General features: G+C 44.9%; 2 protein-coding genes across 2 annotated transcripts; both read right to left on the bottom strand.

Annotated features, from left to right (window-relative positions):
• Positions 1–555: 555 nt before the first annotated feature.
• On the bottom strand, positions 556–29,756 carry TXLNB (taxilin beta). Its single transcript, XM_075707878.1, has 9 exons — positions 29,354–29,756; positions 27,331–27,422; positions 23,320–23,490; positions 16,407–16,601; positions 14,585–14,704; positions 9,076–9,150; positions 3,734–3,826; positions 2,532–2,627; positions 556–1,389 (listed from the first exon to the last, which is right to left on the bottom strand). Exons 1-9 carry the CDS (start codon positions 29,754–29,756, stop codon positions 556–558), a joined length of 2,079 nt encoding a protein of 692 aa, XP_075563993.1.
• Positions 29,757–52,600: 22,844 nt separating this feature from the next.
• Positions 52,601–53,341, bottom strand: CITED2 (Cbp/p300 interacting transactivator with Glu/Asp rich carboxy-terminal domain 2). The gene has a single exon (XM_075708289.1). It carries the CDS (start codon positions 53,330–53,332, stop codon positions 52,601–52,603), a length of 732 nt encoding a protein of 243 aa, XP_075564404.1. The 5' UTR covers positions 53,333–53,341.
• Positions 53,342–60,948: the final 7,607 nt, after the last annotated feature.

Here is a 60,948-nt window from a genome sequence, read left to right as displayed (position 1 = left end):
CTGAGTGGTAGTTTACTTGTACAAAAATTCACTTTTTGTTATTGCATCTCTCCTTGGATATGGCTGACCACATTGATGGTTTCACTATTTTGCTTTATAATTACAAATTCCTTTCACCTAATTTATTAAAATCACTATGTGTCCAAGTGGGCCATCTTATATACAATGTCCTAACAAATAGATACAATTAATTATGAGTCTTTAAATATATGTATGTGAATTGCAATGATTTTTGAAACATGAAACTTCAACACTTTAAAATTATTTTGCTGAATGAGATGACTCATTATGGCTGGGAAAAAAGATCCTGTAATTTCATTGCACTTTCCTGTCATTAAGAAAATACTATGCTTCAAGCAGGTGAAGGACAGCAAAATTTACAGACCTGTTATTACTGGATAGTGGTAGCAAAGAGAAGTGTATTACATTTGCCTACAGATATGTGAGTGTGTTTTAGCACCCACTTTTTGTTTCTTAAAAAAAAAAAAGGTATCAATTTAGAGGACAAAGTAGAGCTGTGGTTTGTAGAAGACAAGCCTGGGCACACCAGTGTCTTCAATCCACTGCTTCCATGTCTGTGTCCCCTGTTTGCTCTGCAGACTGACCTTGGACAGACTGCTCTACTGGATCATCCACATGTTCTGCAGCTTCTGGTGCACTTTTCATAGGTACTGGCATACTCCCAAGGGGAGTGGGCATGTTTTGTGTGGGTGTTGGCACGTTTTCAGGGGTTGCTGCCATGATTTCAATAGGTTTTGGTGTATTCCCCATGGGTACCGGCACACTCTCAGGAGGTATTGGCACACTTTCTGTGGGTGTTGGCACCCTTTCTGGGAGCGCGGGCATACTTTCGGTGGGCTTTGGCACATTCTCGGTGGGCGTTGTCATATTTTCAGTGGGCACTGGTGGGCTCCCAGTGGGTGCTGGCGGGCTCCCAGTGGGTGCTGGCATGTGTTCAGTGGGTGTTGGTGTGCTCGTGCTGGGCTGCTCACAGCGATTCCCAGATTCTGACCGTGGGGTGAGAGGAGAGGGGAGCTCTGGCGTCAGGACAGCACTACATGTTTGAGCGCTGCAGGTCTCTGCATTGCTGCTGCTGCTTGGGAGGGACTCCTCTGCCTTGTGGGACACCCTGAAAGCTTCAGCCAGCTCCTTCAGCATGCTCTCGTCAGTAGTGCGCAGCTCAATGCTCGCCTGCTCAGAGGAGGAAGGGCTCGTATCAGCATCGTCATCTTCTTCTAAGATGCCATTTCCATTCACCTCTTCAGGAAACTGTGCTTGCTTTATTTTTTTGTACAGTTCATTCCTCTCTTCCTGCAGAGCCCGGCAAAGGTTCTCTAGTCTCTGGATTTTCAGCACGAAGCACTCATATTCCTTGGACCTCATGGCTTTCTGTGGTCAAAGACATCAGACAAAGGTGTGGACTGAGTTCGGGTGCGTGCAATTCATTGGTGGAACTGGCAATTAGGAAACAATCTGAGACCTAGGCAGCCCTCACAGGACTCTGCCAGGTAGCTGGCTTTCACCAACTGCTCTACAATAACTATGGTGTTTTGCACTGAAGCTTCAAGAGGAAATTCACCCCTGTTACTGTAGTGTATTAACATTCTCCATACAGATTCAGATCAATTTCACTCAAAAATATTTGCATGAATACCTGTTGATGATCTGTAGAGATGGAAAAACATAGTGGATGTCCATACAGATAAGCATCCAAAAGCCTACCTGGACTTCTGGTGGGCATGGGTGTGAATTTTGGGGAAAACAAGCTGTATTATATTTTTTGTTTCTTTTGCTTCTAGGTTCTGTGAGAGCAGCCTGAATTGGAACATTTTCTTGCTTCTAAACACAGTGAGGAAACAAGAGATACAGAAACCCATAGAAATAGCAGTAGCACAGAGCTACAAAGCTAACCAGAAAGACCTGGTCCAAGTTCAGTGTAAGTTTGGGGTGAAACTTCAGGCAGCCTCTTATCTTATTTGAACGAGTTCCAGCATGCTTATGAATTTCCTCTGCAGTACCCCTGTGACAGCATGTTTAAAACTGTGGTGAGCCACAGTACCTGCTTTTGGCTCTTAGAGTTTGCCTACACAGGAAGTTAATGAAAGGCGTGAATTTAAAGTTCATTAGCTAGAGCACATTAATTCCCTGGGTGGATGCTCTTATGCAGAAAGAAAGTAGCGTGAAGTGAACTAATGCCAATTTACTTCTATGTGAGAGCATTAACAATCACACATTTTTAGAGCACTTAAAATTCACAGTTACATAATCCAGTTTCTCGTGGACGTAATGAATGTCTCTGCACATTCTAAAAGCCCTAGAAGTTGGGATTTTTGTCTTTTTTTTTTTTTTTTTTTTTTTTATGACATCTAATTATCAAGGCAGCTTGAAAAAAAGACCCTTAGATTCAAGAACAAATTTTTCATTGACTTTTGGCAGCTTCAGGTCATCTCTTCTCCTAGTTTATTATGTATTATGTATGTTAGCATTATGTAGGGGAAGAGGTGCATCCTGAGAAGAAAAAGACCACTCACCTCTTCAATCATGTCCAGTAATGCCCTGTTACAGTTCTCAAACCTGGATTTCCATGTAGCAGTATCCTTTTCCAACTTCTTCATTTTCTTTGTCATCTATAGAAACAGAACGAAAAGCTGAATCACAACAGGAATTCCACGCTGCAGATTAAATTAGGGCAGCCCTTTTATTTAGGTCTTTGGCTGTACTCATAATGCTACTACCAGCAGCTGTAGGGGCTGTGCTAAGTAATAATTTATGTTAAGGGATGGATTTAGTTTTAAGTAGCTGCCATGTAACTTTCAGCCTCCAGTCTGTAGTCCTAAAGCAGGACCTGTTGATTATGTGTGTAAAAGTACAGCCAACTTCCAGAGTGCAAACTGTCAGAAAAACTAAAGGCAAAGAAAAGGTGACATTATTCTGTTTGTCTCCCTACAAAGACCACCGTGTTGTATTGCTGGGGAGTTAAAGGGCTTGTATCTTCTGAGCCAGCACTGTCAAGGAAGTTCCCTCTGGATTAGTCACCTCTGTATTACCTCCAACACATGCTGCTAGCTATATGGCACCATCTTTCCCTTTGGTTTTCTGCAGGCTGAACTCTGTGAAGATCATTAGAGGTTGCCTGGATCAGAGCACCAGGATTTTGGGCCCTGGTGGCAGAGCAGAACATTGTTTATTATGAAAGTGGGTGTGTTTGGTTTTTGATTCCCATTCATTACAGGAAATAAGTACACCAGCTGCAAGGAAACAGTCACTTGGGCTTAATGGTGGGAAGGTGTTGGTGGGCTTCAGCTCTGCCCACACACTCCAGTGGGAAGAGGTGTAGCCCGTGTCAACCTTTCTGTACCAGTGTCAGTCTTCCAGGAGGATCTGGGCATTCCTGGGGATGTGGGCTGACAAATGCAGCTCCCAGCTCCTCCTCTGGTATCTCTGAGGGGTCTATACCCAACCACCACATTAGGTTTTAGGTAAAATGCTTGTTCTTCAAGACAATTTCAGGTTTAGCTGAAAGGGAGAGTGAAATGTTTAGCTTGCAGTGCTGAAGTCTAAGCTGCTGTCACTTGTGGCTGAGTGTGCCCCAGATCTTGTGTGGATGTTCATGAGATTGTTCTCCAAAATGTGCAGAAATATCCCCATCCCAGATAAAATTATTGCAGTGAAAAATATCAAAATCTAAAAGGAGAGTCTCAAGCACAGAATTCAGGTATGAGCTGCTACTCACTTTCTCCATCTCCTGTTTGAATGTGGCAAACACTTCATTGCTTTTGGTCAATGTTTTCTGAAATTCTTCAAACCTTTCAGAGTAGAGAGTGATCTGCATTAACAGGGAAAAAAATAACCACAGTAATTTCAGTCTCCAGGATGGCAAACTTCTACTTTGGTAGAAGATAATAAAGTAAGTATTGTGTTTGGACATGGAAATTAGCTTCTGATTGGAGACCATGAAGCACAAACATCAGGGAACTGAAACTCTCTGCATCTTTTTAAGACTGCAAACTATTATGATTCCTCTGTTGCAGAAAGGTAAACTGAGGAAGAATAGAAAGACCCAGGCCAGTGATTTTAAAAAGACCTTGGAATTCTGGGTGCCATATTCTCCTGCATGTTGCAGCTATGGTGTCTCTACATAGGGTGCCCAGAAGCAAAAGAATTCCCTAGAAGTGGAGACTTCTGAAAACATTTCCCTAGGCAACTCTGTGGAGACTTAGGACAGCATTAAAGCCTACAAAGATTTCCAGTCCCTGCATTTCCTTACAAGCCCTGTATACCTCTTTCCTGTATACCGTTGTGGCTGACACCTACAGGAAAGGACTCCCGGGATCACCTACACAGTGGAAAATGATAATGTGATCCCTGGGCCATCTCTGGGCAGGGACTACCCTGAGCTGGTCCGACCACTGATGCTGTGCAGGACCAGGCAGTGGGATTAACTCAAAGTGAGAGCCAGCATGGTCAGAGCTGCGCCTGAGCTCTAAGCCTTGCTTCGCCATGCAGACATTGCCAAACTGTGACTTCAACCTAAGCGCGTAAACTCTGGCAGGCTTTAGCCGAGGAGCTCAGTGCAGCTTGGCTGCCCAGCTGTTTACCTGCCTTCCTGATTAAGCAGCCAGCCAGGCTGGGAGCTGGGTGCTACCCTGGCTATGCTGCTTCTGATGCTCGAGTGAGCTGGGGAAGAGGCATCCCCACATCACGCTGCAGCCACAGTTTCCCCTCTTCCATCTTTCCAATCCTCGCTCGGTGGCTCAGGCTGTGGCCAGGACCTGCACCAGGCAGCGCTTGATGTGCTTCACTGGGGACTCCACCGTTGAAGAGGAGCATCACGGCTCCCTTCCTCTGTTATTTGGCACGTGGGGTAGCCCCACCACTGAGCAAAGCCCACCCTTCGCTTCACACCACCGTGATCCTGCACTGGATTCCTTCAAGCTGCATCCTTGCACCGTGGCTTGAGCAAGCTGAGAGGGCACCTTGTCAGCTCTGTTTTGTAGCCTGCGTGTGGACTGCCGCTGTGGGTGAGGCCAGCAAAGGCAGAGAAAATAATCCCCTACCAGCCTCTTCTGCCAGCTTCACTTCATGAAGCAGAGCAGAAGAAAGATTTCTTGCAATGTGCCAACATTTAAGATACTGCTCCATATTTTGCTATCAGTTTACACCTAGTAGCCACGTGAAAGTTCATCTGTAGCCGTATTTTGTCAGTAAGATGTATTTTTATATGTGGATGTTTTTGAAAAATACTGTTCTAGAGAGCTGAGCTTTTCTGTGAGATTCTCTTGGTTTCTACTTTTTCTGCTTTTCTGAGCGGGAAAAGCACTTTCAAAGCTCCAAAATCATGCAGGATGCTATAGAGATAAAGCATTGTTATCGGCTCTTGAGAAAAGAAGACCAGCTCCAACTCAGCCACTTCCCTCTGGTGCCAGAGCACGCCCCGCAGTGTTTGGGTGATCGGACATTTCATCTGTCCAGCCTGACAGCTCTCGTTAGAAAAAGAGCAATTGGCATAACACACAGTGGCTGAGGCAGGGTGGGCGCAGAGCAATTGGAGGTTCAAGAGCAGCCTGCAGTATTCAGGCATCTGGCTGGAGGCTGGCTGCCCTCTCCGCGCCGGCGGGGAGCTGACTAAATGATTAGGTAGCAGCTTTTATTTTGCGTGGTGCCAGCCAACATACACCCTCCCCTGACACTACTCTTCAGTTACTGAGGAAAAGAAGATTTAGAAAATGTTGCTGAGGGTGGGGTGGGTTTAATATGGTTATATTATGATTCATGTTCGTTCTGGTTAGTTGTTATGATGCCCCTTAGAAAATGTTGTGACCACAATTGCAGTGTAGTGTGGATGTGCCCGAGCTCAGTTTAAACTAGGTAGTTAGTGTCTCAGTGGCCATGAATAACGGCACTGCCTGCAGCCCTGCCTCGCATAGCTGGGTGAAGGCATGGGAGGTTAATTGGTGCAGAGCTCTGTGGTGCCAATATCGGAGCTAGCTGACATTAGCTTGAATGTGTGTATTTATACTAGGCGGTAGCCAAAGCTGTGACCTATGCACAAACAGAAATGCAGAGGGATTTGTTTTAGCAGCCTGAGTGCCACAGCATAAGTGGGACACTGATAGCAAGTGAGACATTTGGAATAGATGTCATGGCTCTAAGGAGAAATGCCTGAGCATCCCAAAGCCAGGTGAGGGAACAGCAGCAGGAGCCAGCAAACCGGGGCCCAGAGACATTGTCTTAAAAAACCTCACCTCAATTCTCTGCCTCTGCTTTTCCATTCCAACTTTTGCCTATTGTTTATTTAGATTAAAAACCTTCCAGGTTTGAACAGGGCAAGCTCAGATCTCAGCTGGGGCCCTAGGCAGTACCATAGCACCAAGAATAGCTTCTGCAATTTAAATTTGAATAATAAATGAATGTTTTCATAGTGGCTGGGAACAGGCTGTGAGAGCTGTCTCTCACTAGGAGCATGCACTTGTGCTCCTCGGTTAAGGAGAGGAGGACCCCCTTGCTGCTGCCCACCACCCGTCCGGCCCCCTGACAGCGTGGGCAGGGAGAGCGGAGGCGGCTCTGCTGCCAGGTGACAACTTGCACGTGCAAGGCTTTGGGAAGTGGGGGCATCGCAGCATCGCCGTGCCGTGAGGGTGCTACAGCGGGGATGCCCCTTTGGCCCTGTTATGTTCTGCTAGGTCACCACAGCCCAGTGGTTGCACTACGCTGGCTACCAAAACTCAAAGGCCTCAGCTGACTTCTATCTTCTTGCTTTGTTTCAAAGCACGAAGCTAGAAAAGCCTGCCTAAGCAACGTGCCTGGGGAGGGTGTGCAGCATCCTGGGAAGCACCACCGTGGTTTGGGTGTATTCCCTCAGCTGGTGCCAGATCCCTGTCACCATTTGGACGGCCAGATTTGGCCATCTCAGGCGCGCTGTGCTGCCCAGGGACAGGCTGGCATGAAGCTGATGTCCCTCGATTCCTTCCAGCTCAAGGAAGCAGTGGGTGATCATCACCTCCTCTAAAATGGAGTGGTACCTCACTCGCAATAACAGGCAGTGAGGGCTATATTACGGCTTCTCCTTATCTCATTGACCAACGTCTTCTCATAATTTCCATGCAGCTGTTCCTCTGTTAATATCTATTTGTTGTATTTTTGCTGTTTGCATCAAGGAGTTCTTTTTGCTCTTTCTGTTCTGTGCTTGCACAACGCCTTGCACGATGGCATCTGATCCATGAAGGAGGCCCTTCAGTGCTACCATACTGGAAATGATAATAACAATAATAATGTTATTATTCCCAATAATTCCAAATGGAGGCTGCTGTGTAAGTGACAGAGCTCTCACACTTGAGCAGAACACCTAATTGCATGTTTCATTTCAGCAAGTGAACCATTTAATTTTTGTCTATGCAAGTCTGCAAGGGGCACATGTATTATCAATGCCTTTGCAGACTTGTTTGACTGGACTTTTCCTAAAAACAATTTTACCGTTTCAAATGTATGCTTAATATATTCTAGCTTTTATTAGTACCTTCAGTTTCATTAAACTGGCTACAGAGGTCTGCCTGCATACAAAACTCTTTCTGGTTGAACATAAAAGTTTAATTAAAACCACTCTGAGAAAATTGGGAGCAGGTTTGCAGTGAGGACAGACTCAGCTGGAGGCCTTTGAGGTTTGATTGCAGAACCTGTCAAACTGGTGTCAGCAGCAGTTTAGGTGATATTCTTCGGTGCGCTACCAGCTTATCTTAGCCTTTGAAAAAACATGTAAAGGACTAAACTCCTCTTAGCATGTTTCCAGGTTATCAGTTTAATGTTAGCCTTTCTTCACTGCTCAACAGGTAGTAATTAGACCATCTACAAAGGCAGAGCTGGAACAACTTACCAGTATGATTAACTGTGAGCCAGGGCTAGGAGGGGGTTTCCTGATGGGTGAGGACATGGGCAGCTGCAGAGGGGCTGAGGGACTGACACAGACCTCTGCTGTGGGGGGACCTTTCTCACAGTCAGGTCAAAGAAGATAAATCTACATGACTGTTTCTGTAAGTCTAGGAAAATCTACCGATGATTTTCAGCATGTCATCTAGTGTTCTCAGTCGTATTCAAGGTCAATTATTACATTGCTCTCAAAGTGTAGTATATACTGCCTGTTTCTCGTTTTTACTGCCTTTCACTCCAGCCTGACTCTTAGTGTAATTTTGGCAAGTAATTTTACTTTATTGAATGTTTCAAATTCCAACTAAACACTGAAACCCTAGAGGCTCAATTGTATAAGCCCTTAGTAGGCAGAATTCCCACTAAAGTTAATGAAAATGCTGCCTTCACGCCCCAGTCCAGAAAAGCACATGAGCACATCAGCTCCAGTTTGGTAAACATGTTTCATGATATGTATGTACTCCAGTGCTTCGATGGATTAGAATCGTGCCTGAAGGGTAGTTATGGTGAATAATCAAGCCAAGGCACACACATTGTGTGGTTGAGTAGTGTAAACACTCATAAATCATAGCACCATAGAATGGTTTGGGTTGGAAGGGACCTTTAAAGATCATCTAGTCCAACCCCTCTGCCTTGGGCAGGGACATCTTTCACTAGACCAGGTTGCTCAAAGTCCTGTCCAGCTTGACCTTGAACACTTCCAGGGATGGGGCATCCACAGCTTCTCTGGGCAACCTGTTGCAGTGTCTCACCACCCTCATAGTAAAGAATTTCTTCCTTATGTCTAATCTAAATCTACCCTTTTTTAGTTTAAATACGTTACCCCTTGTCCTGTCACTACAGGCCCTGGTAAAAAGTCTCTCTCCATCTTTATTATAAGCCCCCTTTAAATATTGAAAGGCTGCAATAACGTCTTCCCAGAGTCTTCTCTTCTTCAGGCTAAACAACCCACATGACACAGTCTGATTTGCAGTATGGGCATTACCTTACAGTTGGCTTGAAAATAACCTGTTTCCTTTGCAATAGTCTATGGGATGTAGAATGAGGCTAGAAGGAATACACAGAAAGTAGTTTGGATACTTTACCTGGAACGTGCCTCATGGGTTAAAAACTGGGAAACAAAGGCACACCATGCAATCACCTCTCCTACGTCACCTGTGCCTGCAGGACAGTCTCTTGCTCCTTTAGCATTTTGGCCTGGAGCTTCCATTCTGCAGCTTGGTTCAGGAGCTGTGTTTTGGGCAACAGAGAGAAAATTGTTAGGTCCCTAGTTTATCAGTTGGAAATCCTCATCCTCCAGCTACCTATGCTTCTGCCACTGGTGCCTTGATAAGGAGTGATCTAACTTTCAGATGAATGTAGTTAGAGGAGTTAGGCAAGACGGAGTATTTAGTGCTATCCTGAGATGTGGGCCAGGGCATTTGGTTTCCAAAGGCGTATTTGAATAGGAGTTCAAAACCTACTTCGAATGAGGTGTGCAGTACAGTGGGCTCTAAAAAGTATGGTATTTAACCGTACCTTCACCAGACTTCTAGAGAGTGGTTATGATACTTTCTGGCACTTTTATTTCAGCACAGCTCCGACCAAATTCCGGCTCTCCAATCAATGGCAAACTCCCTTTAGCACTAATGATCAGGACTTACCATACAAGTATGGTCAGAGTCAGATGTGCCTCAAAAAATCTGTGAGCTTTCAGAAGGGGAACGCATAGTAAATGTTATATATTTACTGGTGTCTGTTATCTTTGGGCTCCATTTGCACTGACATGCCATCAGTGGAGAGTCTCAGCTCAGCGTGATAAATGCCTCACTTAGATCAAAGAGGCAGCCCAGGAAGAGCTTGACTGCAGTTTCATCCCTGGCTGCTCCTGAGGAGATGCGATTCCCTACTTCAAGGTGTTTGGCAAAATGACATTCTGACGTGCAGGCTGCAGATGGGAGGGTCGGTCGAGGCTGAATGAACTGTAGCAATGAGGTGTAGAGACTTTTCCAGGCTGCAGTTCTGAGTCAGCACTTCCAAAGTGTGTAGTAATATTCTAGCAATTGGTTTAATCTGAAAGCAGGAAACATTTACTGAAGTGTTAAAGAAATGTGCCTATTGCCTACCCAAACATTTAAGCATTTTACTGGTTAGGCCAAAAGAGTGCTAATGATAGCTTGAGAAACAAGATATAAACAAGTTAGTTTACCACAGGACTTTCTTCTGTTGGATTAAATTGTACTGTTTAAAATAGCACAGTTGGGCTCTGAAAATATATTGAAAATAAAAGTACTGTGTAAGTCAATAGATCCTACTCTCATATTGGAAGTGAAAGGTGAGTAGAACTACATGCAGAAAATGTATTTGATCCCTAGTAAAAACTTTTATTCTAATGATTTTGTTGGAAGTAACACATGTAAACTACTTGAATACAACCTGGCAAAAGAGCTGAGGATGTACCTTACAAACGCTGACTGAACAACATAATGAATTCCCTTCCTGTCTGCAGCTAGTTGTGGCACAGAGACTATCTGAGTTAGACTTGTTGCCTATACATATATATATATATAAAAAAATAAGCTCTAGAAAAATACTTCTTCCATCAATTTGGCCTTTTGATTTGGACCCACTGAATTTTTACCACCTACAATTTCCTAGACAGGAATGTTTTACAGCTCAAGTATGCATTGTATGAAGAAACACCACATTCTGATTGTTTTATACCTGCCTCTTAATATTTACTCTGAGAATATAATTTGATGTTTGGTTCAATGGAGATAAATAAAATTCTGGGGTTTAGATCTTGTTGACTAAAATTTCAAATAGGTTGTGTCATAGCCAGTAAAAAGAGATCGTGTGAGTAGGCCTGGGTTAAATGAGCCTCAGTTCATGCATTTGTTTTCTTGGGAGAGGGTATGTTTTACACACACAAAAATAACTGGATTTTTGAGTTTCACGTTTCTTCGATATTTACTTGTTTGGGTTTTGGTTTTCTTTTTTTAGGAATTATAGGGTGTCTTGTTTGAATGATTTAATGAAAAGTGCTTTGAAAACCTTCAGAGCTACCCAGACTCTAGGCCAGTCATTACTTCCAAGAACTGGGCTTTTATCTGTATTGCTTAAATCTCAGCTAGGTTTACCTTCATACCCAGTATGCCTGGGATAATGAAAAGGTCCCACCTCCTGTGCCGTGTCTTCTGCCACAGCACAAGACATGGACAGAGAAGGCAAAGAAAAGTTGCTTCTTCTGCCTGTTAACGAAATCCTTCTCTCTTATTGACCCACATAGCTTCTGCAGCCAGTAAAAATCCAAGAGTTAATAAACTCTTCTGTAATGGAAGCAAGCCACAGAGAGGCTTTCTCAAATTAGCATGCGCTCTTATGCAGCCTGAGGTCATCTGCAAACACCAAGCTGGGAGAAAACGAATCAGGAGAACTGATACATTTATTAATAGGCTATGAAGTGGTAACAAGGAGGCTGAAGTATAAAGAAATGAATAAATATTGCATGTGGTGTTTACAAAGCAGCGCTTCAGTGAAGTGTGGTGATGTTACACTATATTATTAGAGCTATGATAGCTGCTGGAGGCTCAGACAGTCACATCATGCTCGGGACTAAAAGAGCCGGTCCCCAAGAACATGCACTCCCATTTAATGACATGGATCTAGGGACTGGCTTAGTGACAATTAAGCTTCCCTTTCTGCTGCCAGACTCTGCAAATTCCAATTATGTAGAAATCTGATCAATACCTTCCAGTCATATACTTGAAAGCCACAGAGGTTTTAAACTGCAGTTAATTGCACATCAAAGTTTGTATTACAAGTGCTAAAAATGTATGGTATGGGGAGGAAGTCCAAGCAGCATTGACCTATTATAGAATGATAGTAAAATTGGTAAAGTTGACCCTTTGGGAAGGCCACACAGTATGAACCCTTGCTCCTTATATAGGGAATCACATTCTTAGGTGCACGTGTAGAGTGAATTGTGCAAGCAATGAGATGACCTGCTGTCCTGTATATTATTATTACTATTATTATTATATTGTTATTATTATTATTTTACTTTATTTTATTTAAATTATTAAACTGTTCTTATCTCAACCCAGGAGTGTGTCTCACTCTTACTCCTCTGATTCTCTCCCCCATCCCATCAGGGTAGGGGGAGTGAGCGAGCGGCTGCGTGGTGCTTAGTTGCTGGCTGGGGCTAAACCACGACACCTGCCTATTGAGATGTGATGTACAGAGGCTGCAGGAGGGGACATCTCTCCTTGTCTGAGGTAAAGAAGTTTTGTATAGGGACAAAGATTCCTACGTGGAAGAACTGCATATGAAGACATCAAAGTGAGCCTTCAAAGAGTAATGAAATAGAAAAAAGAATTAAAAAAAAAAATTAAAGACATTTTCAAAATCCTGCAGCACAAGGGATGTAAAAAATGGTATGGAGAGAATCAGCATATAGTTCTGAAAGCCTTTCCCTCAAAAGACAGGATGCTGAAATGCAGTAAGACTCTGACTTTGCACAATACTGAGCTGGAGAGAGATACAGCTAAAGGAGAGGACTCCATCAAAACCACCTTGATTTCACACATACATATATATCCATTACTCCCACAGACACTAGCACAATAGCTGGGTGGGTGGGACTAAGAGCTCAGCAATATGACTGAGGTGGGAGACAAGTGTAGGCCAGCTCTCCGGGTGCTGGGCTACCTGTGGTGAATCATGACATGCTAATTGTGCCTTGACTCATTGCATGGCTTTTGGCTGGACGCTTAAGGTCTTCAGCTAAATCTACCTTGCTCTGAGGTGGTGTTAGCAATACATCACCAGCCTACCTCAAAGGCAGGGGTGTTGAGCATTAGCTTGGACAGTGCGAAAAATTTTCTTTGCACACAGTGCATTTCATTATACACCCACTACTTAAAGGCTTTGTAGCTTGTTTTCAAACCTGTTATTTCATAGGTGCTAGTCATACATACAGCAAAGCCACAAAGAAAATCTCCCACTCCCAAATGTAGACAGTGATGACTTTCACTGCTTTAAAAGAAATGAAAATAACAAAACTGTGCATATCAGTTCTGGATAAAATACACGAAGAAGGTTTGGCTAGAAATAGGGCCAGTCACAGGCAACAGGCAGCCTCAAAACTCATATTCTGTGAGGCACAGCAAGAAAGGTCATTGATATAAGGCTGTATATGTCACTTTTCCACAGAGCCAATGCCCCTGTCTTTCACATTTTTTTCCCCCCCAGTATCTAGAATCTGGTACTCAGTCACAAAACTCCCAGTGACTGCAGTAAAGTAAGCCCAAATTTGCTTTGTCATTGGAAGAGATTTCTTAGAAGCATTTCCTGGGGTTTAAATCGAGAATCAACTGTCACAAATGAAATTTGGGGGTTTGGCTTTATATGGGCCCAGCAGTGAAAGGGAAGACTCAGCTGGACCACAAATTGTCATGCAGTGACACGCAGATGTGCACACGCAGAAGCCCCAGCTCCTCTTCCCCCTCAGTCTTTAGGTGGGAGTAAAGCTGAGCAGGAGTGGGTGTCCCAGCAGCAAGATCAGTGCAGAGAAAGAGGATAAATGCTCTTATGGGCAATTTTTGGTGTTTGCTGCATTTCCCTGGTCCTCTACCCACAGGTCTTAGAGCCCTGCATTTTCATCCACATTTTACAATACTTTGGCCATGCTTGTGCTAATCTATCTGTTTCTAGATACAAGGAGGGGATAAATATCCTCCCTTTAGAGCTCTCTCATGCTGCTCCTGAGTTAGCTAAAGGACTGGTGAAATCTAGAGTTTTCTTCCAGCTGATGAGAGCCTGTTGCTCCCCTTGAGTAGTCTCAGCTGCTGCCACCGCTGAGAAGAGGGACTCCATGTCAATGTTGAACTCCCATCCTTTGAAGATATTAGGATTGCTGTGAAAATACCAGGCAGCCTGGGAAAATTAATTTTGGTCTGACTCAGTTGCAAAAATGTGTGAGACCAGGGAGGAGGGCCCTCCTGCCATCCCAGCTGTACCTGCAGGGGACATCCCTCCTGCTCTTTGCTGTCCCCCTGTTAGAGCTGTCCCCTCCGCCAGGTAGGGGGGAACAGCAGAGGCGGCTGCTAAACAGCCCCAGACCCTTCCTGCCTGCAAGAGGCACTGGGGAGGGGGACCTCTGCAAAAAAGAAGGGGAGGCTCCGTCACAGCAAGCAGCTCCTGTGACCTTCTCTGCTGGCAAAATCAGACCCACGGGAGGACGTCTTGGGAGGCTCTGAGCCTGGGGGGATACTGGCCTTCAGCCATCTCACTTTAATCCCATGTTCTTCTCCTCTCTGATTGTTTAAATGGGCTCATTTATCATGTGGGGAGATGGAGTATCAAATATCAGAGCCGTTTGAAAATTAATGGCATCACCTGACCCAATGTCATGACGAATCAGCTGTGTAGCAACAGTGAGTTAGGTAAAGCAGTCTGTGCTCTAACCTACCGCTCTTGCAGTTTGCTTCCAAAACTAAATTCCAATGAAAGCAGCCTTTCAGGGGCTGTTCCTTTACATTGAGCATTGACAAAACCAATAAAAATGTCTCTGCTACCCTATCCCAGCTCAGACCTGAAGAACCAATATATTAGTGAAATAGCATGCAGGGCATGTTTTGACCTAAAGTTAGATAAAAGACGGACAGATTAGAAAGATAGCTACGTATTCCTTTTCTTTCTGATGTCGCTCCTCGGCTTCCTTCATCATTTCCTGAGACTGTTCCAACTTGGCATCCACCAGTTTTTGTTGAAGTTCTCTGTGTTTAAATATTTTATCAAGGTGCTGTAAGAAAATAAATTCTGCTGAATGCGCAGGTTTAATTGTGCACACAGACCTTCATGCTCATGCATGTACAGCTATCTACTGGAACACTCCTAAGACAAAAACATTGCAAAACAGAAGACTCCCAACCTATTGCAATTAGTAAAAAGCTACAGTGCTCATAAAAACAAACTGTGCCAGAATTTGCATGGGAAGGGAAACCTGTTTACATTATCTATTTAGATTTATTGTAGCAAAAAAGAAATTTTTTTTAAATCTTTGCCAGTTCTGTGGTCTACATACGAAGCCATCAGTATAATCCAATATAATTGAAGATCACATGATTGCTTGTCAATAATAAATATGCAGCAGACACACTTTTTTGCAGCTGTTAAGTGGCCAGCGGATCTAAGCCACTGTGTGGATAAATATGTAAAGACACATTGCACCTGCAGTACCTGGGAGCACGTGCACAGCTCATACCGTCCTCTCTGTAAATACAAGCCCCGTCCACCCCCTTTGCTCTGGCGTCATGTGTGCAATGTGGGCTTGGAGCGCCTGGGTGAAAGTGCATCAGTGGGGATGTGGAGCAGATCAGACCAGATGAACCAGAGGCCTCCTCTGGCCTGTAAAACCTCTGGCTCCATGGTGACCTTCAGGAGATAAATGGTGCTGATAGCCCTCTTCACTCTTGCTTCATTTAGATAAAATTCACAGGAGCAAATATTCTGAGCACATCCCTCTGCTTTACATTTTCTTCTCATAGAAACCATAAGACAGGAACATACATTTCCTTCATTCAGCTTAAGGCTTCGTACATGATGCAACAGATTTGGAAATACATGTATTGAATCGGGCATTCCAGATTGTAAGGACAGATTACTTATGTTTTATTCAGTAAGATAATATCGTCTGCTTGCACTGAGGCTCACAATAAACGTATTTAGAAATAAGAAAAAGACCCATTGTGATATTTGTTAGTGTTTGTCATTAAAAAAAAGGTAGTTTGGCATTTTTATGTAGAGGGTTTTTTGTGTCAAAATTTTCTGACCAACGCTAATGTTTACAGAAAGAATAATTTCCCATCTGTCTATTATCTGCTAGATCTCATGGTGAACATTGTGCCTGCAAAGAAGAATCTATTCCAATGCAAAGGGCCTCCTTTATCTGTCGCCTTAATTTTCTGCTTCTGGGGAAAGGTCAAAGCATTTACATCGGAGCCCTTCTCAGCAACCTCTGCCTGGAGGGAACAAAAGTGTATTTGGCATCACCAGCAGAGCAGGCTGTCCAGAAAGATGGGAGCTGCTCGGTGCTCGGTGGGGACTTGGAGGGGGAAGCAGGAAAGGGGTGCTGGGGGGCTCCCCAGGGATTTGGGGGAGCTGTGAGGAGGCCGGGGGGCAGCTTAGCAGGCAGCTGGCACACCTTGCTGCTTGGGCGCCTCGGCCCCGCTCCCCACAGCAGCAAGGCTGCCGTGGGTGCCGCAGGCAGGGTGCTGGCCCGCACAGCTCCTTGCCTGCTGAGTTTGCCACGCCGCGCCTGGCGAGCTTGCTGCGCGCATAGTCCTGCTCAGATGGCCAAGCGTGGTGGGGGCTACCCTCCTGACCTCCCCCAGACACCTGAACGAAAGCCAGAGGGGAGGCCGGGCTGGCGATGCTTTCTGCTTTCCCCCGGGGAAGCCGGGTTTGCCGCCTGTCCCCACGGGCAGCCAGGGCGTTGCGCTCACCTCTTCCCGCAGCTCATACTGGTCAATGATGCTTTTCAGCTTCTCTGCCAGCTCCGTGTTCTCCTGGCAGAGCTTCATGTTCCTCTCGCTCTGCTGCTCGATCTGAGCCTGGATTTCACTCAGAGTGCCCTGGAAATGATTAGTTATTTCTTTCCTCTTCTCATCTTCCTCCCGTGCCCGCTGAATTGTTTCCTCCTGTTGTTAAATGGGAGAGAACGCAGTCACGTAAGACAGACGTGTAATAAGTGGTTGCAGAAAGATACTGTTTCAGAGTAGCATAAGGCTTCCCTTTGAAGGATTACACATGTTTGCATTCCTCTTTGGAGATTTTCTTGCTTTCATCTGCTCCAGCATTAAGCACGATTCTAAATTTACAGAGCAAATTACACAGTGGCCTTGAAAAAATTAGGGAACTAACAATTTGCATTTATAAAGATGGATGCAGAGCAGAGTTTCAGATCAAAGCAAGGCTGGAAAAGGGGACATGCATGCATGTCTTGATTCATGATAGTGCAGCACAACTTTTGCCTTGGAAGAAGATATTTAGTTGAAGTAGTCAAAAGCTCTTTTATCAAAATGTTTTTTGATTGAATTAAAAATTCACACTTTAAAATGCCTCCTTTTAACTAGGAATCCTCATATCAAATTTATGGTCTTTAGGATTTTAATTTTTAAGAGAAATCCATCACTTTCTGCAGAATCCCTCCCAATTCCTCAATTTTCCTTCCCTAACTTTTTAATTGACACCAACATTTGCACTAATTTATTAGGTGGTGGAATCAAGGAAAGCTTGTGGGCTGTTTGTTATGGAATCAAAGCAAAAAATCAGAGTTTGTCTGGAGAAAGATTGATGGAATTTTTTTTTTTTTTTTACGAATTATTGAAATGCTGTTTTGGATTTGTTTATATAAAAGACAATGCAGAAAGAATCTGGATTCATTGCTTTGGATCCAGAAATGCAGAGTATTTTTATTCCCTACTCATTTGCTTCCAGGGCAGTCTGCCCTTCCGGGGAATGTAATCCTGATGTACAGTGGCTCGTACCATATCTGCTATAGTTACAAATCATGCCAGAACCATGTTAAGAACCCACTCCACAGCATGCAAATGGCACACTCTAATAAGCTTTCAACATAGTCATTTACATAAATATCTCTGATAACACTGCATATGGATATTTTCCATAACTATACTTGAATAAAGCCTTAGCTGACTCTAATGAAGTGTAATTTATATCATAAATATGACATAAAAGGTGTTGATTCAGGCCTTACTCTTAAAGTAAGATGAATACCAAATGACCCAACTTCTACTTAGCATGCACAACACAAGCCTGATCTTGGACAACTGCTGTTCAAGGTAGGGGATGTTCGTCCTTTTGCTGACTGGGGAGTGATAGAGGTGACAATGCCTTGGATGCCAGGAGGAAAGTATTGGAGCCATTTGTGCTAATAATACCATAGTGCACAGAAATCACCATGAAGCCCTGCTGTGCTCTGCAGCTTACACAAGAACACGTGTATGTACTCACAAACAGAGTAAAAGAGAGTGTGAGCCCAGAAGGACTCTCACTCTTAAGAGGAAGAAAGAATTTCAGATGGAGCTGGGCAAATGACTTGGGGGGGGCCCTGGTTCAGTACCTGGGTTGGAAATTGGACACATGAAAAAATTTGCATCAAGATGAAAGAGAAGCTCTCTAATTTTTTTTTTTGTTGTTGTTTGTTTTTTGTTGGTGAGAATGATTTCGAGTTAGCCTGAAACATTTTGCTTGACCAGAAATTTAGCTCTTTTCTGTTTGTAGTTACTTTTTGTTTAACTCTTTTTAGGACAATTTTGAACCAGAAATGCTGTTCTAAAGTAGAGTTTAAAATGCTACTCAAGAGGTGTTTTAAATCAACTGCTTTAGCATTCCCAAAATGAGACATTTCATTTTCTTTGGAAAGGGGATGTTTACAATGTTGTCCTTTTAATTTTTGTTTGAAACTTTGGCAAATTTAACTTGTATTCCTAGATAGTTTCAGCCAAGTCAGAACTCCATTTTACATGTAATACACTTTAAAAAACTGCTTATGCCTCTTTGTTCACCATTGTGTAGGTGCAGCCCTGAGCAGGGAGAAGAGTGACCAGGTGCTTTCACTTCAAGAAGTCAAAATACAGAGTGAGAAATTGAACTTGCATGTCCTATTTCTATGGCTTCAAAACATCCTTCCTGAAAAATACTTTATTGTTTCAGTGGCCCAAATGGTGTTATAGCACGTCACTGCTGTGATTTAAAGCTCTCTGGAGTAATAAATCCTGCTGAATATAAAACAAAAAATTGGTGGATTGTGTGTAAATCACGCTGCACAGTTCTGTTACAAGGTGAAACGAGACATCCTGAGAGTAGCAATCATGCAAATATAAAGATAAAAAGTGCATGAGTTACTCAGAGGATCTTATTTCCTGCTCATCCTCTCTTCTGAGGTAGAATAATTATACAGAGCACAGAGACAATACAAAGAATCGTGGTTAAAGACGCGGAGCCAGGAAGCGTTTAGTTGCAGGGCACAGTATTTCTCTTGACCTCTTCTGCTTTGGAGAAAAAGACATTTGAGGAGGATATTTGCCTGGGGGGGCTGGGGTGTGTCCCAGAAAGCTCCTCAGAGTCCCTCATAAAATGGCAGTGATTTGTTAAATCCTTGATATCCCAGTTACAGATTAAGGGTGGGTGTGGGTGAGAGGAGCTGGCCGAGCAGAAAAGTGAGTGTGTGGCTACAGCACTGTGCAGAGACCTGCAGGTCTCTCCTCTCTCCAGCCGTGCCATGGAGCTGGCCGTGATGCTGCCAGTGCTCAGCTGACAGTAGGCTGGTGCCCGGTCCCTAAGGTAATACGGTTTCAATTCTAAGTGTTACTGATAATACCATGGGAACAGTGACAGGTCTTTGGAGGTGTCTGCATTAAACCTGAGCCTTTACTAGCTGTAAAAGCCTACAGCTGAGGATGCACCTGTGCTGGAGCCAGGGAGGGGGCTGGATGCCCACGGTGCCACCAGCAGAGCCCTGCTTCCCTGCCAGCTCTGCTCCAGGGCTGCAGGGCTGGCTCCTCTTCACCCACCTCACCTGGGCAGGCATGGTCTGGCAAACCCCAAGCCATTAGCATCACCCAGGTTTTATTATCACAAAGCTACAGCCCCAATTCTTTGCTTATACTTGTCCCCGTAACCTGAGAGAATGCACTTTTTCCCAATACGTTCCTTAGTCCTTCCCATTTCAAGACCCTACAGTGTAAAGTAAGATCCTTAAGTTTTCTCCCAAATTGGAGGCTTGAAGACTGACTTCTACTTTGTGTTACTACTGCTGTTACAGCTGAAGTAGCTGTGCGGAGTCCAGAGCTCCTGGCTTGCTTGGTTGTAGGGAGCAGAGGGTGTTTGGGGTGGTGACTGCTCAGCATCATCATGGTGAATTCATAACACACAAATCATGGCTTCACTCTGTGCTTATTCTTTTAATAGTTTTAAATTAAGTGGTCAGTTTTAGTGAGATAAATAAAGCATTGTAAATTCTTTTTGGAAGTTGTGGAAGACTAAAGTCCAGCCATAAACTATTGTTCCCTTTCCTCTGCCCTTTCTTAATCTTTGTGTTCCATATCTACCCTATCAAAGGTATATTCTTGTGTCCTACTGCAATACTGCTATCACTCTCATGTTTTACTGCTAAAAATGTAAGAATACATTGAAGAAAACCTTGTAAAATTAAGATAAGGGTATTTTGCAGTTTGGGATTTATCACTGGAATGTGAGATAATTTGCAAATAGAGGGCAGGATTGTCTCTGGTCCTTCTCTCTCTCTGCGGCAAGTCAAGAAGACTGTTGGTCTGCTGAAGTCATATCAGCCGAGATGATACGAGCGTGGACTCCTCATTTTCATTGACCCATTCTCCTCATTCCCAGGCAGCACAGTCTGAGCCTCAAGGTCTGCAGTTTGGAGCTGAGCCCACAATTGAAGCTGTTGACTGTCGTGACATTTGTGTGAAAGTCATTGCTTAATGCCCGGTAGCAGGAAGGAAAAGGGACCTGAGATGTTCATGTCACTACAAGATGCTAAGTAGCCACCAAACTGTCAGATGACTGGCAGAACAGGAACACAAAGCAGAGAAATGAGTAGCTGTTGGTCTTAGCGGAGCTACTTTCTATTGCAGTGGGAATGCACTCTGCTATTTCACTAACATTTATTCTGCTTTTCTTGGAGGGAGAATTAAACATCTGTTTTCTGCTGTGAAGTGTAACTGCAAGGAAATAATCTGAATAGCTGGACTGTAAGTAAGTAAAATTTTGAGGCCAGTATCCAATAATAACCAGAAATTTTTCTTCTCTGCTCTGCACTGTGGATTTTCAGTGCAGCTCTGCATTGCATATTCATCACCACTTGGCTGCACTGATCTCCACTTAATGGGAATTCCACACACCAGATGAGTGAAGACGACATTTACATGACGTGATGTGCATATAATGCACCACATGGCAAGTCAGAGGAGGTTCATGATCTGGACAGGCCAGGTTTCTCCTTTGCTGTTGAAATGACACAATCTCCTACAGTTTTTATTTTCCGTGCTTTGGAACATAACCAGAAGTGCTAAAAAACTATGAATCAGCTTCTCTATCCTGCCAAAACCCAAATAAAAATTACTTAAGCAGGAGATTTTAAAAATAGCATTTGATGGATTCTCCTGTTTTGGGCCCTCTCAGTACAGTCATAAGTGAAAGAAAATTGCACTCATTTAAATAAACCAAAGATGAGATTCTGGAGATTCACAGATGTCCAGGAGCTAAAGCTTAAAGGCAAATATTCCAAGAATTATGTTAAAATTCTTAGAGACAAAACTGGATAAAGATATTGAATACCTTTGTTTATTAATTTAATCCTCATTCATTTGGCAAGTACATTTTGTCTTACCGTATTAAACTTTGTTGTTTTTACACTGAAAGCACAGAAAACAGAGGAAAGCTAGTACTCTGGGTTTCTTAAAAGGTCTCCAAATTCTTAGAAAGACGTGGCCAAAATTTGAACAAAATTTGATTACAAGATCAGCTTAGGTATCTTTCCTGGCTCACCTGGCATAGGTACAGGATAAAAATCAAAACTGAGTCTGAAATTGATAGGTTTATTTAGGGGACCTAGTCCCAAAGTAAAACAGTCCAAGAAGTGGAAAGATGTTGGAAAGAGACTTTCCTAAATGTAAAGATGAAATGTGTAATGAAGTATTTATATGCAAAGAGAAAGGAAAAACCACGGTCTCTAATATTGACATTAATAAGCATATGATAGCTGGGAAATTCAACAAAACCTGTTCCAAATACATTTTCTGAATATAATTATTTTTTCTCTATACCTCAGTTTCTGCATATTTGTTCCACCGATATGATGTTTGTTTTAGAAATCTCAGTTAAGTCTGTGCAAAGCACTGTACACTGTACTCTTAAATCACTTTAAAATTGGCATGTATTTCTGTTGAAAGATTTTGCCCAAAGATAGTCTGGTAAATCAGTGTGGATCAATATTGAGGTATAGCTCAATAGGCACCAGGTTTGATACAAATGACGGACACAAATTTAATTGACGCCACCAGTTTTGCACTACTGTAACTGAGCACACAGAGTTTTGCTTCTAGTTTTCTTAACTATCTGTTAAACTGCTTTTGTCCTTCTACTAGTGCACAGTTTGAGTTTATACGTGGCCATTCCCCCTCCCAGCTATATTCTTACCAACATACAAAGAAAGTCAGAGCCAGACCCTGAAGGCCCACTCCTGAGCTGGTGGAAATGAATGAAAATCTGTTACAGTTTATAGAGGTTATATCAGGTGAAATTCTTGCTGCTGAGAATTCATATGTGTAATTCTATACATAACTATATCCCCATAAAGAAGGATTTTGAATAGATCTAAGCGGAGGCTTTTTGTGTAATAATAACACCCCCATCACTAACGTACTCAGAAAAAAAGGAAGATCGCAACAGAAAAATACTTCTTGAACCTAAAATTTTTGAAGAAGCATAATCATATTATAAATTTCACATTTAAATGGTGTGATGCACCAAGCAACAGGCAGACATGGCATATGGATCCCAGCCTTTTGACACTCCTGAAAGTTTCCTTTTTGAACTGATGCTTCTGACTTCCACAAACAGTGTTGGCATTCTTCCTGTCTTGAGGCTTGATATCTTCAGGCAAATGTCCTGATTGCCTAACCCTCACAGATCACTTGAAAATGCCCAAGTGCTCAAATTACATTAAAACACCCGCCAGCCTTCTGTGAGTCCCCTGGAGCAAAGCTGGTGTTCCTATTATTCTGGCCATGCACATGCATTCGCATCTGCAGTCTCGGGGACTTGGGAAGGCATGTTCTGGAAGTCTTAGCTGCTACAGCTTAAAAAACACCCTTCCCCAGCTGCCTGCTCCACTGCTCAGCCCTGTCTTGCAGTTCCCAGGAGGGGGATGTGTGCCTGTGCCACCCCCCTCTCCAGCTTCAGCCATGGTTGGAGCTGGGCTGAGAGCTGGAGCGACAGGGACACTTCTTCCAGCCCAGCCTGGTGCCGGCTGACTGGCCGGGCTGGGGGGCAGAGGGCGACCTGCCACAGCAAATTCGGCAGAGCTGGTCTGTTAGCACCACTGGTTTTCTCTGAGCTGAGCTCCCTGCTAATGTGAGAAGGGCTTACGGCTAATGTGGGTGAACTCAACACTTGACAGCACTTGGATATTTCCAAATGAGGAATAAAGGGGTCTTGGTGTACTGGCCTCAAGACTAGAGCATATATATAATTATATATTGCACACGCAGATACAAATGTCTTTCTGATTTGGTACTAGAGCAAGATCGGAACGCATCAGCATCTTCTTTGCCCCCCACTGCTGGGCACCTTGATAAGGCCAGCACTCACCTTGAGGTTTTTGTTGTGCCTCTGGAGCTCCCGGCACAGGCTCTCAAGCTTGCTGCGGGCGAGGATGGCTCGGCTGTGCTCGCTCTGCAGCTGGTCCTTCTCCTTGGTGATCTGGGCCTGCCTCTTCTGCAGGTACTTGAGCTGTTTCTGCTCAGCGCGATGTTCTTCAAGCTGGGCGGGGAACGAGGATTAAAACAAAATGAAGAGGAAAAGGAAAGAAAAGAAAATGAGCTTTTTTGCTTTTGGGAAAGTGTTCACACTTTCTTAACCTCTGAGGAAATGTTTTGTATTTATCAGTCCTAACAGAAGAGGAGCGAGCAACCTGGAGGGAGTCCCAAGCCTGCTTGCTGCAACAGTCCCAAGTGTGCTGTATTGTGGGTGAGTGAAAATAATTCTTAATATTCTCGGCACACTATTTCAGCCCTTTCTTCTTTGGCTCAAATTTCTTTGAAGGGCAGCTGTGAGGTTTTATTTTTGTTTCAACATTAGGAACTGGAGCAGCCAGTAGCGCTTTATGTGGTGAGATTTCTCCAGATCATGAGGTAACGCAACAGTTGCTCATTCTGTTTTGTGGCTTCCCACAAAAGAAGCGGCTTCCTAGACACCCAGGAACCTGCTGGAAAAAACAACAGCAAAAGAGGCGCTGGAGACCAGGGATGCCATCTGTGTTGGGGCTTTGCTGCTGATGGAGAAGAACGCTTTTCAGGGAAGAGTTCCCCAAAATGACGTGTGGGCACCTCCTCTTGTCAGGAGCCTCTTGCTTGCGGGCAGGTATGGGACTGTCCATCAGTTGTGTTTCTGGAGGTCCCGTCATCAAGGGGGGTGGGTTGCAGTGAATCGAACTTCTTTCAGGCTCTTCAAATCCATGTAATTACTGAAGAAAATCTGGACAGTCCCTGACGATCACTTGGGAATCTGCTGTTCTTGTAGGTGTGTGGCTCCTGCCCGTCCTAGAAGACTGGCGGGGAGGAGGGTGTATTTGGAGGGGGGATGAAGGGCAGCAACAGAATGGCTAATAGCAGTCCCTGCACAGGCTGGTCATTTCTTCTGACACATGCCTATTACTGGCTGTTTGGAAAAAAAAACTTCCTGCACTGCAAATTAACACCATAACAGACATGTTAAAGAAGCAGTTCATCTCTGCAAGCTTTTAAAGATTTTTTCTCCCATTCCAATGGCCAGCAGCCCTCCTCGCTGTATTACAGGCGTGCACACATTGTGAGACATTTCTGAAGTCCAGATGTTCTCTCTTTGAAAAATGGCAGCCCATGAGCTGCAATGCGCAAACCTTAATAATAATGATAGTTGCTATTAAGATTACATTGTCGAGTAATATGGTACCACTAGTATCACTTATTAACCCCAGTATGACTGGGAAAGTCTGTGAGTGCAGGGGAATGATGTGCAGTACAAACAAGACAGTCAACAGGCATCATATTTTACACTTTCTCTGCCTGGGGATCTGTTTTCTGCAGATGTTCTGTAATTTATGCTTACAGTACAGAGCTCTGTGTATTATCAATCAAATCGCAGCTAGGCATACCACAAAACAATGCAATCACCAGCTTGGAGTATATTTACAATTCATGCTCAACTTTCAGCACGTGTATTGAGTGTTTTTACCCTAGTAGGACAGAATAGGGGCTTTTGCAACTAATCAAGCTGCACTAGCAGAAATAATTTTTCTAGTATTGTAGGGGAAAAATAGCCTCTCTGTAATTAAGGCTGAGATTTGTTTTCCTTTATGAGCTTGATTTTGGCCCCTTCCCCTTCGCTTTTAAAAACACAAAAAAGGTTCTTTTTGCTCCATGTTTTACATGCGTAGCCTGTGCTGAGCGGAAAATTATTTATCCAAATTTTAGACGATTCACTCAAGCTGTGCTTGAGAGAGGGAGCTTAGAATAAAATAGGTCTTCATCATGATATGAGAAATCTTCCAAACATTTTTTTCCTCTTTTTTCCCATAAAAAGGACTTGTGCTAGAAACTTGTATTTCAAAGTTCTTAGGAATGTCTAAGACATGATGTTACTTTTGCACTGAAGAAGGGAGTTCACTAGTAAATAGGAATGACAAAAGGGCCACCAATGATAAATTTTTAAGAATAATTAATGAAATATTAGCTAAAATTAACTACAAGTAGAAGGAATTCTGATTTTGGAAGGCTGACCTAGAGACATAAACTCTCAATTCAGGAAAAAAAGTTTTATCTTGACCCCACTGCAGATTATGACAATACTCATATTTGTAATAAATCAATAAATAAAGTGTATAGTTCTTGCACCCAGCACCTCTGAGACCCTCAGGGCTTCTGAAAATAAACTGGTTACAAGCAATTCTGCAACAGCCACTTGTAGGCAAAAGCTAAAAACCACAGTCTGCTTTACTAACCCCAACCACTCTGCCTACACCAGTATTAGTGAATAAAATGTTCTCTGACGGTGAGTAGCGTGGCATGGCTTGTGCCCAAATGGCTACAGTGTCTTCCTCCCGTGTTCCCAGAGGAACGGCTTCCTTCATACCAGCCCATGCTCTTCCCTGATGCCTTCCATTTTCTGGTGTACCCATCACTATAGACTGTGCCAGGGTATGTGCTAACGGTTAAATAGCATATAGCTGGGTGGCTGGGGGGAAGTGCTAGTGCTGCGTAGGGTCCCCAGGTACAGGCAGCAGCAGCACCACCTAATGCAGCTGAAGCCATTGCCAGCATCCAGCTCAGCCTGGCACATGGCTGCACCATCCCCTGGGCTATGCTGCAGCAAGTGCTTGTGTCACCACATGGTTCACTGGGCCAGGGAGCTGAACTGGCTGGAAAACAACTCAGCAAAAGCAAAAAGTGACCTGAAGTGTGTGATGGGGATGGACAAGAGGGAGCAAGAGAGAGTGGTAACTACTACAGCCAACTGCCAACAAGCTATTAATCACACTATGCCCCTCAGCTGTGCTGAGTGAGCAGTGTAAGGCTTTCTCTAACAAGCTTTTAGTTGTATTTATTAAACGATTTATTTTAGTGACATTGCACAGGATGTCAAAAATGAATGCTCAGTATTTTTGTTTTAGCACCTTTCTCCTGGGTGGGTTACTGGCAATATAGCCCCTGTTTTATACAGTGCTCCAACAATGCTTGAATGTGGTGGAGAGTACATTATAGGGGAAGAAGATGACCTATTTCATTTAATCTCTGGGCATGAAGTCCCTTTAAGCACAGGCTAAACCATAAACTGCCTGAGCCCAGTTTATGAAATCAGAGGATTGTACATGAAAAAAGGGAAAGCTGAACTTCACATTATGATGAGACATGGACACACCTGTGTGTTAAACCAATTACAAAGTCAATGTTCTGCTTGGCACATTTTTCAGTACTCCACAAAGTGTAAAATGCTGCAGCCTTTTCATTTGTAAGATTTCCACAGCTTATGGCTGTAAAGCCCTTTAACTACTTAGAAGAAAATACTTGATCTGAAAATAACCTATCTTAAGTGTGGAAAGAACAGAGTCAGGTAGCTGGCATTGTTACAGGGGTGACATTATGGTGGCAGGGGCTTTGACTCTTCATTTCACTATGTTGTGGTTTCTCTCCCGATTAGCCTCAGTTCTCTATTTTCTGATTTTCTGCTTCCTAACACGTTATATTAAGCCTTTTCATTTTTATTAAATCACTGATACCTAGTTTAAAGCAACACATGCATACAGAGGTATGCAAAACTCCTTGCAGAAAGCAAAGGCAGGAGCCTAGACATAGTCTCCCATGTGGGTCGGTTTGGTAGCTTTGCCTTTAAATACAAATATTCTGCCTCATCAACTTTTTTAACCTAGAGTTCAGCATGTCCTCACTTGTTACTTTTTCCTCCTTCTCACCCATAATTGATTATTTAACATTGACAATTATTTTAGGTTTCACTTAACAGGACAGATGCTACTACTACATGAGGTTTGACCATGCTGCATGACATATGGTTTTTTACCTTCCCGTATAGACAGTTTGCACAGAAGAGAACCAATGCTGTACTAACCAGCTCAGCATACTTCTTAAATAACAGGTCCAGCTTCTCCTCTGGAGTATTCAGCTTGTTCAAGCTTTGCATCAGTAAGGTGGCTTCCTTCCCTTAAAAAAAAAAAAAAGAAGCAGAGATTTGATGGTAGAGGTAGTTTGTAGCTGATGTACTGTTATGAAGTTGTTTGATGCATGAATCTGTAAAAACTCAGGGAGAAATGAGGCATTTTGGAAGGAAAGGAATCATTTTTGCTATGAATTCCTGTTGGTTTTTTCTCCCCACAAGAACAAATACGCTTGAATTTTCTTCCATTTCAGCCCTCAGTAATGTGCTGTCTTCTAGCAAAAGCACTGGCTGTGAAATGCCTTTGTCCTCTATAATTTGATTTTCATTTAATGTTTTTGTAACATGACTGGGTCACATACATGGCACATTTGACTGAAATAGGGTAGAAAGGGCCTGGACCCCAAAAGCACAGAAACCAGATCTCTTTTCAGGCAAAAACTGATCAAAGCCAGTGTACTCAGCTCCTGGGCTGCTCAGCTTGTACAAGACATAAGGAAGATTGTTAGGTATGGAGACTATGGTGTGGATGGAAACAATTGGAGAGCACTGGCTATTGCCAGTCAGGTCTGGCCTACATGATAGTGGTGTAAATCAGTTCCCTGACTTGGTGAAGAGAGTATGGATACCAGAGACAGTCTAATAACTAGCTGGGCATGCATAGCTAAATCACTGCATAGCCACTTATGCATTGCTTCTCTTCTGATACCTCTTGGTATTCATTTCAGCCCCGAGTATGAGCTGGAGCTTGAACACCACTTGTTCTTCAAATACAAAATGTCCCTGGTGTCCCTGGAGATAAGGATGGCTGTGGTGCCAGGGGCTTTTCCAAATGCTCCTCTTTCCTGAGGCTGTGAGAGCAAATTTGCTTTCTGCTTTAGGCTGGACTTTTTCTACTTCAAGTCTAGTGCAGTCCAGGAGTACTGCCTGTGGAGAAAATCCACTATTTCACACTAAGTTCTATCTACAGCATCAGTATAAATAAGTTACAGAGAGCTAAAACAAAATCCTGGAGTGCAAACGGTTGCAAGTGCAGCTGAAGAACTGTGCTTTGGTGCTGTTTTGACTGATTTTGGAGAGATACCAGTAACTGCACCAAAGCCAAGGCAATAGAAACTGAGGAACTTTTCCCTGGACATTCAAAGAATTTGGGTGAAAAACCTCTGCTCTGTCGTATGCTTAGTCCCTTGTCTGTAAGAGCATCCTGCAGTGATTTTTTCTATAGGCTTAGTCTGCAGCTGGGTTTGGGTTCTCATGCAAAGAAGAGGCTTCAAGATTGGTGGGAGTTAAATGTAGGAAGGGAAATAAATTGCATGTTTGCTAGACTGGGATGTAACTACATTGCTCTCTAGCGGCTGCCCAGCAGAAAGGACATCACAAAAACTCACTGAGACTTCTTTCCAGCTCAGGTAACAGACCCCTGCCATGGCCAACGTGCTCTCTAAGCACTGCATTGGCTTATTTCGTATAGTCCGTGATGAGCCCAGAGGTCTGCTAGATGAAAAATAACCTGGGCATGACAGTGAATTTGTTCTGCGGATTCCCATGCCACATAGTAGCGCTGTTGGCACTGTTATGACTGCTGAGAAGTCATACCTGAGGAAGCAAGGGCAGAAAAAAATTTACTGAGGCACGAGAGGCCAGGTTTTCCTTTGTCTAAAAAGCAACTTTCTGCAGTGTGTCGTCAGTCTCACAGCTTTGGCTAACTAGTTTGGGTGGCCTGATAGTGTATCAGAATTGTGTGATATAACCCTAAGCTTTTGTCTTTTTAAGAGGACTAATATCTGATACAGCCTACATGCATCTGTTGGGCAATCGCTGAAAATAATTATCAGTTAGAGAAAAGTTGTAACAGTCACCATAATTTTCACCCCTTCACTAGAGGTCCCTATCATCCACGGCAGAGGCTTGACATTGGAAAGAGCAAGGACCAAGGAGGTTTTATTTCTGTTCACAGAAGGGCTGCATAAGTACTTGCCTAGTCCTTTCAGGATTTTCTTCTCCAGCTTTTGCTCCTTGCTGCTGCTGGGCTCCTTTGCTCTGGAAGCATCCCCAGGAGCCAGCTTCTCTTTCTCACTCTCCTCATTTGCCTCTTCATACTCTGCATCCTCCACGCTGCCTGGCTCTCCCTTTTCAGGCCTGTCAGTTCCCGTAGCGGTGCTTTCCTTCTCCATCAGGCTCACCGCAGAGCCGTAGGTCTTAATAATGTCCTCCAGCTGCCGGCTCAACTCCTCCGAGATGTCGCACACGGCTGCTTCGGGCTGGGTGCTCGGCTGCTCCACGGGGGCTGGAGCTGGGGGCTGCGAGCCAGGGGCAGGTTTGGCTCCGCTCCGCCCCTGGATGTCCTGCTGGGGCGAGGTGGGAGACTGGTCATTCTCCATGCCTGGTGCAGTACCTGGCAGCAAACAAATGGAGGGTTAATTTAAAAGCACACAGAATGAGTCATCTAACTGTTCCCAAAGCTCAGCCAGCACGTGAGTGATTTTGTGTGGAATTTGGGACAGCAGCTCATCCGTCGGCTCTGCCTTGATAAATATGTCACTCTTAAATAAACAACCAAGGTGATTTGCCTGCAGGGAGAAAAGCAAACTATATACTTTCCAAGCGGAAAAGCCTGCACAAACCTCATACTTAAAAATCAAAACCTCCTATTTGTGTTGCCAGCGATAACACACGAGATGACACCTGAATCATTTATACCACTTCCTTCCCTGAATATACTATTTGCCACATGTTTACTTTTCTTGATCTGTTTTCCTGCGACGCTGGCTATCGATATGGGCAGCTTCACTTCAGAGCTGCATCAGTTTCATTTCCTATTTCTCCCCCGTTGGCACATCTTAAGTCAATAATCACAAAAAAGGAATATTTTAAACGAAACCAGCAAAACTGAGAATTGCACTGGGCTCTCGGAGAGCCCAGTGTGGTGCTTGATCTACAAGTGGCCTGGCTTGGTACTGTCACAATAGCAGCAAAGACTAAGATAAACAGCTATAAACCACTCTTCTCTTGTATTTGCTGCATGCTGCTGACAGCTTGTTTGACAAAATAAAAACACAGAATAAACCACAGTGAAGTAAAACCAACCGGGTGTAACATGGGTTGATAGTCCATGGTGTTTTCTGGGGCAAATTTCACATAATTTGTTCCCAATTTGCAAAGGGAAGCTTTTGTTTCCCCATGCCTTTCAGCAGCTGCACTCAGCCAGGTGAATCCAGACCCCCCGATGTGTCTGTGTTCCTTCGGAGGCTGCTCCGGCTTACCCAGGACCTGGCGGTGAGGGTGTCAGCAAGAGCATCCTGGGCACCTGCTCCCCAGCTCCTGCAAGCTGTGGGCCAGCAGAAACAGCATCTCTGACTGCGTGCAGCTGGAAAACTCAGTGTAGAGAAGACTCCTTCCTTCTCAGAGTGCCAGCAGAGCTGCTACATTGCCCTCACGAGGCGCCGGGTGCACAGCTGGGTCTCACCCTGCAACTAGTCCCTGCTTCTGCTTGACTACAGACTCTGTACTCTTTATAGTCATAGGTCCTTTCTCTCTCTTATTCAGGCTGATTTTTGTTCCTCCCTTTAATGATATGATTTACAATGGTGCCAGTGAGGAACGAAGAGAGGAAGAAGATTGCTTTCTCAGTTCTCTTCCAGCATCTGAGGTGGTTGCTTTCCTATTTTTTAAAAGACAACTTGCTTTGAAAACATGGAGCTAACTGGGAAGCATTTTGTTCCCTGTTCAGTTGGCTGTAACGTATATCTTCTATGGTGTCTAATTTTCTACATCTTTTGAAATCATAAACTAACTTGGCCAAAGGCAGTATACCATAAGAGAGATATAATTTACTGTAATACATGACCCAGTGTTTGTTATTAAACTCTCCCCAGTCAAAGCAATGTTTGGAAGTGCAGTGATGGCCATTGCTAAGACAACATTTTTCAAGACTTGATTGTCTAGCTATTTGACTGGGCTTAGAGATAAGTCAAATATTATGGTTTATCATCTTTCAAGCAACTAATTGTGGGCCTATAATTGAAAGCTTTGAGTAGGGCTCAGGATGTGCTTGAAAACTGTTAGCTATAAATCCATGCCCCCGCAGTCCTCCCACAGGTACAACTCACCAGCAGGAATGGCTCTAGAAGACGGCTGGACCTGCTCCTACAGACCCTGTCGAACAGACAGACACATCCCATTCTTTCATTCCTGCTTGAGTCATGGTGATTATATCACTGCAAAGTGGTTGCAAAATTATATTGCTCTGATTTGATTTCATATTGAGTTTAATTTACATTGAAAGATTAGACCCTTCATGTGCCATTTAGGTAAATAATTCCAGATAGCATGAATGTTAGACTACAGTTTGTGATCTTGTTTTAACTAGAGTTAATTGACTGCCAATTAATTCAAGGTCAGTAAGATTATTGTAAGTGCTAAGCTAGAAGCTCCACAAAATATGCGTTTATTTCTGACATGTTCAGACTAGTGTTTACAATTGTATTCATTAATTTGAGCTAATTGGCAATTGGCGATCAATCAGCTAGAAAACCCAGGATCACCAGCTCTTGTCTAGACAGAACAAGTCTCACAAAGCACATCCCCAATTTAAACTAGCTATTTTTGTAATGTGTTCATCACAGAAGGAGAGCAAGATTGCTAAATGCTCCATTTCCAAATATGAATTTCTCTTTTGCCTATCTCCCTCTCTTTGTAAGAAGGCACAAGTTAACGTGGTCCTCGCTGCACCCCAACTCTCTCCCTTGGCTGTCTCCCAATGCCCAACTGCATTGCTCATGGAGCAGCATCGTCCAGCTAAAGGTTTCCTCCTATGTGAATTACTAAGCATGCCTGCAGACACAGTAAGCTTTACATCAACAGCGGCAATCGATTTATGCATGGTGTTTCTCAGTAATAAGGGAAGCACACGGGTGAATGAAAGAGAAACTGGATGTTTAGAATCAAGGACACAAGATGTTTAAAAGCTGGCCTCACAGGAAATCTTCCCTAACATACATTCCTGTCTAGAAAGGGATTAGTAATAATCAGTCTGAAACCATGGCAATTCACATCTGCTAAGGTTCAGGCCACCAGCCTGAGCAAGCAGGAACCACAGAAATACCCAGCAGTGAACCTTTAACCCAAGGTTGCCCACCTGACGAATCATACTGGGGATCGCATTTACACAGAGAAGTAAATATTTTAATGCTTTATACCATTCTCCTTCAGGCTAAACCAGAGGTCTGATAATTATTTTCAGCACAAACACAACGCTTGTTAAGACTTCTGCACCTTGTTTTGTGTAACCGCTTCTCCAGCGTCACGGAGTTTATATTTAGGGAGACAGGGCAGCTCTCATCTGCTGAGAGCAGCCCACTTACAGCCTTTGATGCTGGGAGATTTTACTGCAGTTGGCCCCGGTCCTCCTCGTGCTCCAGCCTGTTTAACCTTGATGTACACGAGGAATTCTTCCTTATCAGGCCATGAAAGACTTTCGGTGCCAGTCTCGGCAAGACCCAAAGAGTTTACATTATACGCTATCTTAGACACAGTAATGCCTAAAAATTAGGTGATTGAGCCCAGAAGAGAAATCCCTTGGTTCCTCAAGGAATTTTAGACTTGCGCAATTTTAGACTATCCACCTCTTGAGTTTTGCAACTTCTACTGCCATTACTGATGCCTTCAGGCACCTGAATTTCCAGTTTTATTGTGAGGGAGAGGACTGTCCGGTCATCTGACAGAGAGCAATGGAGCCCCTCAGGGCATGGGTGACCTCCAGTCTCAGGTGGGAGGTGGCAGACACCGGTCCCAGGCTGATGCCTTTCTGTAGGAGGACTCATGGCCATGCCTGCTGTCCCACAACGAGACCGGTGCTTGGGGGAGCAGCAGTCTGCGGTTGGCCCCAAAGGCACAAAACCAGGCTGAGCACACAGCATAGCCACAGCTGCACTCAGAGGCAACAGAAAAAGCTGTGCTGCTAAAGTCAGTCTGGTAACACGCTGAGTTTATTTGTCTCTGACCATATCCCTTAACATTTCACGTTTATGGCACGATTTGCCTTTGCTGTGCTTTGAAATCAGCCCGTACCTCCAAAGTAAAAGGTCAGTCGGCAAGAGCCAGTGCTTGATTTAGCAGAGCTGCAATAGCTATCCTTCTGCTGCGGGAAAAACTGTCCCGTGTGCCGGGCACCGCATCAGCCCGCCTCTCGTACTGCTGGCGCGGACCCTGCTGCCGAGGCACCGTCCCGGCATGAACAAAGCACAAAACAAACATTCTCTTCCTAGCTTCTCTGGCAGACTGTCTTGCATACTGTCACAGGGTTTTGTTTCTCTCTTTTAAACAGAGTGCTTCCTCTTCCTTCTCATGGGAATTGCTTCCTCCTTCCCTTCTTGCAGCTTGAACTTCTAGAGGGTTTACAAACTGGTCTAAATTTAGCTCTTGCCTCCCCATGTATCCAGCAGAAGGACACATGGCACCTGCTCTGCAGCCAGGAGTTATTTTAAGCACTTCTAAAATGGGTAATGGTATTTAGCACTTTATACTCAAAATTCACATACACACACACAATTCTCTAAAACAAAGTGTTCCACATACTTACGCCAGCCAGCACATGCTCATAAAATCTGAATTTTTACCTCGGCATAACACCAGATTGAACTGTAGTGACACCTCAGAGCAGCACATATTAAACTCTGGAATGGCCCACACTACTGTACCTCCAATTACCCTCCAGAAAAATACAAGTGCCTTGTTATAGCCTAGACACTGTCCTATGTATTACTTCAGCAAGCGGTGATAAAATCAGCTTTATCAACTACGTGCTACGTTTGAATAGTTTTATGATTTACGCACAATTTTCTTGTATAAAACTGAACAAAAAATTTGGAGACTTTGTGGCAGGTTTTCATCAGGCATGGAAAAAACCAGACTCAGAGACTTTCTGAAGTCCCCTGCCTCACCTCTCATGCGGAACCTGAGTCTTGATCACTTATTGCTGTAGCAAACCAGCCACGGCCCCTAGTCTCACTTAAAGACAAGCTCTACCAAAGTCAGCTTAAATTTTTTTGATTGCTTATCAGAAAACCTTCTCTTACTTTCACCAACAGCCTTAGATACTTGCCTGTTTTCCTTACACGTCACACGGTGCCCAGGCTTTTAAGGCTACTCCTAGAAAACGTGGGCTGACAGTCCCAAAGGGAAGTACTTAGATTAAAGCCCTTGCGCCATGCCACCAAGCAGTGACAGCAAGGAAGCTGTTCATCAGACTTACCGGAGCAAAGAGAAGAGCCGAGCAGAGAAAAAAAGTCAGGCAGAAAGCTCAGACAAGGGCACGCCAGCAACAAGACACTGGTACTGTAATCCTGCCACCGAGGGAAGAGGGATGGGAAGACCAAGCGAGGGGGGAAGGACAGAATGACACAGCAGGAGCAAACACTGCAGAGACTGAATGCGCGCTTTGCAGGGGACCGGCTCTGATAGGCGAGTAGGAAGGCTGCCTGCTAGTTGGCAGCGTAAGCCAGCTATGTTGGCTATTCCCTGCTCTGACAGAGACAGCATGAGAGATTAGGGACTCGGGCCCTCAGAAAGAGAAAATAAAAGAAGGATTCATACACAGCTGCTACCCTTCAAAATTAAGTCTTAGTCCTTCAATGACTTGATGTATTGTGCTGCGTGAAATTTGTCTCTATTGACTATGGATTGGTCAAACTTGGTCTAATTTTTCTGTCTGTACCAGAAAGACTGGGATGGCTTTCCATAATGTGAACTCCCAGCTGTGATTGTCCTTTGCAACCTGGGATTTGGGCAGGATTTCTTAAAAAACAGACTGATTCTTAATCATAGACTCACCGGCTGGAAGGGACCACAGGAGGTCTTTAGTTCAACCTCTTGCTCAAACAAGCTCAGCTGTGATCTCACCAGGTCTCTCAGGGCTTTATATTAGTCTTAAAAACCTCCAGGGACACAGACTGCATGACCTCCCTGGGAAGCCTGTTCTCCTGCCTGACTGTCCTCGTGGTGAAAAAGTTTCTCCTTAAACCTAGCCTGAAATTCCCTTTTTTCAGCTTGTGCCCATTGCCTCTTGTCCTCCCACCTTACACCCCCATGAAGAGCCTGCCTCCATCTTCTTGATAATCTCCTTGTAGGTACTGTGGGGCTGCAGTCAGGGGCCCCCAAAGCTGTCTCTTCTCCAGGCTGAACATCTCACTTCCCCCAGCCTCTCCTCACGGGACAAGTGCTCCAGCCCCAGCCACCGTGGTGCCCCTCCAGTGAATTGACCAGCTTCTCCCATGGGGGCAGCAATACTAACGGAGATGGCTGGTGTAGCTGTTCCCCTGATCCCCGCAGCTCTCAAACAAATGTTCTTGTTGCTGCCAAGGTAACCTGCCTGACCTACTTTCTGCATGTTACCGTGCTGGCTCACATCGGCCCAAAGTTGTTTATACAAACAAGCAGAGCACTCCCCGGGGAGCTCAGCTGCACGCTGTTTACCCAGCGACCAGCATCTCCCACTGCTGCGACCCACAAACCACTCAGGCGGCATCTTGAGGTGGCAGATGGCCTAAGGACCATCTGCTGCCCACTCCCTAGAGAGAGATGTAGGTCAGTTTAATGCACAAATATGCAAACAACGGAGATGCAATAAGCTGGTACTGGAAGTGGCAGCCAGCGCTATGAGAAGAGAAATGGGACTTAGGCTCCAGTGAAAAATAATGAGGCTCAGAACAACAACAGGAGGAAAAACACATGTATACCACAATGATTTGGAGTGAGCCTTCATACTGAATGGTTGTTGCATGGCACTAGGCAGAGGATCCAGAAATGTTTTGCACCTGATTTACGTGGGATATAAGAGAAAACAGTACCCGGCAGCTCAGTATCAAAAAGTACTGGCTCAGAAATAGTCCACATGTTAGCAGCAGCCCAGACTTTCACTGGAGAGGACTAAAGGTCCTGCTATATTTGTGGAGGTAGTGTCTATGGGGTGGAAAGAACATACTTGGGTTGGTTTCTCGTTAATGTTATTTATCTACTTGGAAAAGGCAGCTCATATTATCTGGGGATGTGTAGGCATTGCGGCTCAAGGAAAAATCAGTTCTTTGAATCTTCAGACACTGGGGGTGGCTCGGTACTGCTCCTAAGGAAGTCACAGATTTAATGATAATGAAAGGGAACTTGCAAGGTTGGGGGCTTCTGCTGCGAATCTTTTGGAGGGGGTTGGAAACCAGCTGGACGTGTTTTGAGAGAAGATAAAACTCTGGGGTTGTTTGTGACAGGGCAACGTGAGTGAGCAGAATACCAGTGAAGATAAGAGTGTTTGTCGGGGCTCCTCCTGTTTTGGCTGGAGAATTCTCCTGTTCCAGTCCCCTGTTCATTTTTCTTTTGAAATAAAATCAGCTCCAGGGTTTCTGAGATCAAAATGCACAACTGAGCTACCAACAGCTGAGTTGCAGAAAGTTACTCTGGCATATCCTCACTCCTTGGCAAACACAAGGCAAGACACGTTCAGCTTCGCCCTCTTCCACTGGGGTCAAAGCCATTACATGTTAGCTCATTTTTGCAACAGCCTGACAGCATGCACACAGACCCTTATCGCAGCTCAAATGACGTGAGGATTCACTGGGCAGCGGGAACTTGGCCATGTCCTTGAGACATCAGAGCATACTGATAACAAGAAATTAGTTGGGGTCATCACTATAAAGATTAGTTACAAGAAATCCAAAGCTACACGTTCTGAATTGTTCCTAAATATGTAAGTAAAGAAAACAGTCTCTGGTACAGTCAGGGAATGGAAAGGAGCAGGTAAAATCAGTGTTCCTGAGTATGTGGGGAGTATGTGTGTGCAGCTCCAGAAGATTAAAAGGGATCTGCTGGATTTTGGCCTGTGAATTGAGCGACCACCTTAAGAATGGAAAGGGAAAACTCAGACTGAGAAATTTAGAGGGGTGTGTTGAAACTGTCACGCAGTCGATTTACATGCTGAGGAAGACTGACCAGCTGGTGTTCTGACTCTGCACACCGGGATGGTTGCATCTGGCGAGCTGAGGCGAGAGCTGGCTGAAAACCCTCACTGTGAAACCTGCACTGCTTCTGAGGTTTCTGCTTTTGCAGTGCTTTGGGCATTTCATGTCCGTGTTTAGGGGAGGAGAAAGAAAAGCTTTCTCTAATCCACAAGAAAGAGGAGAAATGTACCTTCCCCATATTAAAGCTAGACCACTCCTTGAGAATTTGCTGTAACAAGGCTGAATTTCTTTTTCAGCTGTGTTCAGTTGTGAGCTGGATTGCACATCCATAACCTTACACTCTTTTTGGTGCACAGTGGCATTTCCACTGATGTCATTGGTAACGTTACACAGAAATTGCTCGTCTTGCAGACTGTTTCTGGATTAAACATAATCATCAGCAGTGTAAACCTACTGAAGAAACAGGCTTCCTAGGGGAAAACAAATCTAATAAGTAAATTTCTACCTATACTTATAATTTGCTCTATATGATATTCAATGCATTCAGCCTTAACAAATGGAAGGACAAGTTCATAACTAAGATAATGTTATTGAAGCTTTTGGGTTTTCTTCCTACTTTTTTCTGACATAACTTTTCCTTTCTCCCCAGGCCATTTTCTTCAACTGCAACATTCAGCTCTCACCTGCTGACGCTTTCCCTCCTCCCTCCGGTGCTAATGTCATTGGCATTGAAACAGTTACTTTTGGGGGGGGTTATGTATTCTTTTTGTGTGCTATGGGAAGGTTTAGGTGAAAGACTGATGGTTCAAATTTGAAGTCTCCCTTTCAAATGCTCAAGGGCTTTAAAAAATGCAAACTCTGTCTGAAGGCAATACTGTATTGGTTAAAACCACCCTAAAAAGTTTTGAGGGTTTGTTTTTCACCATGAGCAATGGCAAGCCTTTATTTCTTCTTCCACCTAAACAAAAGCTTAATTTCTGTAGCAACCCTAATATCCCCTGGAAGCCACACAGACTGATTTGGCCTGCAGGCCAGTCTCTTGACAGAAGGTGAAGAGGCTGGGGAGAGTCTCCTGCCTTCTACACTGGCCAGAAAACAGCCATCTGCACCCCTCTGCAAATTGTAGCTGCTCTGCTCCATGAGATCCTGCTTGCCAGCAGCACAAGAAAATCTGGAGACAGCCATTCTGGGTCACATCATACATGGGGATGTGGACTGCCATGGCCTGCCACTTCAATGCCAAATCTGTATCAGTGAGAGCATCGTTTTTGGATTCTAGCAAGGAAACGCCGCTAAGAACCTGGAGGAGTTCTTCACAGCTTTCCTGCTGAACAGTTTTTGGTTTATTTTTGGAAAGATACAAGTCTTTCAGATTATATTGTACTTGGGCAGAACCAATTTCTGCAATACCACTACTTCAGTTAGTTATATTGGAAATAAAATGGATCCGTTCTGTTTAAATATGTACATAATATACTTAGGCCATTACATAATTATATAATATACTTGTAACGTGGTAATGTATAGTAAAAAGCAGGCATGTAAGATATATAATGAAAGTATAGCATGTATGAAGGACTTAGAAATGCCTACAATGTACAACTTATAATTAGAATTTAGAAATAGCCCTCATAAAGGTCTTGAGACACAGAAGCACAGTGATATGTCAGCAGTGGTCTAGAAGGCAGAAATTTGCTGAGTCTGGCAGCGTTTCCCTGCTGTGGGCAGCTACAACTGAACCAGGGTTGGGAGAGTCCTATGAGGTCCCAATGCAAAGTCTGTCAAGACCAGTCTCCATTGGGTTTAATTTACTTCTATAGAAATGTCGTAAACATATGGACCAATCAGACATTTTGCATGGTGACCCCTTGGGAATCATTTCTCTCTTGCTTAGTCCTGTGTCAATGAAAAAAAAAACCCACAACCAACCAGGAAAAAATAGCGTATTTGCATTTATTTGCATACACAAAGCAGGTGTTCCACACTGCATCAATTTTCTACAGATTTCCTAGTTCCAAATCAATCTCAAAAGGGTTGGGAGGTTATGATTTGCCTTCTAATAAGATTTTATGGCCTGAAGGGTTTGTCATATACCTACGGTTTGCCAGGTTTTTTCTTCTACAGCTCAAAGATCCTGGCCACCAATGGCAGTTAATAACACAGCCAAATTAGCTGTCACAGAAAGTCCCAATAGGCAACTGACTTAACTATTTTAAGCAAATAATTTAATTCTTAATCTACATCAGTAAGAATATAATTTCTGAAATTTAGCAAGGAAACCACTCTAAGAATCTGGAGGAATTCCCCATGGTTTGCTACTGAACAGTTTTTGATTTATTCTTGGAAAGACTCAAGTCTTTTGAAACCTTAAGAGCAAGCAAAATCAATTATCAAGGTTTCAATTTTCTCCAGGCAATTTCCACCGCTTCAGCTTGCCCAGGAGATAGACTCTCCACAAATACATTATGCTATATGCTATTTGAAGAATTTGGCAAAGTGGAGAACAGCTTCACTTGAAAAATCACACATAAGGTAAAGGAATCCCTCTGGTGAGGCATGCAGTCACACCTGAATGCATCTCTGCAGTTTGGAAACAACTCTTCTCCGATATATACAGGTAATTTATTGGGAAGGAAAAGAACAGTATTAGCTGTTTTCAGTTATTCTGGCACTGCAGTGAAGTTACTGCGGATTTACACCATGATAAGCTAACATGAAACTGCAGAAAGGTACTGAACTCTGAAACTGTCTAATTTTAATATAATTTAATTTTTAAATTATGCCCCTCTAGCTAGAAATGACCTTCTATCAACAGACTGTGGGAGCAGAGTTGGGCCAAGCCAACTGTCAACCCTGGACATTTTGTGAACCTGCCAGGGGAAATCTCTGGGCCCAATTCAGATGTAATCACGCTGTAAATCACATATCAGGCATAATTTGGAAGTCTTTCAAATGCCAAGAGCACACTGGTCAAGGGTGAATTGTAGAGAAGAAATTATCTATTCCAGTAAGATAATGTAAACTGACTTGCTTTGTATGAGGTAGCTTTTTGTCTTTCCTTCCTTTTTCTAGCCCCTTCCACTTGCTAGTAATGTTCACTTGCATCAGTTTCATTATCAATATGCAACACTTTTTTTTTAGGTTGCTGCTAGTGCTGGCTTGTAAAAATTAGAAATGGAAAAGCCTTATTAAAGGCTCAGTCCTGCAGCTGCTCCATGTGTGGAATTGCCATTGATTTCCCAAGCAGCACCTGCTGGTGAGCAGCACAGAGAATAAAGCAAATTAGAAATTGAAGGCTAGCTCTCTCAGCTGTACAGGCTGTACATGGGCGGTAAAGCATCTCGTAATTGGAGCCAAACATCTTTCTCTGGAAAGGACAAGGTCCAAATTCTGCTGACAGTCATACGTAAGCTGAGGAGGGCGGGAGGCTGAGCAACACTGAGGTTATGACTAACCTGCCTAAGACTACAGGAGGGAAGAATAGGGACTGACACAATGGGAATGACATGGATTGAGATAACACTTAAAGAACTGTAGGAAATGAGGGGAACATCTGTGGTGAAAGACAAAGATGTGTAGAAAGAAGGGGGGAAATAACAGAGACAGTGATGGTGAAATAAGTCCTAATAAGAATTTTATTTTTTAGGATAATGACAGGGTGGCTGATGAACCGTTAGTTCAGAAGGAACCACGTGGTGATCTGCAGAGCTGGCAGCACTACTGTGTGATGTCTAAAACTGCTGCTGATGTAAACACCAATGACCTATTTTAAGACATACGTGGAAAGAGAATCACTAGACGGAAAATGCAAAATATTGGCATTACAGATCAAAACTGTGAAACGGTGTTAATTGGATTTTTTTATAAGGGTTTTCCAGCTGTCTAGGTAGAATCACCTTATTAAGCACAACACATTTGGAGGACCAAATGAGAAAGGAAGAATATAAAACCCAAGAGATGAAAGGATGAATAAAGAAAAGATCAGGTGAGAGTGACTTTCATATTTTACTAAGCTGAAAGATAAATATCAGAGGTGGCACTGATGTCACCAATTTGTTAGAATATAGTAAATCTTCATTTTGTGTACATAAAAAGCCTACGCAAGTCATATTTATTGTGAAAGGCAAATTGGTCTCTAATTTAGATCCTGGACTTGAATAGGACTATACGGACAGGTATACGCATAATATTTAGTCTTAGGTACCTTCAGAGGTGTCTCCAAAACTCTACCACCACAATGAATTTTAAAAGTTTTTTCTTCTAATAGCACTCTAAAAGAGAGGATGGGTTAGACCGCAGTGCTTCTCAATAACCTCAGAGAGGTTGTATAATTTGGAGACTCCCAAACCAGTTGGAGTATGGGGAATTGCTGAACCAGGGAAAACTCAACTGTTTAGCACCCTCCTTGGAATCAAAGAGAACAATTCTAGTTCACTCGGATACTCTGAAGTCATCGTCATCCAATCTGTAATATTGACTGTGTTCCTACAGCATTGCAAGACACATCACTAGTAACTGTTTACCTTACTAATTTTTTTTTCTTTGGTTGTTAGTTCTGTTTTCTGAGCCCAAAATGTATTTTACTACAAATCGTGGTTATCTGTGGTTAAAATACTTAAATCAAACTTTTAGAGTTAAAAGTAGGAACAAACTTCTGTGGCAGTGATTTCCAGTTGTGTAGTAGCTTGCATGCAAGGATCTAATATAATCTATTAAGCAAGTTCAACATCAAGCAGCAATGAACTGCAAAAAGCACATTGTACTCATTAGTTGAAAGGGTAAACCGAGACATAAAGTGTTACATGTTAATGCACAACAAATAATGACTTGCCCAAGGTCATGCAGATGGCAACAACATGTGCTCAGATTCTTTTCTACTTTAATTGTGGAGTGCTTGCTTTATACACAAGGACCAGAGTTGCATGCTTAGAGTGAAGGGGAGGCCCACCTCACAAAAATGTTCAGTGTCTTTATGTGCTTTACGTGCCTTCACTTTCTGCAAAGGGTTTCCATCATTTGTGAAATTCATAGGAGCTGTCTAGTCAGCTTGAATAAAGATGGTCTAAAAACTGCACTGCTTTGCACAAAGGAGGGCTAAGTTAGGTAAATCATAGGACTGGAGAGCCTAAATGTTAGTGAATATAAAGTCATCCTCCCTCAACAAAGGAACTGTTCTTCACATGGCCATGGAAAATTGAAATTCCGACCTTCATTAAATTCATAAGACATCTGTGAGGCCTCTGAGACATTTCAGGGGTTGTGACTACAACAACCCACACAGGACAATGTAAATAAAATCCCAGGGCTGTCATATTGTTATTCTAATGACTAATAAATATTACCTTTTCTCAGTTTGTTTTCTTTTTTTCTCATCATTTGGTCTCCCACCTGCCTTCCCTGTCTTGTAAGACAGGCAGTCCCCCCGAGCCACCTTTCTGCTGCACGCTTGTACTCTCCCGGCACAGCAGGCTCCTGCTCTCTGGCTGCACCTCCAGGCTCTTTAGTGTTGCTTCTGTGCCGTAATCTTTTCCCACTAGGATATCAGCTAGCAGAGCAGGTAGGAAGGATAGTCACTATTCATAAGATTGTGGACTGTTTCACCAACCAGCAAATGGAAAAAATAATATCTGTCGTTAGTCCTATTCTTTCTCACTTATTTGCCAGTCACAAAAAGGGCACACAGGGCAGTAAGTCCCCCAGAAGCCTCCTATGAGCCAGCCAACAGCAAACGAGGAGAAGACGCAGTTCGTTTAAATCTGGCTTGCTCTGTCTTCTCTTTCCTTTTATGTCACCAACTAACGTTTGACTAGCTGGGTCCTTGTGAGGCTTTATCAATTTCAAAGTCCTGTTCTGTCATCCTGTTCCTTCCTAGACTGTCAGGTGTCAAGGATACCCACAGGTCATCAATCTTCCAGGTAACCTTCATCAAAAAGTGGAAGAAGAGAGAAATGCAGCATTTCAGCATGATCATCCATCTCAGGCAACAAACGCTGAGGAATCATGAACCGGGTAACTGCTGGCACAAGCAGGTACAAGCTGGCAACTTGCCGTTCTAAAGGAAAGTCTGAGCCCCGCCTGATAACAATGGATGCTTTACTGGCAACCTAAATTGGTTGGGATATTAAATACTATATATATCTATTTCTTCACTGTTTTAGCATAACAACCAGAAAGACAAAAATGTCTATACTCCTAAGATGCGACATACGTGAAAGTGAAACATGCATATACTTCAGCTTCCTTAAAAAGTAACAAGCAATTTCCTCACAGTGAAAGGGGTTGGCAAAGGCCACTTACCAGAAGCAGTTTGGAGCTGTTCATTTTTGTGGGGGAGGAAAAACAAATTAGGAAAGTGTTAGTCAATCAGATCTAGCAGAAAACATGTAACTCGGCTTTCCATCTACCTTCCTTTCCTTTTCAGTAGTTAAAGGCTGCCTGCTACCAGAGTGATACAAAAACCCAAAACTAAGAAAGAAGACATTTTCAAGTTATTTCACCTTACGCTGAGGAAAAAAAGCAATCAGAAGGTCCCACTATATCATTATTAGAATGATTTTAACAGTAATAAAACCCAATAAGCTAATGTCAGAGGAAAATACAGATCAGAAAATACCCTAATCCATTCCTGACCCAAATGCCACTTTAAGAATATACTCAAATATGTGGTGTTATATTTGAATTAAGTTAATAAGGACCTCGGATAAGCTCTTGGTCATCATTGTGACCAAGTGATTGTGAATCCTGACTTAATCCAATTTGAAATTATCGTCGTAACACGAGGTGTTGGAGTTACAGATGTTGGTTCAGGTCTGCACCTACAGTGCTGTGCTCATGCAATGCTTTAACTTGGTCAAGCAGGGACTCCAGCAACACCACTCCAGATTTTCAAGAAGGATTTACAAGACATGAGACTGATTTACACCACTATGGTATACCCTGGCCAAGCAATGTATAGTTGACTGTATAGTCAACTATATAGTTGAATATATAAATGTATATATTCATAGTAAAATTAATAATATGTTCAGAGCACTTTTAGACCCACTGACACTAGTGGGGTGACTTAGAAGAAACTGAAATAACTGTGTTAGACAGAATATGAAATGCTGTTTTGGCATCAAGTACTGCCTGCGCTCCAAAAGGAATCCCAAGGGTATGGCTATACTGGGTAAGCCATCAGTCAGGCCTTGATTTTTGCCTTGGACATCACTGGCCAAGCACTTACCTAGGTCAGATCTAGACCCAGAGTATCACTGATGTAGATTTTGGTGATGAAGCTTATCTGGGAAAATCACAGGTGAATAATAATCTTAATTCCTGTTAATCTTCACAACTCATAAATCAAGATCACTGCCTTTTGAAAGCTAACCATAAAAAAAACCCAACCCAAAAATGGAGAATGGACCTCCTGAACTTAGCTTATGCAACAGGTCTTTTCTTGGTTTGCCTTATCTTCAATCAAAGTTATGAGGATACTGTTCAAGGCAAAGCTGTTGTATACAGAAAGAGCTAGAGAGACCTGAAGGAGAAGCAAGGAAGCAAAATATTCTCCCTTTCTTCCTTAGGCCAAAATACTAACTGAGAGTTCAGCTTTGGAATTTAGAAGTGCTCTGCTTCACTGGTTTCCGTGGAGCCAACCTCCTCTTTTAAACACAGCCCTTGGTAATAGAGCCTGGGGGAAAAACACACAATCAAACCCAGGTCCTCTAATAGAGGGCTTCATTGCTTGCAATATTTACATGTAAAATGAACCACATCAAAAAGACTCCTGCACTAGAAGGTCTGGACTAGAGGAACCAGAGTAAAGAGTCCTCGCGCATATTAACCTAATTTTTGTGATGGCATTGTGGAATTGCTGAGATGTAATTCTTGCATTAGGTAAAGGCCCTACTCCACTCCATCAGCATCCACCGCTATTCACTCTGACTCCCTTTCATTCAGTTAAAACGTATATAATAAATCAAATTAAAAGGCTGCTCTTTTAAAGACTTTAATCAATAAGAAACGCAGGGCTTCAGCAACACCTAGTGGACAAGCTCCCAGTACTGCATCTTTTCTGCAGCCGCTCCGATAACGTGGGTTCATCTGTCATCTTAAATTACTCCTGCTCTTTTTCAATATATAAACTGTGAACGGAAACTAAGCACCTCCAAGTAAGTATCAACAATTTAAACAGCTCCTTTCAAAAACTTGTGTGATCATCTGTGCACTGCTGTCTTTCACATAAAGCGCTTGATTAAAAGGTCGGGCAAGAGGACCCCATCTCAAAAGGCGAGAGCTAAGAGAAAAAGAAGCCACGGGATGGGACGGCGGGCTGCCCTGTAGCAGGTCCCCATCTGCGAAGCCAGGGACAGGGTGAGACGCCCGTCAGAAGTTGCTCTTGTCCTTATAGGGCAAAGTCACAGACAAGGTGACTTGTGACAGACCAGCTGTCGCCCTTCCCTGCCACCCTAAGGCATGGCTGCAATAAACCACCGCGCCGGCTGACCGTGCATCTCAAAGCAAACACACAGCACCTCCAAATGCTTTCAATAGCTTATTTTCACCCTGATTAAACTGAAGTGAGGGCAAGAGAAAGCACGGGGCCTGTGGTGCTTCCTGGCCACCGAAAAGAAACCCGCCAGACGAGGCTGAGATACTGGATTACAGGGGATTTAAAAAGAGAGAAGGTGTTTTTTTAGAAGCAGGACTGAGCACAGGCTTCAAGTCCATGTTTTGGCTACAATGGTTTCCAGCATGGTGGCCGACTAGGAATGGGATTGCTCCCTACTAGTCTTCCACGAGCAAGGACACGGATCCCATGTCCGTCCTCAAGAGCAGAGCAGCCGGCACACAGGACGGCAGGCTTCATCGGCTCCATCCGACAGCAGCTTTGCTCACTTATATCTGCCAGAGCAAATTCAGGTTTATGTTGTAAACAATGGTCTGTGAAGAAGGTTAACATGTCACTTTTTCTTGAATTCTCCACTTCTCCAGTGTACAACATTGCGCCCCATCAAACATGACAAGCAAAACCAAGCTGTCCCCATTACTCCACAGACAGGCACCTGTTTATAGCTTGTGGGTTAGGGCTGACCAGTTTCAGACCTATCGCCTAAAACCTTCTCAATGATGATCATAACTAATTATTTTTTGCCTACTACTTAGAAAGGCTTTATATTCTTCTCCATACCTGTGTTCATACCTTGCTCTTCATCTCCTTGTTGGATCATGTGGAAGCCTTAGCACAGCCTGCTGATAAGCAACCCAGAAGACACCCAAAATACAACTATATGACCCTTATAATCCTATAAGCAATCCAAAATGTAACTATTTAGCTTCCGTACAAAGCAGATGTGTGCAGAGGCTTAATGTCATTTCCTACCATTGGAAAATGCCAGGAAGCCATTCCTGCCTTCAAATACATACTTCATACAAAGTTGATGGATGACATATAGCTGTACAAGGTTTGTAGACAGAGATAATATCAATTATTGGACCAAATAATGTAGCTAGGAGAAAACAGAAAAGATTTTAGTAAGAAGCCTTTAAATACTTATCCTGGCAGAGTGAAATCTGTGTTACTTCTGTTTGCATGGCAGCAGATAAGACATTTTATAGACTTTCAGAAACCTCAACCTCTCCTGCGCAGGGCACTAGTGTTAGCGAAGCAGGCTGCAGGAGAAAACTCACAGTACAATGGCTAGGCGGCTCTTGGTCAAAACTGCATAGAAGTAGGTGTGCCTTCAGCATCTTACTGTGACAAGTGTCTGCTAAATATTAGTGTCCAAGCTCAAGAAATACTATGTACTCACACTAGTAACTTGGTTACCAGCCATGGTTTTAGGAGCTTGACAATTCCAAAAGTTTATTTTATTTTATTTTATTGCTGATAAAATAGGGAATGTATTGCCAAATGAACACACCAATAGACAGAGGTAGCAAAAAGAAAGAAAAAGCTGAGAAAAGTAGTTAGCATTTTACGAAGCCTGATAAGGTGGAAAATCTTTTGCTTATTTTTAATATGGTAAACATGTGACTTTCAAAATCTGTTTCAGGCTTGTGATCATATCTCCCCTCTGTAATTTTTTAAGAGGGGGAAGGGTACAGCAGATGGAGAAGGACTGCAATACCTGACCCATCTCTATTAAAAACCTGGTGTTGCAAATTTCTTTCTAAAATGAGGCAAAGAGAATAACAGAGAACCTACCACAACAGCGGCTCATCTGTTCAGTCATTTGATGTATCTCGTTATTGTTGCAGTTACTGAGACTCAGCTTTATCTTGTGCGCGAGCACAATAGTGGCACCATATTGAAATGTGTAAATATATTTTCAGAAACTAGGTAAAACACCTCCTCTGTACTGACAAAATCATGCACTTAGAATACATGAAACCCTGAGAAAATGCTGCTGCCCTGGGTTCCAAACTCTGATTCCTCATCTTAGTTTTATTGCACATGCAGTGTTATCTGACAAATATACTTGCCTGACCATTTAAAAAATACTTTGTCTTATCATTTAAACAGCTCCTGTCAATGTTACATAGTCCTCGTTCACACTGCTATCCCTATGAGTGATGATACAGAAATAGATCAGGTTAAGGTCGGTGTGTGTAGCCCAGATCCGTAACATTGGCATTTCTTATTCCTGTCTGCAGTAGCCCCACAGCGAGTATTTTGGAGGAAATGAAGGCTTCAGAAAGGATAGCTGTAGGGTCAGGGACACGACCTGCTTTTTCTGATTTCCATTTCCCTCCACGCCCGTGCCCACCCCGGTTTTGCTGAGGTTTCTAATAGGAGGGGGTGTTGGTCCCTCGGGTACCAGCTCACACGTTGAGCCCTGTTTGGCTGCACAGCCAGGAGGGAGCAGAGGCAGAGGGCAGGAGGAAGAGGATGGCTCCTGTAGGAAGATGTTGATGCAGAAGCTACCCGTGCCCTGAAGAAGCGTAACGATGTGGCTCCGCAGACACGGCCGCAGCCTTTGGCCAAACACCAGCGATCCACGGGGCTTTGTATCCGACTCCTACAGCAGACCCAGAGTGTGGAAAACATCTCCTAGGGGGGAAAAAAAAAAAGGAGGGGGAGGGGGGGGAGAAAGTAAAAAAAGAAACAAATGAAAGGAACTCTGCAAATCCAGATGTTGGAATTTTCCAATCCCCCTAGCAAGACAAGATAAGCAGGGGATAATCCTCGTTTATATAACTTTTTTTTTTTTTTTTTAAATAAAACCTGAGACCAACAGGCATGCTTTCACAAGGTTTGTTTGCTTCTCCTCTAAACCCACGCTGAGAAATTTCGGGAGGCCCCGCACTCCCTCGGGCTGCCGTGCCGTGCCGTGCCGTGCCGTGCCCTCGCTGCGGGCCGGGCCCTTCCTCTCCCTCCCGCACGCCTGGATGCGGGCCTCTCGCCCCGCACAGCCCAGCGCCGCGGCGGGGACGAAGCTCGGCGGCTCCGGCTGGGCGGCTGCCGCCCCCCGCCGCTCCCCTCGCCCCCCGCGCCCGGCGGCGGCTGCGCCGGGGGCCCGGCGGCGCCCGCGGAGGGCGGCGGCAGGGAGGGCGGCCGCCCACAAGGGGGCGCCGTGGCGCCGCCGGCCGCCCCGCGCAGGTGGCTGCGGCGGCCGCGACGGGAGCCGCGACGGGACGGGCCGCGACGGGACGGGGCGGGACGGGACGGGAGCTGAGCAGGGCCGGGAGCCGCGCCGGCAGCCGAGCCGGGCCGGGCCAAGCCGCCCGCAGCGCCCCCCGGCCCCGGCGTGCAGCGGCGGAGCCCCCCGGCGAGGGGGCAGCTGGCCCCGCTGCGCCCACCCGTGAATTCTTTATCCCCGCGGAAAAAAAAAAAAGGCAGAGGATTGCGTTAATCGGCACCTAATTTTCCGCCGAGCGTTGTCTTGCGTGGCGGGGGCGGCTTAGAGCTGATCTCCCTTCCAAATAAAGCAGCGCGTCTATTTATGGCTGTGGCTTACGGAGGAGCGGATCTGATGTACCATGTTGGAAGTTCTTGAAAACCAGCCAAAGTACAGAGGTCAAGTTTCCTGTACTGAAAGCAACTTCATGGGACGCAAGACGGCAATGTCCTTCGCGAGGATCTGGCGGTAGCTGGCAAACTGGGCCACTCGGCATTTTTCGCTAATCCCTGGGTTCAAGTGATAAATTACTTTAGTGTGTTTCTAAACAGCGCGGAGGCTAGAGAGGCTCTGCTTGAAGGCCTGTTACTGCTCCAGCCGCGGGAGGCAGTGGGAGCGTCGCCAAGGGGTTCACGTCAGAAGATGAGGGTCAGGCCCCCAATATCGCTTGGTGGATGGTATTATGAATAAGAAAATATGTAGTTGTGCAATCCACTGGGATCTGACTCTTCATTAGAAATTAAGGGACAAGGTAGGCAATATGATAGTCTTGCAGATTTCCCCGGGGTCTAATTTTAAGAAGTCGTAAAACTCCTTCATGATGCCTTGCCCATAAGCCAGTGCTTTCAGTAGCTGCTGTTCAGAGGCAGCAGCTCTCAGGCGTTTTACAAGGAATCGTACGCAAATAGACTCTGCCAGCGTGCCCGTGAAACTGCCTATTCTTGGAAAAGCTTATATGGAAGGATTTAATGTTGACAGACTTAAGTAGTGATGTCTCAACTGTGAAGAATCTGTTGTTTAACCAACTTTATGAAGCAAAAGTGCGTATCATTAAAGCGAGAGTATTCCCTTTTGTTTTAGGAGATCGTGGAGGCTTTAAACATCTATGCAATTTGGTATGCGCACAATTTGATAGTCTGTTTTATAAGAAGTTGATTATAATCAGAAAAATCACCCTCCCAAACTCCAGCAGAAGAGGGCAATGCAACGTGTGCAGATCAAACAGCCTTACAATGGAAAAAGGATTTATATAGTGGCAAGTTGGGCAATGGCTCTTAAAAGCTGTATTCTTCTAAACACTTTATGTTATTGGTGAGTTGATAAGTTATGATTCACTGCCATTTGATGTAAATTTACTGTCACAAAACATTAGTGACTGCTAGCTGAAACCAGACGATTATTTTTTTAAATTCTTGGGTGCTCAGCGTTGTCGAAGAACGGGCTGTTACCACCTGCAGAGAGCATTTTGTCAGCAGGTTTTCCCAGAAGTGTACGCTTCCTTCTTTCTAGTTTTGCTAATACTTTAATACAAGCATTATTTTTTTTACATTCATAAAACGTATTAGCTGCTTCATGTCTGTAAGGCAAAGAAGGCCGAGTATCACTCTTCTCACCAGCTGGGACAATTTTAGCAATAGTAATCAGTTTAATTTCCCAGCTTGATTCAAAACACTGCTATTTACACTCCCATTGTGTGGTGATATCCTCCCCTGTTTACGTGCCCACGTTTAAAATTTAACTACATCCACCATGCTGTTTTTCTTCTTAATATCAGAAGACGATGCTGAAAAAGTAAGCAAAAAGAAAGCACGGTGGTATCGCTCCAGTATCGAACTTGGGAAGCGTGGCTCAACCAGATTACATGTATTATTAGGGTCCTGAGCCGGCCGTCCTCACTGAAGTAGCAACTTGTGCGGGAGCTTTGCCAAAGGCTGAGTGGGGGCAGAAGGCTGCAACAGTTGGCACTAAAGCAGCGGGATGTCAATTGCCTTATGATAATGGGCATTTTTCTCCCAAATACGTAAAGTCGACCTGTATGGATTTGTCTCGGTGGCTTTAGTTGGTAGCAATTGCTGGGAGAAGGGGATTAGAGGATGTCCCAGCGTGGAATATTGTAGGGATCTATGCCCTGTCTCCTAAGTCACTGGAAATGAAACACAACCGGTTCTGGTGCGACGCAGGTCTGGATTGATGCAGAAATCTCCCCTGTTAACCCTGTGAGGCGGGAGGGATGGGACGACACCCACCACCCTCCCTTCCCAAGTTACAAACACTTGCATGTTAAGCACTTGGTCTTTTTACAGAGCTCTTCCAGGTGAGATAATAAAATATACAAAAGAACAAAGTCTACTATATAAATGAAAGCAGATTTATAAAATTACAAGTTTAATAGATAAATATAATAAATACTTTATGCATCATAACTCTGGACAACTACATTTAAAGCAAGTATGTTGGCAAGTCACAAAAAAGTTGCGCCTCGGCAACTTTATTTTTCATAAAACCACAGACAGGCATATTACAATGTTACGTATGAGGCTTTATGCTGTAAGTATGTTCAAATCCCGCTCACCTACCGAGTTCACCATGACATATATATGGGTGTAGTGTACTTTCTATTTTGGAATGTCTTTTTGCACACCAACACGGTTGTACAGATAGATGTTCTACTTACCAGGGACAGTGGGGAGGAGTTTTGAAGAAAAATACTGGTAAATGACTTCTAGAAAAACTAAAGCATTTCTTAACTTTTTATTGACATTGGCAAATTAAAATAGAATAAATTAACAATATTTTCTCAAAAAAATGTTTTGTACAAAAATACTGTCAAAATTTCCTGAAAAGCTTTCAACACAGTAGTATCTTTTCATGTACTGAATAAACTATATTAGCACAGTGTCAAAATGCTGAAGACAGAAACAAAATAATAATTAAAAAAAAAAAAATCTGTGAAATGTTTGCCACTAGTCAACATTCCATCCACACCATATTATTGTCTGTACATATGGGGGAGGGGGAATGGGTAGCAGACTTTTTAAGTAACTATTACTTTTCCTGATCTGGAAAGGTTTGGCCCACATCTGTTAAGCTTCCAGTTTAGCGTATTAAAAAAAAAAAAATTATTAGTCTGCACTGCAATGCCTAGTTAAAAATTAAGCAAGATGGCAGCATTTGTGCAGTAGTATCTGCCCTTCAAAGTTCATGCAACCAACTAATGCAATTTTTTTTTTCCCTGTTCACTCAGAATTTGAATGCAGTTCAAGTCAGTGGAAACCATCGTTTACAAAATCCACAAGATTAAGCAATTTGCCAAGATTAATATCTAACAGTTCAGCACTGTGGGAATTATGGGCACGTTACTGCGAGGAAATGAGGAGAGCGAGCAGGGGAGGGGGGCGACCAACATAAAAAGGCAGCGTTCGCTAGAAATCATTACTACGGGAGGGGACGTGAATGTCAAAGCTACAAAAAAAAAGAAAAAAAAGTGGCAGCGATTTAAGAACGACAACCCAAAAAAAAAAAAAAGAAAAAAGAAAAAAGAAGAAGAATTTATACAAGCGCATAGTTGACTCTGCTTTCCAGATTCTCACCTTTTCAAGCCCTGAAAAGTGAGACACCGTGTCTAGGGGAATGTTTTCATTCGCACCGATAGAAAGTCCTTTGTTTGTTTTAAATGAATCAGCAGCTCACCCTGCTGGGCTGCTGTTTGCAAACGAAGTCTGTCATGAAGTCAAACTCGTTCTGTCCCAACCACAGCTCGGGAAGCTCCTTGATGCGATCCAGCCCCATTTCGATGACTAAGGACATGAGGACCTCCTCGTCGATGAAGTCAGTGTCTATGACATTGGGCGGCAGCATTGCCGCGGGGACGTGGGGGACGGCGGGCGGCAAGCCGCTGCCGCCGCCGCCGCCGCCGCCGCCGTGCTTGGGGTTGCAGTCCCTGAAATGCTGCTGGCTGCTGCCGTTCAGCTGGTGGCTGCCGGGGTGCAAGTCCGGCATGTAGTGGCTGTGGGGGTAGGGGTGGTGGCTGAAGTACTGGTTGTTCAGCTTCTGGAGCTGCATGCTGGCGCTCAGCTGCCCTCCCGGGCTGGCGACGGGGGGGGCCATGAACTGGGAGCCGCTGAAGCGGGCGGGGGGCGGCATGCTGCCGGCCGGGTGCCCTCCGCTCACGCTCGCCGGCCCCATGGCGTGCCTCACCCCGCTGCTCGCGTTCATATTCCCAGCTCCGTAATGTATATGGTCGCCCATCAGGGCGCTGAAGGCGTGCTGCTGCGGCGGCTGCTGCTGCTGGTGGTGGTGATGGGGGGTGGGAAACTGCCCCATGCCCATCCGATGCGCGGGGTGGTGGTGAAGCCCGCCGGATCCGTCGGGGAAGCGCCCGTGGTTCATGGCCATCATGTGGTCTGCCATTGCCCACCTGGAAAGTTAGCGTGGGAATACGTTAGGGAAAAAACACGCCCTCGGACATCCAGCCGCCCTCTCCCGGACCGGCTGCATTTGCCTGGCCCTGGGAGAGACGACTTCGCCGGTCCGGCCGTCCTCTCTTTCTCGGGGCGGGGAGGCTGGGGGGGGGGGGGGGGGGAGGTTTAACGACGGACCAAAAAAAAAAAAATTTCTCCTACCGCGGCTCTACCGTGGAGTACAAAGGGAAAAATGCAAGGGGAGCCTGCGGTACGAAAATGCCAGTCCCCTCCGCTAATCCGGCGAGCAACACGCCTTCCCACTCCAACTTGTGCATACCTATCAGCGGAACGCGTTGCATACGGCAACAGCCGCCTCCTCCCCGCACGTTCAAACGGCGGCCGAGCCCCCCGGCTTCGCCAGGGAAGGCAGCGGGATTTCCACGGCACTCTCGCTAACTTGCGGGGAACGAGCAAAGCATTGGCAAGTCGCACCTAGCCGCCGTCAGCAACTTTTGGAATTAAGTCCTAATTATTTTGGTAAAAATACAGTACCGCACAGATAAGGAGGTGAAGCCCGGCAGCTGAGAAATGCCTTTCCTCGCGTGTTTAAACAGTCCCGTTTTTCCTGTTGCACACAAAAGGGACACCCGGCACCGGCTACGAGAACCGCCGCACTCACCTCCCGGCTTCTTTCTTCTTTTGCTTCAAAGGTGGCGGTGAAATCAGTCAGTAAAAGTCACCCAGCATAGAGAGGGCTTCCCCGGCTCTCTCCTCGGCGCTTACGTGACGGTGCCGCGATCGCTGCCGCAGCCCCGGAGCTGGTTTTCACTCCTCTGCGAGGCTCATCGGCACTTGCCAACAATGAGCTGTGTTTCTTACCCAGCTTTGGCCACAGCTAATATAGGATTTCAGAAGGGAGGAGCAAAACCCTTACAGGCAACCAGAAGTAAAACCTGGAGCAAGCGGGGGGGGGGGGGGGAAGAGAAAAAAAGAAAAAAAAAAAAAAAAAAAAAAGGAAAAACCCACCCAACACCCGGCGTGCGCGCGCGCAGGGAGACACGCGGGAAAGGGTCCAGGCGGGGCTGGAAGGCAGGCGAGCACCCCGCTCCCCCCCGGCTGGGCGACACGCGTGTCCGTGGGTCGCTTGCGCCGCGCTGCGCGCCCCGCTCCGCGCCTCCCGCGGGGAACAAAGCGGGGCTCTGCGGCGGGGCGGCCGGGGGCAGCCCCCCGCGCCCCCCCCCCCCCCGGCCCCTCACCCCCCGGGGCGCAGGGCACCGCCCGCCGCCCACGGCCCCGGCCCCCGTCGGCTCCGCGCTCGGGCATCGCCGCGCCCCGTCGCGCCCCGTCCGCCCGTGTGGCCGCGGCGCGGCGGCTGCGTGGGGCTGGGCGCTGCGGCCGCGCTGCCCCGGCGGCACCCGGCCCGCCCCTCCGCCGCCGCGGGCAGGTGCCCGGCCCCACCGGCGGGGCTTCCCCGGACCCGCGTGGGCGCCCGCGGGGCCGGCCCCTCTCCCGCAGGCGAGATCCGAGATCCACCTTTTTCCACAGACACGGGCGCCGCATGCGGGAGGTGTGGGGGGAGTGCCGGCACACCACCCCACCTCCCCCTTCCACCCCTCGTGTTTGCCCCACAGCCACCCGGGGTGTGCAGGGCCAGTGCCCGCCCGCTCCTGCCCTTGGCCGGTTTGGTGGGGGTTTATTAGCATTATTTATGATGGCTTTTTTTCTTGGAATGGCAAAGAAAAACAGACCGTGCGGAGCACGGGTGGGTAGGCGCTTTGCAAAGGCGGTCGCCCTGGCTGGGCACGTCCCCATCGCTCCCCCGTGTCCGGCAGCGCCCTGCCTCGCAGCGCGGCCCCGGCAGCGCCACGCGTGTGCGAAGCCCCCCTCCCCCGGGACCCGCGCCCCTGTCTCTTTCTCCAGATCCACCGGCTGCTCTCTGCAGGGCGGCCGTGCCGAAGTCGCAGGCAAGCGCTGAGGGGCCGGGGGAGGCCTGCTGCAGGGAAGCGCGGGAGGGTGGCCTGTTTTCAACAGGGCCTTCGCCTGGCTTTCTGCTCCCCCTCTCTGCTTTCCCCCTTTCAGCTGCCCACGGGCACGCCGAGGGGGCAGCGGTAGGCAGGACAGCCTCCTCGGACAGGAGGAATTGTGTGTTCCTCTTCTGAGGTGAAAGCAGCCATCACGTAGGCTGAGATGGGGTTTCTGCTCCTCCCCATGCTCCAAAGGATGCAGCGGCGCAGGATGTCCTCCTTGGGGAGGTACAGGCGCGGGCAGATGGGATGCTTCAAGATGCTGTCCATGTGGCAGCCCTCTTGCCCCCTTTTGGGTGGGCCCTTACGTGGCTGCAGTGAACTACGAAGGTGAAACCAAAAGGAAGGTTAGTTCCACCTCGTCTCCCGCTGGGGCAGAGGCAGAGCTGGGTTCCTGGGTGCAGCAAAATGTGGCGGATGAGAGGAGAAGGGTAATTCCCTGCACGGCTGGTGCAATCCTTAGCAAAGCCTTGCAGGCAGGTGTCAGTGGGTGGGCACATACAAGATGCCGGAAAAATACCCGGCTGACACCCCAGCTGTGAGGGACACCAAGGATGGAATCAAAGCCCTGGGAAGACAGGAAGCTTTGCAAGTGTCCGAGTTACCTCAGGGAAGTGACCTCATCCTGCAGCTCCGTTTCCTGCAGGGATTAAGTAGGGTGCCCACCACAACTTCACGTTTTGGCCTTCAAATGCATGTGAGTAGGTGGATGACTGGGAGTTGCAGCTGAACCAGGACCTCCAGTCTGGCCGGGGATGTCAGAAAAGTGACAGCACCTTTCTGGAGATTTTTCCTTCTCACGGTTCTGCAGGTTTTGCAGGGGAAAAACAATGAATAATAAGAAGATCCTGTTCCACTTGGCAAGTAGTCAGCTGTGTATCGTGACAAGTGGTTTGTTTAATGTCACATATCCATGGTGATACTGGTTTGCCTTTTTGCTCTCCACTGCCTTAAGTTTGCGATCCTTTTTAAAGCCGCGCACACATCATATCACCGCCCTGCAAATGCCCTTTCCTATTTTCGGCTTTCAGATGCTGGAAACTGCCAGCTTGCCAAAATGAGTTATGGAGAATTGGCATGAGACTGCCAGAAGCAATAGCAGGGAAGTCACAGCCTCTGTGGCACCTCACTCATACAAAACACATCTTCAGGTATTTACAGCCCACACGCAAAGAATTAGGCAGGACAAAGCTTTCTTCTTCGGGGGTTGCAATGGGGTCCAGATAAGGCTCAGCGGAGCGGTGCCAGACGAGCCAAGTTTGTCATTGTTTATGGCCATAGCAAAGTGGGAACACAATCAGTTGGTTGCTTTCCAGGAAATGGCTGGAAAACTGGTGACAGGCAGCTAGGGGAATGCAGAACAAAGCATGAGCCCATCACCCTGAGCTAGCAGGAAGCCCCAAATCTCATCTGTTTGCCTCTCCTGATCTAAGCCATGGTTATTTAAGGAAATCTTTTCACTCGTATTCTTCAAAGTCTTCTGCATACCTGAGTTGGTTCCTCAGTCAAACAGCAAGAAAGCAGGGCACTGCGCATGAGGAGAATGCCGGAGATGGCCAGGGGCGGGAATGAAAGCAGCAGGGTTCACAGAGTCGCTCCTTGGTGAAGAATCCAAGTAGACTTGAAAGCAGAATGTGACTGCTGTGCCCATCTAGGAAGAATCACTGAGAAATATCAAACACGACAACGGAAAAGAAGGAAAAAGATGGATCCTCAGTTGGGTGTTAATATTTTGGATCGGAAGGTCAGGCAGGCACTGAGGCTGGGTTGCGGATGCAGCCCCACTCACTCCTTCCAGACTGGAACGTCTGCAGAGCACGGTGAAAGGGAGGAAAGGAAAATCAAAAAGAAGAATCCCAGATGGTGTTTTTCCAGGTATTTACTGGAAATGTTCAAGCCATCTGAATACTTGCAGTTCCAGGGATGTATTGCTGGAACAAGATACACAGGCCAACAGATTTCAGGGGGACTTGGATCTTTAAGTCATTTTTTGCAACTCTGAAAATGTAATCCCTAACTCTCTGTGACTTCTCTGTGCCAGATCACTGTGGAGGTGAGTTTCTGTATTTTCCCTCCCATGCTGACACAAAGCAGTCAGGAAGACCCAGTTCAGGACATCTGCTAGGGTTATCTGATAGGAAATTTTATATTAGAATGATGTCCTGGAAGAAATGCCCTTTCTGTAGAAATAATCATTTATTGCTATTGAGAAGACAAGCCATGATTTTCTGGCTGCTCTCGCTTCTGACCTCCTTACAGCTTCCTTCAGTCCCACCCTGCCCCGGGGTACCTGGCGCTTGGGAGGGAAGAGGGAACTGTGGTGCAGGAGGTCCCCAGCTCTTTGCTTTACCAGCGCCGAGCTGGGCGGCTGCCACTGGTTTCACTGCCCACCCCGAGGAAAAACAATGAACATGACATGTTTGTTCCAGATGGGCACCCAGGAAGCAGAGAAATTTGTTTTGGTCTCTCAACATGCCTTTCTTTTTTCCTCTGGAATTCCCTTTGTGAGAAGAACAGTGGGGGTTTTTGCCTGTGGGGTGAAAACACAGAGGTTTTGGCTAGAAGGGAGTTCCATTTTCTCACATGCTTTACTGAGAGATCTATTATTCTCATGTGACTGGGGGGAAGAGTGGACACAATATTAGCCATGGGTCTGGGCACGAGATCCTCCAAGTATCCAGGTGGGAAGGAATTACCTTGGCAAATCTGGCTGTTTGAACAGCACCAAAGTCCAGACTATAGCAGAAAACACAGGATTAACTTGGTTCACTTAGTTCGATACCAGGCACAAGCTTCCTAAAGCCATCACAGCTCCCGTCTGCCGGTCCGGACACAGCCAGGCATTTCCCAGAGCTGAGCATCTGCCCTCCCATTTCAACAGGAGTCTTCCCTCCTGGGGAAGGCCGCTGTTCAGTGAGGCGGTGCACCTGACATGCAGGCAGGCAGCCCAAGTGTGGAAGAGATGACCCACTGGGGATTTCTTTCAGTGGTGGCGTATGTTACAAGGAGTTACTGGTGTGATGCCACAGCAAATCTGTACTGCGTTCCTCACAGCTGGCTAGTGTGGAAGAGTCGGTGGCCATGCAGAGAGAGACAGAGCATGTGCTATCTCCATTGGTCAGCCCGGGACTCATTTTTAATTCTCCACGTTTCACGTGGTAATCGATCTGTGTGCTCATTGGAAGTGGTTACTCTGCTGAGAATGGGGGTTACCAGTGTATTTGTTAGCAACAAATCTTTATGAAAAGCAAAGAGTTACCCAGATCAAGGAGCTTCCTGAAGCATTTGGGGGTATGTTACAGGGTTTCATGTGCTTACATCGCTTGTTGGTGTGCCAGGAACCAAAGATGTACCCATCAAAGTGCTGTTCTAAATTAAAGAACACAGGCTATGCAAATTGTGTTACTCTCTCCCCACCCATCTTTTCCTGTTTGTTTAGATGGCTCCAGATAGTAATATGACGGTATATTTGTATCAGTAATAATGAATGTGGCTTTGCACCCTTCATCTGCATCGTCTTATTCATGTGAGAATGTCTTGGGAAGGGTGACAAGCTCCATTGTTTTACTGTTATGCCCTCTCAGCGCAGTGCTTCAAGCCTTGTGATCGCAACCGAGGTTCTTCCTTAAGTGTAATTTCACTGCAAGGTATTTTCTTTGAAAAAGTGAATCTGTAAAAATGGGAATATTTATTAAGAACATTATTTCTGGAAGAGGCTCACGAGGATGTAAATATACAAAAATAAACACACGCATAAGTAAATCATTAAGCAAGTATCGCTCCATTTGTATTGTCACACAGAACCCCAACATGGACCTTTTTGCTACTCTCTACTTTTGAGTATCAGTGGGAACCAGAAGTAACAAAAGGAACATGTTCAGGTGCCTTTGAGAAAGTGGTGGTAGCTTCTGTAGTAAACCAAATGACACCAGGTTCAAATAGAGCACAGAGATGGAAAGCGGTCACCAGTTAGGCTGTATGAAGAAAATTTTGTTGTGTTTGGGGACTGAGCCAAGTAATACTACTACTGTTCTGGGTCAACAAAGATTTTTTAAAAAATTTCAGGTATGATGAAATGTTTTATTTAATTAAAAATTATTAGAAAGCAGAGTACATACTTCTAAGTATGTATTAGACCTGGATGATTACACCCAGAGTGTTCACTGCATATATTCTGTAATTAATTGAACTGGTAGTTGACAAGTAATTTATTTGAAGTCCACCGAATAATTGAAGCTTATTATTAGAATGAATGGGAATGCTCCAAAAAAAGAAAGATTTATGATTACAAATATAGGCCCCAATCCAGGATACATTTATACACACGATTAACAGTCACATTTTCTAGGCAGATTGTTTCACACAGTACCCTATTCTCTTGTATCTGCACACAAATATTCTATTTTAAATCAGTGAGGCTATGCAGGAAGTGAGATACTTCTCAGTATGAGTAAGGTTGACAAAATCTTAACTTCTCAAACCACCAACTGATCAAACTGACACAACTTAAATCCAACAATGGTCTGTACTTGGGACTGGATTTCCAGGTGGTCACATCTTTACAGCACAACAGTCCACTTGAGACACTGATCTGGGTGAGTGTCTGGCTTGGAATTTAATAATACCCAATGTAAAATGTAATTATATTATTCCATTGATTAAGTCCACATTTTCACTTTGCAGTGCCAGTATTTCTGACATGAAGAAAATGTTTGTAAGATTTACATAGTAGTTACATAAGAGAAATGTTCTGTTGCTCTACTGAACATGTATTAGATTTGTGTAAGCGCATACTTTGGACATGCTTATTGGACCTCAAGGTATCGTATGTAGCAGAATTTTTCTAAATCACATGAGAAATACTGATTTCCATGGGACTCCACAAGGGTTCAGTGTACAGCAGACAAGTGCGTGCCGAAACAGTGTTGTAGCATGTAGGAAAACAGTTCTTCAGTATAACCACTGTGGTCATTAAGGCTTCTCCAGTATCCCTGTGACTTTGAATTTTATTTAAATAAATAGGGAAGTAGTTTAATCCTCCTCATGATGATAAAGGGTTACAAGCAGCTGTGGTGTTGGTCACGTGTCACACATTGTCAGCAGACAGTTGCAGTTTCAGTTACATTTTCTCCTTTGATTTGATTATGTTTTTCTCCTAAATTAAATAATTATAATGTGTCTACTGTGTGGTAATGGCAACAGCATTCATTCCAGACCTTTACGAATATGCTGTGGTTGAGGAGAATTTGCAAGCAATAAACCACCTCTTCTCATTCAGCGTTTTAGGCAACTTCTTTCACATACACCTTCTCCAGTTTGGTTTCCTTTTACGAGTATGAAGGATCTGGGAATCATTCCCATTTTTTTCAGTGGATTTTCACTGCAATTCTTTAGTTGAGAACCTGTAACCCTTTTTACTGCAAACCTCTATGTTGAGGCTTTATATTTCAAGTTGACCAGCCGGGTTAGCTCAGTTGGTTAGAGCATGGTGCTAATAGCGCCAAGTTCACAGGTTCAATCCCTGCTCACTGCAGGGGGGGTTGGGCTCGATGATCTCTCAAGGTCCCTTCCAACCCAAAGCATTCTGTGATTCTATGAT

The sequence above is a fragment of the Pelecanus crispus genome, chromosome 3 (genome assembly GCF_030463565.1).
Source record: "Pelecanus crispus isolate bPelCri1 chromosome 3, bPelCri1.pri, whole genome shotgun sequence".
Classification (NCBI taxonomy): domain Eukaryota; kingdom Metazoa; phylum Chordata; class Aves; order Pelecaniformes; family Pelecanidae; genus Pelecanus; species Pelecanus crispus.
This window is presented reverse-complemented; position numbering and strand designations above follow the sequence as displayed.

Coding starts and splice junctions, on each gene's coding strand:
- TXLNB (XM_075707878.1), bottom strand. CDS start 29,756: ATGGAGAATGACCAGTCTCCCACCTCGCCCCAGCAGGACATCCAGGGG. Junction 16,602..23,319: donor GGCACAACAAAAACCTCAAG/GTGAGTGCTGGC, acceptor ATTTAACAACAG/GAGGAAACAATTCAGCGGGC. Junction 3,827..9,075: donor AGACTGTCCTGCAGGCACAG/GTGACGTAGGAG, acceptor CTGTTAATGCAG/ATCACTCTCTACTCTGAAAG.
- CITED2 (XM_075708289.1), bottom strand. CDS start 53,332: ATGGCAGACCACATGATGGCCATGAACCACGGGCGCTTCCCCGACGGA.